Source organism: Ammospiza nelsoni, chromosome 2 (genome assembly GCF_027579445.1).
Source record: "Ammospiza nelsoni isolate bAmmNel1 chromosome 2, bAmmNel1.pri, whole genome shotgun sequence".
In the NCBI taxonomy this organism is placed as follows: Eukaryota; Metazoa; Chordata; class Aves; order Passeriformes; family Passerellidae; genus Ammospiza; species Ammospiza nelsoni.
The window spans coordinates 29,993,757-30,049,849 of NC_080634.1; the positions used below are offsets into that span (position 1 = coordinate 29,993,757).

The window sequence follows — 56,093 nt, forward strand, 5'->3', positions numbered from 1 at the left end:
AGAGTCCAAAAGGATCTATTTAACTCTGTTCTGGCTCTGACCTTAGCACAATTTTCTAAAGAAGCAATTTTGTAAACTTTACAGAAAGTTCTCTGATTCTCAACCCAACATTTCTTTGATTCAGGACTACATCTCCTCTTCTACACCTTTTTTAAAGCAATTCTAGACTTGATGCTGAACTGAAAATCCTGGAGCTGCCTGTTAAACAGAACAGCAGGTGAAACAGGAGCAGCTGAAGCACGTCATTTTTCACTGAAGCACCTTAGACCTGACCAGCAGGATGGCACAAATGGCAGAAGTGAAATTCACTTCATACCAACTACATAGATACAAAAAAATAATTCACACTGAATTTGAAGAAACTATAAGAAGTAAGTTCTCTCTTCATCATCCTGAGCATTTATTTTTAGGTCTCTGCTTTTATTGTGGTTATCCAAGAACATGTTCAATCACTATATCAAAGCTGAATAACCCCCAGTAGGATAAATTGTCCCTCTGTAACAACAGCACATACACAGCTAAGCATGTTCTTGAGGGGATTACAAATCCTTCTGCTAGATTCTGATCACCTTACCTACACTTCAGCTTCTTGCAGTGGTCAGTGGAAAAATCCAAAAACCCACACAGGCAACCTTATAATCTGCTTTTGCACAATTTCTTTGTGAATTGTGATTGCTTCTGTCCTCCCTCTTTGCCTAGCCAGACAAGCTTAATGCTGGTCCCACAGGAAATACCTGGCTTCATGCACATTTTTTAATGCAATCACCTTCAACATTCTCCTTGGGTCTTCCAGGAGAAAAAGTTTTTGTTTCAAACCAAAATGATTAATAATTAATAAATGATTTTGTTATAAATAACAAAATCTCTGTCCCATGATACAAAAGTCCTTGCAACTACAAGCTGCAAGTCCAGCAGCTTCTATTGAAATCCCACCAATCTCCTTATTTCTTGATAGACAGGAGCAGCCAGTTCTTTGGCTTTCTCTGCTCCATCCTCTAAAACCTTTATCAGATGAGACTTGTCTTCCTGGAGTTTCTTGATTTCACTCCTGATAGGTGCAAATTTTTGGATAACGGCCTCTGCCACCACCATTTTGTAGTGAGCAGTGTCGAGACCTGTGGCTTGGTGCAGCACGTCTTTGATGCTCAGCCCCGTCACCGCGGCGTGGATGGACACCAGGTTGGAGACACCGGGGCGGGCGGCGGGCTCGTAGGTCACCTCCGAGGTGAAGTCAGTCACAGCTTTGCGGAACTTCAGCACTATTTCATCTGGGCTGTCTGCTATGGTAATGGTGGCTAACTTCTGCGGGTCTGACTTGGACATCTTCGCCGACGGATCTCTGAGGGATTTTATTCTCTTTGTTGTACCTTTAAAAACAAAAAGTTATGAGCACAGACAATGGTTTCTTATGACAATTGCTAAGAACAGTGTGCAGCTATATGATGAAGCTGTTTATTCTTGCTCGAAAATGAACTGTGAGCACAATCATGTATGTTCTGTTTAGTCCTTGCATCCTTCCCGTCCTTCTAAGAAGCCACCTTTCTCCTCTCATAAGCTGAATGAAGCCCATTCCATTTCTTCCATCCTCAAGAAGCAGGAAATTCTGCTGGAGCTACTTCTAATATTTTATGTGGCTTACATGCTGATTTCCCCCCAAATTTTTCCCTCATCTATCACTGCACTTTACTGAATAGTTTTGAGCAGCAGAGAAACAGGTTAACTCCACTGGTAAAAAAAAAAAAAATAGAATCCCATAACAGTTAATCTCCTTATTTCAGGAAACTCTTCCACTCAAAATCTCTTGCAAATTCTCCTAAATCTCAGTAAAACAGTTATTAAAATTCTCTAACTCAACACTGACCAGCTCTGTTAGATGTAAAGCACTGTTTAGATAAGAAGGGTGTGGGTGTTGTACAAACTGCTAAGATACATGCATGTACATGAAACAGGTAAGTAGCATTAGGAGAATATTGCAAAGTACTTTAACAGCATCAATCCACACTGCTTCAGTTTTTCACCAAGAAATATAATTCATGGAGTACCTAAAGTATCACTTATCTACAGAGTACTAATACCAGTTGTTTTTACACACCTAATACAGCCAACAAAATTACCTGCATACTGGTCATAGATGGCCTATGTACTCAGTGAAAGGATAAGGGTTCTTCCAGCATACAATTCAGACTGCCCCAGAAAGTGCTTTGTTCTGAAATCACTTTTTGGAAGAGTCTCTTCTGCAAATTTGAAAGAGTCCAGGTAATTCAATTGTCTACAGCTAGTGAGTTTGAATAGGTCCCCTACCTTCTCCATCCATCTAGGATGTTTTGTTGGTTTGCATATACTTATGAAGTAGTACTTCAGAAGTACTACTTAAGAAGGAATACCTTTTGGGAGCAAAATTAAATGTTTTTTTCCTTTTTTTTTTCCAAATTGAGCTTTTTATTTAATGGTAAACAGTCTCACCTGCATCAGAGGCTACACTCAGCTCCTCTCTATAGTGTTTAGTACTCCATTAGAAACTGTAGCATTTGCAATCCCTGATATTCTCAAAACACCACTCCAGGTCTAACATAATTTTTGTCACTGAGGCTTGAAAACTGAGAAAGCTTTATTACTGCCTGTCTTTTCTAAGGTGAGAGCTCCTTGCCCTTTTGGGGGCGAAGGTCTCTGCTGTGCATTCCTCTACATTACTTACAACAAAGATGCAGCGCTTCATCCTTGCCCAGTTCTTCACGTTTCTTAGCAAACATGCCATTTGCGCCATCTGACTCCTCCTCACCCCCTGGCCTATGACCTTACAGCTCAAAAATGGCTGAGAAGATTTTCCTTGTAAGTCTTCCTGAGACTAAGATCAAAACCGTAAAGTCTTAAGCTCTGTGACAGACACATATTGAAATACTCAAGCATATATTAAACACCCTTAAAAAAAATTGGAGCACTGTACATATAACCCAACAGGCTGTTCAGCAACCTTAAAGTAAACATCTCTGACTTGGACACTGAAGAATTCTGCTTGCTAGAGGTCTGTTGCCTTGTTGCTTACATGTCTCCTGAATGAGCAACATGGAATAGAGACCCTACTCTTTTTAAAAAGTCCAGTGCGTGAAGAGCAAGGCTGACTGGCAGCAGAGTGCATCTGGCCCACTGGACTAGAATACCAGACGTCACGTACATTCCTCAACCATGGATTTCTAAAGCCTTATATCTATCTTGGGAGTTCATTTTCACAGCCTCTAGGCTCTTTTTGCCAGGTTTTAATTTTCCACTCCCTTAATATCAGTTTGCCCCTTTTTCTTGGTCCCTGAAACTACTTCCACAATGTTTAAATCCATCTTCAACTTCGAAGTGCAGTTAAGGGGAAAAAATAACCAACTCACTTAAAATGGCTTTGGGCACAGGAAAGAATTCTCCATATTTCTTGTTGAAATGTTGTGCTATATCTTGGGCTAGTTCCAGGTGCAGGACTTGATCTTCTCCAACAGGAACACGTGTTGACCTTTTAATAAAAGACAGATACAGGAAACTCAGCAAAGCTTTCTGGTTCTGCTGAAATGTTACTCAAGACTGTAACAGCTTCTGCCATGACTGAGGGCCAGACTGAGCCAAACACTCAGTCCCAGCTAGATAAAGGTGCTGTGGGAGCAAGATCCCAAACTGAACATATTCAAGGATGACTCTGCTTTTTGTGCTGAACTGAAGCACATAACCAAGGGCAAAAATAGCCGTTTGTGAAGACATATATGGCAAAGATACCTGTAAGAGCAACTCATTAAACTCAGCTCAAAGAAAGGTTTCTTTAGTATCTCCTGTTGCCTCTTTAGAGATCAAAGAGCACATGCTATAGTGTAAAAAAAAAGTAAGAAAGATCTGCAAGGCATAAAGTGCAGGCAGCTTGTCATGTCAAGTCTCAGGAAAACATAACTGCTGTTGAGGAGTTAGTACTGAGAATGTATCAAGGGAAGGAAAGAAGAGAGTGTTTCTTCTTCATCACAATTGTATAAATCATGTGGTCCAGCGCCTCTATTGTCACAAGAGTTATTAGAGGATTCAAAGGATAATTTGATCTTCTGTATTGAACTCAATGGCTTGAATACACTTCTGGAGGGAAACACAATCTGCATCAGAGGACATGAGGAGGTGAAGAGTCCATTACTTCCCCTGGTGATTCTTTCCCACAGTTAATCATACTTGCTAAAAATGTATGATTCTTTTAGATGAGGCAGACTTGAAATCTTGCCAGCTTTTGATTACTTTCCCATCCCCCAGCAGATTTTTTTTCCTAAGGCTTACGGGGTATTCAGCTATGAATACTGGACATGTTCCAAAATAAGGAAGTTCACCATGCATCTTTTAAGTTCCCAGAAAATTTCAGATCAACATGGTACGCTTTCCTTCCGATTCTGAATTACTGGGCTGACATCCAGGAATCAATTTGTCCACCTTTATTCTCAACCAGCCAGCAAGGCAACCTAAAAACAGTTACAGTAGGAATCAATAGGACAGCACAGTGCCCTATAACTGAGAGAAAATCAGTTACCATAATCAATATACTTTAAGCAGGTCAAAAGAAATGTTTCCATATGCCAAAATGGTTCCATATTCACAAAGTTTGCCACTAAACAGAAAACATATTATCTCCATAAAAGTCTCTGCACGATACCTTGCCTTTTTCCTTGCTGGCTTTTAAAACAACTTTTTCTATTCTGGTGCTATTTTTACTTCTTTCTGTCGTGCATTTACCTTCTGTCCATTTTCCTGTCTCTTTGATCCTTGGTTCATCTGAGCTAGTACTGTTTCTCCCCCTCCTCCAGCTCTAAATTCTACTTCATGACTGCTGTTCCCTTCCTGTGTTTCCATTTCTCACCAATTCTTGTTCCTCATATTATTTTGTTTACATTAAAACATTTCTTATTAAAGACATTAAGTCAAGTTTCTTCAAAGAGATACTGTTTCTCTTTCAATTCCTTGTTTTGTGCTCTGGGTGGACAGCCTGCTGTTAATACAGATAGTAGCCAACAAACCACTGGCTTTGCTAAGGAAAGATGAAACACCTGATCTTATTAGAGATGGAAGAGACAGACATGGTTGAGCTCAATCAAAACAACGTGATTTCTGATAAAGTTGTCTAAATTTCACCCTTAAATACTTGATGCTCAAATCACTCAAATATTTGACAATCAAATGGGACTCACTTCAAATAAAATCATTACGATATTCAAAATAATTCTGCCTTTTGCTTGCTTCCTGTTATTTTTAGTTAAAATTTAGGTAAATTAGAAATACCATCTCTTGGTCTTTTAACAGTCCCGTTTTCCCTACTATGATCAATTAACATGAAATTTCTCTAGATACATTTTTCTGAATTCACAGCTGGTTAATCTTGGTTAGTCTGACCTGACATCCTTGTCCTCAGTTCTGTGTTAATTCTCCGTCCCAATCAATACTCACAAGTTCCTTCAGAACAATGCTACAAAGTACATATGCTCTGAACATAAAAAAAAAAAATCATATAGGGTGCACTGTCTTCAACATTTACTTACTGAGACAGTTTAAATCATATTATGAAATACAACTAGTGATTACAATGCACTACAAGTTCTATTAGCCAGGCTACAGGCTTAGGCATGGTGAGTCCCCAGTCCCTCACTAGGGGCTGTTTCCACTGCAGCACTAGCCAGGTACTACAAGCTGCAGTCAGTAAGTTTCACTTTTTCACCAGTATGAACTGGCCTACACAGAATCCCCCACTAATATTGGTATGCTACATACAGACAGTTTAAGTACAGTACACTGCATAAAATAAAGCATAAGTACTTTAAAAAAAAAGTGTATCAGCGTGAATGTGCAATATGTATAATTAAAAATCAGTCTGTTACAATTGCCTAATAATTATTCTCACATGACCAGATTTTGCTCTTTACAGCCCTGTCAGTAGCTTTTTAACCAGGCTAGATTTCAACCAGCCACTCAAGAGTCTGTCTGTCATCCATTTCCAATCTTCTGATCTAATCACACCCAGCTCCCCTGCTCAATAAGTTAGCGTGTTGACCTGACAGGCATTCATTCCAATGTAGCTGAACAGACATTGCCCATGGGCTCACATGCTGCCTCTTACTTGTACAGTAAAATATCTGCTGCTTGAAGCACAGGGTAAGTCAACAAACCAACAGTTCCTTCGCTATTCTGGCTGGCACGCTTCATCTGTTTGGAAAAGAAAAAGAGAAGAATCACACTTTTGACTAATGGTATCAAGGTCTGTGATTTTAATTAATTAGAATTCTGAGTAATTGAGAAATTTATTATGTAGCTCTACAGAAGACAGTGTCAAGTAAAATCCACTACTTATGAATATATTCTGGTTGATGTCTTACATTTATGAATTTCTCTACACTGTTCTGATATTCTAGTGAGAAGGGAACATAGGGTTTCTTTTGTTTTCTGTTTGTAACCATATTAATGGAAATGATTTCAAATGCAAAACCATAAGGCTAAGTTATTAAACTTGGATATTACACATAAATCCTACTTTTTAAATAGTGTCTTCAGCAATAAAATTTTGAAACACTTCATATTGGAGATACAAAAAGATATTAAAAGGTATTAACCTGTGTTAGAGATCAAGACACAGTGATCACACACAGTCACCAGGACAGCCAGTGACAGCTGGGAGAAGCCAGACCTACAGAGGCAGAGTCCAGTGCTGTCTCCATCAGTTCTCACTGCTCCCCACAATCTACCTAATGCATTCAAGTCCTCTACTGCTCCCTGATATGGATCACCTAGATCAAGACAGGGTGCAAACACTAACACTGTTCTAGCAATGACATATCTGTGTTTTACTTTTAGGAATATTTAAATATACTAACCCCCTTGAAATCTGAATTATTTCATTAGGACTGATCAAATATATTTCAACTTGTCTCACACTCTCCAACAGATCCTGAATTCTGTCTCCATCTTAAGTGCCTAGGGTTCAGGGAACCTAATTTGCAAAGCCTAGCACCTGTAACACCTATCTGTAGGTCTGGAAAGTCAATCCAGTCAAAGTAGGATTTAGGAGCTTAACTTTAGAACCTCAGGTTTGAAAAGGTTTGCTTTAATCTATGCCATGCATTAACACTGGTTGCTGTATTTAAGTTTTACTGGTTTTATTTAATTAAGAAGGAAAGCAGGAAAAAAGAAAACATCTGGAGGTATTTAAGGCTGCTCTGAACTCTGCAAGCCCAAACTGCTCTTAAGCTGTTGGGTTTTTTTTTTTCCCTTTTTCAGATACTTCTCTCTCCTGTCTTTTTCTGCTTACTAAATGTCAAAATAAAATACAAGGAAATTAAATGTAAGAACTCTATTGATGCAGTCAGGCTAATGCAACACCAAGATTAAGAAGATGAATATTTGACACTCATAGAGGCAAACATTTAAGATAAAATATCACTCAGCACATTTTTAATATTTATAATTTCTATACTCCTCTTCAAACATATGCCTCTTTTGAACACTCTTCCATAAAATCTACAGAGCAGCCACTCTTTATAGTGGAAAATAAAAAGCTGTTTATGGAACTCCTTAATCGGCAAGGCCCAAGGTTTCCACTGCAATATCTTCCATTACTCCTGCATTATTAAACAAGCACTGAAATAACACTGAATGTTCTAGCAGTTTAATAACAGCAAACAAACCTCCTTTTTAGCACAGTTTTTCTGCAAATCTCTGCCAAAACCACAATTCTGTAGCTTCCAGCAGAAAAATGTTCACTAAGAAGAACAGAACTGGAGAGGTATGTTTTACCCCTTCCACCACAAGACTACAGAATTACTTAAAGCAAGAACAACCAAGGTAAAGTTGGTACTTCATACATGACAAGTATTTCCAGGATAACATTTCTACTCAATTCCCATAAATTTCTTTTAAATTTACCAAACTGTCCATACCTTCCACTGGGGCAAACGTAGCAGACGTGGCACATTAGTTAAGCACCCAAGAATCCAGGCAAGTTCTGCATGCTCAGGAACCTGAAAGTAAGAAGTTAGAATCTATTTAAATCTTCCTCCTTTATATGCATATTTTCTCAAAGTCAGTAAGAATAAATTACATCAAAGATGAGAAAACCATTTATTTCTGTATATTACTTTTTCAGTAAGGTCAAGCGACAAGCTAATGGAAAGTTTTGGACACTGCCAGGATTGAATACCCTATATCAAAATAGTATAGCAAGGTTCTTGATCCTATCCACCCATATTCTAAACAAGGAAGAAAATGCTTTAGCAATAGCAGAGTTGAGCAGACATGTAAACTCCTTTGCTTGAGTACTTGATTCACTCTTTGCAATATTGGCAGGTTTGAATCTTTAAGAGGATGCTAACTGTCTCAAAGATGTTCAAAGCTGCATGTTTGCAATATAATATAACATAACAACTCATACAGAAGGCAGTAAAAAGTGTTTCTTGATAAGTAAGAACTAGGATTATTAATTGCAATTCTTTTGTTGTCACATTTTAAATACAGTAATTTCCTAGCTAGTAGTCATTGGACTACTTTGTTGACCAATGTGCAAAAGTATCCAACCTCCAGACTACAGCTCAGTGGTTAGAAATATTTCAGGTTGATTCTTTCCCTTCTTTCTGCCTTTCCCACTGATTCAGGGTTTTTATTAATTCCCTCATGCTTATTTGACCTATAATCTTCTGTGCACAAGACAAAGTGCAACAAAATACTGGAGTAAAATGAACTTCATGGAAAATACTGAGCACAAGACTCCTACTTCATCTAGAAGGAATCACCATCTGGTTGAAAGTGGTTTCTCATTTCTTTCTTCTAGTCACGGACAGAGAGAGATGGTGCTCTGTTGCACTTGTGTTGACAAGAACCCTCTTTAAAAGCTATGCAGTCATTGATTCAGCCCTGTCAGATGTTGCTTTCGCAGCCAAGACTGCACGTGCGTTTCACTGGATCAGTGGATTTGACATTACATCAGTTACCAAAACACCAAGTGATCTAAACAGTATTTGTTGGGTTGAATACACGGTTCTTGGTCCTACCAAGTCATACTCACTTCCCACCTTGAAGCACACAGTCCTCTCCTAAATATTACTAAAGTGCTGAATATGCTGAAGAAAAAGCCTGATAAAATGGGGACAAAATATGTAGAAGTATACCAAAGGGTAGAGATTTCAGCTGGAATAAAATTCAGTACTGGAGGCTAATGAGTCAGCATTCATCATCCAAATTGAAGTAACTGACTGTGTATTGGTGTGTGAATCAGGAGGTTCTAGGCTTAAACCACAAATCATTTGTCAGACTAAATCACAGTTTAAGCTACTGTGTTTTACTTGGCAAGAGGGGCAGGTAATTGCTGCCTTTGGTTGGTCATGGGGCATCTGCTCAAATATTACTCATTTAGCTATTTTAGTATTTCATCACACTGATTGCACAAATCTGATACAATGAAACTGGAAGACGTATATGATGATGCATATGACACCAGAAGAATAATGGCTCAGTCTGTTCTTCCTTTCACTGAGTAATATCCATGGATCACAATCAGGAGAAGCCATTCTCCCAGACAAACTCCATCCACTTCTTGCTGCAGGTCCATTTAAAACTGCAGGCAAATGTCTTCATTAAACAACCAAAACACAAGAATGTGAGAAATAACACTGTACTGGATCACAACAAAGGCAATGCAGCCTTGTGCCCTATTTCCAGGAGTAGTATTTGGGGCAAACACAGGAGGCTACTGCTTCCTACAGTATCTTCCCCTCATACTTCTCCAGCATCCATAATTGTTGCATTAGGGAATATCAGAAGGAATATTAGAATTATCCCTGGCTCAGTCCTGGTAATGTACCCAGATTCCCCAGGAAACTTCTCCATCATCCATAATTGTTGCACTAGGGAATATCAGAAGGAATATTAGAATTATCCCTGGCCCAGTCCTGGTAATGTGCCCAGATTCCCCAGGAATATGTCTAATTGTTTTCTGAACCAGCTGATAGTGCCCACTTCATAACCCCATGGAGCAGCAAGCTCCAGAGGCTTAAACCTGATGTGTAAAGAAATAATTTAGCCACTAATGTATCTATGTTTATTTACTGGTTTTGAATACCACCTGTTTCTTATATTGCACAATTTGGTGAACAATTCCACATCCACCTTATTCAGTGTATTTCTGATTTTGAAAACTGTGATTGCATATACGCCTCAGCCTTCTCCTCTTCAAACTGAAGCAACCCTGACTTCTGATTTTTTCCTTCTTAAGGCAGCTACTCTATCCCCTGCGGCATGAATTCCTCTCCTTTGTATCATATCTAAATCATTAGTTCATTATGGAGACTCTAAGCCTTCACCCAGTATTCAAAAAATGGGCATATTAAGGTTTGCATGGTGACAAAACATCATCTCTGTCTTACTCACAACACCCTTTCTGGTGATGTGGTGATGATGACTTATCATTGGCTCTTTTGAAAATTCCTTGAGCTGAGCCAATGATTTCAGAGAACTGCCAATGATGACTCCAGGACCTTCTTTCCTGGATTTTGTGAAGAAGGTTTAGAATACTTTTACCCAGATGTTTTAAAGTATTTAAAGATCTTCTACCCCTTATTTGCCTGTCCACTCTGTTTTATGAGTTCTTTTGGAACTCCTTTCCTTGGCATAGCATTTGGCTACACATAAGGACTTAATACTGTCAGTGAACTTCTGTTCACTACTTTCTTCAGGTCATGAAGGAAAATGTTGACTAGAACTGCTTCCAGCAAGAATTCCTGAGCAACATGACTGCTGACTGTGCCATTCAAAAAAATGAGTGAGCATTACAGCCTATGTGGCTTGCAATAGCGATATGATTTGTCTTTCAACAGAGAAGAGAGATCTCATATTTGCATAAATCTACAAAATGCTTTTCAGTTGATTCCTATTGTGTTAGGTAGTGTTTATTGTGCCATCACAAGGAAAACCTTTGTCAGAGAAACATCACTTTTCACACAATTTTCATTAAAAAGAGTATGACTGTTAGAGAGGCATTCTGCTTGCTTTTTAAATTTATTTTTTAAAGGAGGTTACCCAATAATCCAACAAGGATTTCAAGAAATAAAAGTATAAAGAGCTCCAATTAATTCAGGTTATTCTGTTTACTTTTTAACCAATGAAGAACTCAATTTCATTTGTATTTTAAAATCTGACAACAAACCACTGTCTAGAGCTACAACGTACTTCAGGATCACCCAGTTTTTCAAAAGACAACAGATAATAATAAACTTAACTCTTTTCCAAAGAACACATAATTTTCTCAGCGTGCACTCTCCTCCCACTACATCAGTATAAAAGTAATACAAATGGTAGAAAACCAGAATTACATCTCCAATTAACAAAACTCACAACCAGTGACAGTTGCTGAACTGTATGTCAAACCAAACTCCAAGAATGTCACAATCACTGGTAATTCTGAAAATCAGCTATCAATTAAATCCTTCAGGTCAACTTCAGCTACTTTTATGTCCTGAAAAAAATATAATAGTCTGTTTTCAGTATAAACATTATTTTCTTGGGAAAAATTTCTTGCAGCCTTGCTGAAAATATTTCCAGGAATAACAGTTTTTAAGTGCTCTATTTATTGTTTCCCTTTATAAATTCAACTATTTCCCATTTAAAATTTTCCAAAACTTCTTACCCATATCCCTATAGCAATCTCCCCTTCTCAGGCAGCCCAAATCCTACCCTTTGCTCTTCTCAGTAAATATAGCAAGTTTCTCTCTCTTTTCCTACTCTGTGCTCTTGCTTATTTTAACAATTTTTGTTTTCAAATCTCACACAAGTCTGTAAAAACTATCAACATTTCTCAAAGGGTTGAGATGGCCACCTCTATGCTATTACCAGGGACACATTTCCTCCTTCAATCTCCATTAGATTAAGCATCCCCCACAACCTGGCTTACTAATCAGTAATCAAAGAGTTATTTCCAGAGCAAACTACATACATTCCTTCCCTGTGGCCTGACAAGGCTAAAGCTGCCTACACAGATTCCTTTAATTTTTTTAAAGCACACATATTCAACAGAGGTGACCATTTCCAAATGATAATGAGCAGTTATCTAAAAGGCACAAACACTTCTGTTTCTTCACCTGAGCACCCTGCTCCTCCCTTTTTAAAGACAAATAGCTTCTTCATTATTTACTTGTGCAGCCATTTGAAGTTATTAACCTCAGGTCACATTTCATACTTGGATCTCTGGAGCTTTATATGCTGGAGTACAATCTCAGGGCTTCTTCCTGTAAATCTATTTTTTTGTCCTTGATCCTAGCTATTCCTTACCAAATTCTTGTTGATATTCCCTTGCCACAGCCAATTATATATATATATGGAAAAGCAGTAGCTACTTTTAGTCCAAATAATTCTACATGACTTTTTATCATTAAACTTAGAGCTGAGGAAGATAGCAAGCTGTGAGATTCAAGAACAGTGGGAGAGGCATGAATAGTGGAAGCAGATTTGAAAGCAGGCAAATCAGCAACACTGGGCCTCAGCTTTCTGAGGTTATAATACAAAGTTGTGTGTTGGCAGCTGAAGTGGCTTTCTGCAAAAAGAGATGCAGAGTTTTATTTGCAAGATGGACTTCCTCAAGTTGCAACCTATAGCCCTTCTCTGTAAGGCACTGCCAATTTGCTGCACAACTATCATGAGGAAACAGCTTTCCTCAGCAGAGTAACCTCATTAAGGGCTACATTTTAAAGGGGCAGTAAATTTTAAATATTTAATTTTGATAGAACAGAGTACAAACAAAGTCTCAGGAGGTAATTTGGATAGCTGTGTCCTAAAAGAAATTGAAACAGAGAAGGGAAAAAGTCCTACATTTAAAAAGAAATTAAACCAATTTTTAGGACTTTTGTGTCTTCTAGAAGTACCAGTAAGAGCTTCTGCAAAGTTCAAGAGGCCCTTTTCAAAAGCAAATGATGCTCACATTTTTCTTGAATAAGAGGTAAGGTTTTATTAATGTGTAAGGTTGAAGGCAATATGTTCAAGATACTTAGCAATGTGTCTCTATATTACACAGCTAAAGAAAAAAAAAAAGACCATAACAAGACAAAAAAATAGACTACCCTTGAATAAAATGCACACAGTGCAGGTACTCTTATGACAAAAAATTTGCCAGAGTATCCCAAATTTGTGTTCAAAGAAATAATTGATTGGGTAGAATAAGTTTATGGTTACAAAGGCAATATGGGATTTAAAGAACATGTTAAGCAACATATTGAATTGGGAGGTGGTTATCTAGTTATTGTCAGTAAATGTGTTAGTATCTATCCCTCTCACCTTTACCTTGGAACAATTTAGTCACATATCCTTATTTATATTTGGTTAAAACATACAGAAATAAGATCTGCCTCTCCTTTTTGAAGAACCTGACCAAGAATATTCCTAGTGGAATTAAGCTTTACTGGTTATAAACCCCGACAGACCACAGCAATTTGGCCAAAGCACCCTCTCCTCTCCTTTATTTATTATGAAATTAACTTATTTTCAGAAACATTCTCCTAGTATAACTCACAATACTGTTTGAAAAATTAGTCTGGTGTGTCCAGAAGACTGGTGAAGAGAGGAAAATATAACAGCTACATAATAGTATGAGATGAAGAAGGTAAATTAAGGCAGAAAAGAAAAAAAAAAAAAAAAAGAGAAATCCCAGTGAACCATGACTTTCCTTCCCACTGAGCTCTAGTTATGTCTAGTCCAGTCCATGAGAGAGAAAACAGAGGAATGAAAGAAGCAGAATAATTTTCTAAATTAAACAGTCACATACTTCCTCTTATGACAGGAAGTTTCAATGGACCGTGCTAAATTAATGTACTTTAATGAATTTATAAGCTATGATGCAATAGAAGCTTTTCAGCCCTTCTGAAAATTGGACAAGGGGTAGTGTGAATCCATTCAAACTCTGCCCACAAAACAAAGCAGATGGATACTTCTGGAAAATAACAGCAGTGAAACAGTGCACACATTTATATTGTTGTATTTTGGCTTTTGGAGTCAAGGCTAAGACAAATTTGCAAATTCCCACCTCCCAGAGTTACTGCCTCAATTTGCTTGCACACTGCAAGAATACTGCAGCTGATTATACTCAGAAAATAAATCAGCCTATCCAGAAGGATGAAAACTGCAATTTTCCACCCAGAAACAGAACATTATGTTGTCCAGAAACTCACAGGACTCCTCAGAGAAGTGCTCATGCAGCGTATCAAGCACTGCCTTCTGAATCAACTCTGATGGAATTTTAGTTTCCCTTGGGACATTTAGCATGTGTCTGCTACAACAGATAGGTGGACAGGAAGAACAGCCTGAGACCACATAAAAGCAAAATAAGTTTCCAATATTGTTTTGACTGTGAAGCAGATGAGATACAAAATGGTTATGGGTAAGAACTGAAATGTGTAGTGTACCCACCACGAATCAGAGAAAATGGGTTATATCATGTAAGTTTACCACGTGTGCAGATTGCATACTGTCTTCCTTATTTACCCCCCCATAGTCCTTTTTGGTTTTATTAAAAGATCTAAGTTTTATGAAAGATGACTCTTACAGCTTTTATCAGTTATGGTACAATTTAAGGAATATATTTTCTGTTTCTTCGAATACTGTCACGATATGTTGTATAAGTCATTATTCCATAACTTCTTTTTTATGCCCCCTAGGCAAAGGCAGCCACTTAAAGCATATCTTGACATTATTTTCTCTAAGAGGGTTTCATACATCTTGCAGCTGTACTCCAAACAAAAATGCACTATTTTTAAATATGCATTTATTTTTATTTTTCATTCTTACTAAAATTGTCACTTTTCTATAACTTCCTACTTGAGAAAATATAATTAAACAAGCTGTAATGAAAGAGCTTCTCTCACTGGGAGGCCATTTTACTGTCCAACATACACCACAATTGTTTTTCTAGATATTCTAATTAAATGTGCTTGTTTATAACCCTTCACAGACAATGTGGTTCCAAACACTACCCTAATTATTCATCACCATCCTTCTTGCTTCTAAATATTTTCAAGTTATCATCGCTCGTTCTTTGTAGCCACTACTTCCCTAGGCTGGAATTCAAGTTTTTATATGGTAATGGAAGTGTGGGAGATATTTGTTGAACTGCAATGTATTAAGACCAAACATACAGCCAGCCATTAACTTACTCTTTGTACATGCTTTTAAACAATATAATCTATAAATGGTAAATTCTGAAGCATACAAAACTAATTTTCATCCAATTACTAGCACTTTCCATTTATAGGTAATTTAGCTGTAAATCCAATACAAAAGAACATAAACCATATGCTCTCTAAACAATACAATAAAAAACTTGCCTATGCAAAATTTGTCACTTTTATATAATTCTAATTGAAAGGCAAGGACATCACTGAAATCTGTTCTGGGATTCCAAGTGAACTTCACCTGTATCCTTATCATAACAGCACCTTTTGGACCTAGTATAGGCATGAGAGGTATCTGTTCTCACCACACTTTCTCCCAGCAGTCAGTCTGTGATTCCTATTGTTCAGCTTTTTGCCCCTTGCTTGTATTGAAAAGGATGATAAAGTGTGTGAAAACTTTGGAGGCAGGTATTTCAGATATCACTGGATTAGAGATTTGAAAGAAAAGCCTAAGTAAGTAAAATAAATGAAACCCTTACCAAAAGGCACAGGCCTTTTGAGAAACCAAGTAGCATTATATTTTTTCACATATGGCCAACATATTCCAGAGAAGCAACACAAACAGCAAAATACAGACAGAGAAAGCCAAACAAACAAGCAAAGAACAATAAAACCCAAGCCTTTTTCAACAATTCTAGACTACTCATACCCACTGTAATCTAGAGAAAGTGAGAGGACACAACAGCATTTACATGAATGAATGCATGAGCAATTCCCTTAGTGGGGCTTACCACTACTAGCATACTTCTGTAGTGCAAGAATTTCATTCTGCTTTAATGCTACAGAATCAGGGTACAGAAAAAGTCATTAGTTGTGGTGGGTTTTGGTGATTAAAACTAGAAGTTCCTAAATAATACGTTTTTTTTGCATGAAGTTTGTTTAAAAAAAAGAACAGAAATGTCATTCAGGAGTAATTAAAGAAGTATTTCTGTGATCTACAAATTAGGTAATTTTCTAGATAGAACTCAAAATACAATAAAAATTACAGCATGCTAAGCTACTGAGAATTCTCATTCAGCAGTTTGATCTGCTATTGAAAAAAACTGCTCTGTCCATAATTAAATACCTAATCCAGTTTTCTATTTGTGGCTGGATTTTCACTGCTTTCCTGCTATCTCTGGAAGTACACACACCCTATTTCAGTATACAATCAGTTTTGGTCACTTTGCTTTACACCTCAGCCAAATGTTTGTAAACAAAAGTGGGACTCTTTTAGACCACCCCTGGAGACTGCTACAGTGGCTGAAAAGGAGGTCAGCTCCTTTTTTTTTTTTTGGAAATCTGAGAAATTTCCAATCAAAATCCAGCAATAAACTTTCTTGATTAGCAATAGCTGTAATCCATCTTACACCTTCATTTTTAGGAACAATCATCTCGATATTATGACATTCCGTAACGTACTATTTCATTATCATGCTAAAACAATAATCACATTAGCAAGGTTCCTGTCTCCTTTCCTCACATCAAGAGCTGCATGCAGATACTCCTTTTAATTGCTTCCAGAGAAACATCTGGTGCTGCCTATGTAAATGTAACAGATCACAGTGCATCTCTGGGTATACCTGACCACTTCATACAGCTTGCACAGACTTGGTTTGGGGAAGCAGACTTCAGCCTGAACCAGTCCTGAAACAGTCTATATTCACAAACAACTGAACAGTTCTTCTGATTGCAGTATGACAATGAGCTTTCAAAAATATGCTAGAATCAGTCATTTCTGAAAGTTGTATGGATACTTGTATGGTAAGTATTGGTAATAATATTCAAGACATCAGACATGGCTCAAATGTTTAATCTAATGGTTTAGATTTAGTAAGAACAATGTCCATTAGATCTGGACAGATAAGGACACAGAAAAATTAAGGTAAAAAGGCAAATTAAAGTCTATTTAACTGAGGCCAGCCTAACCACCATAAGGAAAATCTGAATCATATTTGGTGGAAACTTTTGTTTGATAAAGCAGAACATGTTTAAGTTTAGCTATTTTAGGTTTTCACTGTTTTTTGACTGTATTGGTACTGTAGAAGCACTGCACAAAGATCCATCATTTCCTGAGTCTGACACTTTCTCTTTGGGCGTTCAAAGATTCAATCTCTGCATTATTATATTTTGAAAGATAAAACATACTTTCTGTGGCTGAGTGCAATGTAAGATCCTCACAGATAATCTGCTGGCTTCAAGGGAAGCCTGAGTGTTGCTTTTAGCAAGACCTTGAACAGCACAAGTTTAGCTTTTAGACCAGTAGGAATATAAGAAAAGCAACACTGGACCAGATCAAATATCCACCTCTGACAGAAATCAACAAAAAAAAAAAAGAATGTAAGTACAGAAAAGCATGGACACTCTCCCATCTGTGGTTTCACCACTTCCTGTAGAGGTGACTGCTCAGATATGCAACAGTCCCAAAGCAATTTTTCAGATTAATTTGTCGAGTCCCTTTCTGAATTCATATAAATTTCAGCATGCATTGTATCCTGTGTCATGGGGTTTTGTAACCCAGTTGTGGATTTTGTGAGATGCATTGCTATGCTTGTGTTGAATCTTCCACGTTTTAACTTTTTTCGATATTTGTCAGTTCACATCCTTCAGTGGACAAAACAATTTCTACATATCACTTGCAGTTTCATAAACCTTCACTTTATTCCTCTCTAACCATAACCTGCAAAGCATTTCTCCTTCATGCTGAAGAGTCTTCTCTGTGTATCTAGTCACTGATCCTGTGTTGTAACTAATTGAATTGTTCACTTGCTTGAAAACAAGAAAAAAACCTCTCTAGACTGGTTTTTACTGCATCATTGGCTTGGAACTCACCTTGCGATTATTCCAGCTAATGACTTCATCATTTTGAGCTGACAAGTTAGAGTACAGGAAAATTAAAACCCAAGCTGGTAACATATTTAAAATTATAAACAAATTTGAAAAAATGGGGTGAATTTATTTAAACATATTTTCACTAGAATTCTGAGCTCATCTATTTAGACTGTTTTTTTAATACAGAGGAAAAGTGAAGCAGGAAGTGTATCTGTCTTCATCAATTCATGATTCACCAGGGATATAGAGCTATGATTGCCATTTACAGTTTAACAACCCCAGGAAACTCTGCCTGTAAAGAATCATGTTGAAAGGGAGAATACAATACCATTTCAGCTTGCACTGATAAAATTCAGATCCTGTGTGCACATCATCTTTGCAGTTCTGTTGCAAAGATACTTGTGGGTGTCCTCACAAGAGCAGAAGCTATGACACATCTGTGTCTGTGGAAATTACAGAACATTGCCAGTTTAGAGTCAGTAACAGAAAGTTCATTAAGCAAGAAACTAAGTTGAGTTCCAGGAAAATGTAACATGTGATAGCTATATGCCAAGCGGGAAGGTAAGCCCAGTCCCCCTTGGGGTAGTCCAGAGAAGCACATGGTTTACATACATGAATTACCAGATCAGATAGAAAAGCATCCGCATGAAAAGGAGGTTATAGCAAAGAAGGGAAAGTAAGCCCCAGAGAAGATGTAACCTCCTGATGATCATGGTGGAACTGATACAAAACATACCATGTTAATCACCTGTTACTTTGTGATTACTGTGCAGCTGGCAGAATAAGTGGCAATAGCTGATACAAAAGCATAGAAACATGTTTTCCTTACCTTTATGGTTCCACATAAACACAGGCCGTGTTTATGCATTTATGAGTTAACCTTTTGTGATTAAAGTGATGCAGAGACAAATTAGTGGTCTTCTAAGAGGTCTTTGAAGTATATTACTCATAATCTGTACAAACTCCTAGATCTGCTTCAGAAATTTAGTGTACTTATCCCTAAATGGGCTTCTCAGTCATGGTTGCAGCATTCACAATTTCAAAACTGCAGCAAGGGATAAGTTTAAAATCCAACACTGCTAACATTTTCTAGGTCCACCAACACAAACACGATTAAGGAGTTCAGTAATCCTGCACTCATTCATTAAGACCTGTGGAAAGCCACTTAATCAGAAACAAATCCAACACAACAGGAGCACTCACCAGTGACTGCCGGAAGAGGAGACACTTGTTGGGGTCAATCCCGCAGGCAAGGATGGCAGCAGTGGTGTCCAGGATGTTCTGGCGCAGGACAGCTGGCTCCTTGGGCATGGTGAAAGAGTGCATGTCCATAATGCTATAGAGCACTGAGCTGCACTCTTCCTGCAGATTCACCCAGTTCTGAATGGCTCCAAGGTAGTTACCCAGATGAGGGGTCCCAGTCGGCTGGATACCAGAGAAAATCCGATCCATGACCATGTTCTGTGACAAAGCATTGGCAAGATTAACACACACATTTTTTTGACAGATTCTTTTATATTTTAAAGTAATTTTAAAAGCCTCATTTATGCGTGTCTCTTCTCCCCACCTCTCAGTGTATTAATGTATAAATGACCTCAGGATCAATAATTGCAGTAAGTCAGTTAAATGCTCTATCTTACAGCAAAGAGATTAACAACTACCACAATTTTAATCTGTCAGATTGCATATGCAAAAAAAAAATACAGCTGTAAACAAGATTAGTGAAAAGCTGGTCTCAGAAAGCAAGAGGTAGATTCTTCCATTTCTTTTGCACCAAAGCTGTATGTTTCTCTTTAGTTTCTATATCCACACTTCAGTTTCTATATCCACTCTGATACAGAAACTTAGGGTCACAGAGTAGAGAAAGTCAAATACTTGTGTTGTAAACTCATGCAATGTCCCAGTAGATTGCCATCTTAACTCCCATGAATATTGAAGTCTTATTTTTCTAGCTGCAAAGAACATTTTGAGCAGCTCCTGAAAGAAACCTACTTCTTGACCCAAAGGTCAAAGAATAATGAAAGAGATCATCAAAGTTCTGAAACTCCCCATTTTGGTAGCAATAGAATTTCTAAAAGATCTCTACAAAGAAACACGGCTACAGCTCAAGATTGCACTTGGAATACTGTTCATGCATCAGGACCAACACTGGAAAAGAGTTCACAGAGAAACAGCAAAAACAAAAAAAGACTAAGAAGTTGAGGTTGTGAGCAAAGATTAAAAGGCTTGAAACATGTATAGCTTGGCTAAGTGACAGTTACCATCTTAGAAAATTTGTTTTCCTGCATCCCAGCCCTCCATCTGACCATTTTCTCAGAGCCCTGAGCTGTCAGCATATGATCAATTACCTCCCTGACCTTCCCAAAGAATTCCACCATATTCAGAAGTAGCTCAGCAATGTTTTATGTGAAAATGTTTGCAACATGCCAAGTTGCAAGAGCGTGCAAGACCGCTCAATTTATAAATGCGGGTCCCTCCCCATCACAGCAAATACAATACAAATCCTCAGACTCAGTTGTGTGGCAGGATCATCAACTTCATTGTGCCTGTGGCTGCACAGTTTTTTTTCCTGCTAAGTTTTATGAGCAACATCTATCACTTAGCAGGAAGCATTTATTTACTGATGTAGTCTGTTTTCTTTTCTGTGAATCTCTTACAAATGTGTGGGACAAAAAAAAGTCACACAACTATTAAACCACACAAAATGGCAGTAAAAGTCAAGGCCAAGTACCATTACTTTTAACTATTAAAAAAAGGACTTTGAATTGACTTAATTCATTTTGACTCAGACTTGAGAAATATTAATGAGAAAGTATTTCCAAGTGGAATAGGACTTTTTCAATTTTAAGCATGATGTATAGCTCAGAAAAGCCTAGACTATTTCTTTCTAAATTTGCTGGAAAATTCTCTTTTCTTCTAAAGTAAGCTTGTTTTTCAGATCAAAACAATTTTCTTACCCAATGTTTAAGTGTTTGAGCTGACATACCAAGAGCAGCTTTGGGCTAGCTGTCATGCTAATTTCTCCTGCTCACATAAATGCCTACACATTTAAGTCTTGATAGCAACCCTTCACCCAATCCCAAATATCTTCTTGACTTCCAGTATATTCTTGACTCAGTTTTTAAGTATTTTGAAGCTCCAGCACAGGAGCTTCAAGGTAGTCACTTGAAGCAACGAAAAGCACACCACTTCTTCCAACAGCAATTCCAGCTTCCAGTCCTTGTGTTTCAGTCCTTGACCACCCACCCATGTGTCTCTTTTCTTCATTACACAAAAATGGAGTTATGATACTCAATCTCTCACTTGGCATTTGATTCCTTGTTTTCCTAGGAACCTATATCAGAGAACTTCTCACCCCTCACAGAATCCACTCACCTCCCACTAAGCCACTACCTGGCCCAGGACTGCAGCCAGCTTCCTGTTAACACTGAGAAGGGCCAGGTGCTCTCTTGCAGAAGGAGGCATTCAACATTCCAATGTGTATAAATGAGATGAAGTCTTATAGAAACTTGGGATTCACTAGACTTCAGAGCTGTACTTCTATTACTACAGGCCTAGAGCAGCTGCTAGGAAACGCAATGGGTACTTCACAGGCATAACATTTGTTTTTTGCTTCCTATGTTTCTTAACTAAGATAATAAGAAGTCAGGGAGGAAATAGTTGACCAGCAACATGGTGTTCTACCCCTGCTGGGGTCCCAGAACAGTTGGTTGTTTGTCAGAGCACATAACCTTCCTTCACGTCTGTATCTCCGCTCACTAAGTTCAAATCCTGATGCTCCTTCCCACAATTACTTCTCCCCACAGAACTGGTTGTTTTCTGGTGCCCATTTATATGCTTGTTTAACAACACTCTTCTTCACAGACCATAATTCTTAGAGCCCTTCTCTCCATTTTCTTATTTCATCCCTCCTGCATTCATTTCTTCCTCCACTTGTGCTTTACACCCCTTGCTTCCCCAAAGAGCTCTTATATACAGCTCTTGATATACAGCTCTTACTGTAAGAAGGCACAGAGAATGCCATGTTAAGATGATTACTATTATTACTAATTAAGCTATTACTGCCTTGACTCCAGTCACTTCATACAAAATATGTTTTCTACCTGCACGGTTATAAAAGCTAAGAAATGTCATCGTGCCAGAAATCCACTACGGACCCACATCAATTACAGTATCTTCGGATGATAAATTAAAACATAGTACAGAAACTTGCACATCTTCCAACTTCAGTCTAGTAAAAGACAGCATCACCTGACATGTCATGTCTCCTGATGGTACTGCTTCTTTTCCCTGGGACTTGAAGCTGGTGCTACTTCAGTGCAGGAGCAGCTCTACCCCCTGGGGTAACTGTGTGTCATACCAGGGCACAGGAATTTCTGTGCACTCAGCACAGATCAGCTCATATGCCGGTACCTTGACCCAAGAAGTGCCAACACCCTGAGCCCTTGGAGAACAGTTCTGTCTAGAAATTTTATTGGTCCCCAAGTCAGGCAGACTCAGTTCCCTTGCAGCTGCAGTCCTTGCTTTGGATGTGTCCCATAACAGGTTCATTATCTGCCTTTTCAACTTCTCAGATCACTGTCCAGTCTGTAGATAATGTTATTATGAGCATATTGGATGTATTGGCAAAATTGTGTCCCTTAATGTGAGTATAATACACTCAATACATAAAAATGCAATAGTGACATTTAAACAGGCAGTCTGAGAATGTCTTTCACCAAGAAAATATAAGACATCAGTGTCTCAGCATAAACTGTATGTTCAAATACTGTACTTACTCCAAAAATTCAAAGGCTAACAATGAGCTAATGAAAGGTAGGTTTGTTACAGTACTACATAAGTTAGCATCTGGTGACACACTACGTGTTGAAAAGAAAATACACAATGTACAATGTCAAATGGACACAGTTTCATATAAAGAAAGAATCAAGTTCTCTATCCATTAAAGAGAATACCTGTGAAGGCAAGCATGATATCTTTAATGGTGCTTTGTATGTTCAAATGGTAAACAAATACAAAAGGTTTGTTCAGTATAAGGTCAATAAATAGCAAGTGAAACATTAGAAGCAAACAGTAGCAGTATTATATTCAGTTTAAGCACAGCAATTACTTAACCTGAAGTAGAGAATTCACAGAAATAAGTAACTCCAATAATGAAAACTGAGCTAGGCTGAACCTGAGTAAAGCATTAGCAAATCCATTACAAAGAACAAACCCATTCTGGCTCCCAGCTGAGGGACCAGTTGACTAGGAGTCTTTCATCTTTAACTCCTTTGATTCCATTTAACAACATAAAGCACGAGAAGTTACAGCAAACAGGGTGGCATGAAATATTCCATTGTGTTAGCAAAAGTCTATATTAAAAAAAGCCCACACAAAACACCCTCAAATGAATCTTGGATTTCTTGCACTAAAAATATACAAAGAACATTGCTCCTTTGGAGAGAGTTTATGTTCCCTGTTTGTTCACTCCGTGAGAAGCAGCGGGCAGCATAGCAGCGTGGCAGGGGACTTCTGCCTGGTACCATGAAATCATGGGGCTGGAATGCACTTCAATGGAGCTCTTAGGTCAGGGGATGGGAGCTGTGTGCTCCAAAGTACTGGAGCTGGAAAAGGATAAAAACAAAAGGAGTGAAGACTTCCCAACGGAGCAGAGTGAAAGCCACAAGACATGCAGCTCCAGCCCACAGGCACTCACTCATTCAGACATCTGTAGTAAGCACAGTGTGAGCCTGCTGTTCGTATGTTTAACTCTGTGTGGTGTGTGCACCTACACCAGCAGTGCTGCACGTTAATTCTCATGCCTGCTACGAGTGCTGCATCTGACAGGTGACTTAGCACCTACTACTTTTGTTTTCTCTCTAAAAGACCTCTGCAGGGCAGTTCTAAACACCACAGTGCATTTCTCAGCTGCATTACCGAATGAAGCTTGGTCCCAAACCTGTTAAGATTCAGGTGTTCTCTCACTTAACCTTCCTTTTGTCATGAGATCAACAACTGCCATTCCTTATACTGAAAAGATATCAACATCCAAATGCTCACAAATAATCAGGAATAAGCATTTCATCCTTATCCCAGAGTAGGATGGCTAAAGTCTCATCCTGCCCTCCTGTAGCATGGCCATAGCCATTTTCAATGCAAAACAAGAAAGATGACAGCTTCCAAAAGTCCAATTCTGCTCTCTTGGACCAAAGCAGAGTTTTTCTCTGTAGGGAAGGTGAGCTACAACTGTCAAGGACTCAATTCAGCAGTCAAAACCACAATAATTCCCTCTCATGAGACAGATGTGCCAGAACTGGAAGATACACCAAAGCTGATTAAGGAAAACATCCATGCAGATCCAAGCATCCCATGTTACAGACAATTCTTGGTATCCTGGCTATATATTTCATGTTTAGCTTTATGAATTCTGACACTGCTGAACACAAGAATTTATTTACCTGTTGGATACACATACTTGCCTGGTACAGTCAAGAAAAAACTGCATCTCAAATATGTAGTAAAATGAGTTGTAAAATAGTTTCCCCTTCACAAAGAGTTACAGAAATAAAATCAAGTGAAAGCATTCACAAAACTTAGGTTTTCAGAATCTCTCTTCTTTACAACTCCACATAAATATTGCCATCACACACTTGAAATGACAGCAGACAAGCTACAATTATAGGGTAACCTTATGCCTATGCTTTAGTCTCTTTTGGGTTTTAAAACCAGAGAAATGTAGCCATTCAAGGAAGTACGAGAAAGCTGCCAGTAAACAAACAATTCTCAGGATTGTTTTCTCTTTTTATTTTGGCACGGGCATGTTATAAAATTACATAAAAGCATACATAAAAATGTGGCTGGTTGGAGTCTAGTTAAGACCTATTGTTTAACACAACAAACCATTAAATGATCACATTAATCCTGCCCTAGAAATACAGAGGCGGTGCCTGTCAGCTTCTCCATCTACCCAGTCATAGGGAGACAGACAAAATCAAATTCAAAGGAGGCTTTTGCCAATTATATCCTTGGAGTGACTGAAGGTAAGGACAAAGCTTTGGACTAACTAGTTTCTTTGGACTTTGTTAATGACTTTATATCAGCAGCCTAACAGATGAGAGATAGGCTTATGCCTCCATCTATAATATAACTAATAAATATTTTAATTTCTATATAATACTGACTCACAAACTCACCCTGGGCTGAAACAAAAGCAGGAGATTTTAGACCCAAACCTCACAATGTTACAGAAAATTATGACAGTACTACAAGAGCAGCTGCAACAGAAATCACCTCCCAAGCCACAGCAATGGTTACATTCACATGCCACAGCATTTAGCTGCTCTGCTTTATTTGAACAGCCATTTACTCGGGGCAGAACAGGTGAAGAGCCAAGTAAGATCCACAGCATCAGAGCTAATTCTAAACACAGGTGGTGGGCACGACAGAGAGAGCAGGAAGTCGACAGGAGAATCACTGCTGACATGTAGGACAGGGAAGATTGATGGCTTCCCTCTCTAGTTTTCCCCACTGTGTAGGCACGCAGGGGGTGGGGGAAAGGGACGGAGAAGCTGCTGTGCTGGCGACATAACACACCACAAGGCTCCACAGCACCAGCGCTGATTAATGATGCTGGAACGGCTCAGGAAACAGCAAAGGATCATTCACAGACTTTGCTCTTCTTGTTATAATTTTATTCGTGGGGATTCATTTTGCCCCAGCTGCCCCAAGCTGAAGTGAGTTCAAATTTGCCAGATGAAAAGAAAATGTAGAAGTCAAAGGGAAGAAAGAGCAGCATAAGCAAACACAGACATGCATAGAACACAAAAACTGGAAAATTTGAAAATTCTAACATGAAGATCCTCTCAACAGGGATCAAAAAGGGAAGAAAAATAAAACGAAAACAACACAACCAAAACCTTGCTCCAGCCTCAGAGACAAAAGAAATTCTTTGGCTGACAAAAGTCACCAACTACTGCATCTTTTGCATCTGTCTACAATTTTTTTATTTCCCTTATTAATACTTTGCAACTTCAAAGCTCTGGTTGCTAAAATAATATGCTCATCTGTTAACACTGGCTTAGCAAAACATGTCTTGAGACAGTTATTAAGCAGCAAAATGAAGGGAAGCCAGACGAGTCACATTTTACAAGCTAAAGCATAAATTTTAAAGCCTAATTGGGACAATTTAAGTATTAATGTTGTTACAGAAAGAAAAAAAATGAAGGAAAAGGGAAACTTGGGAGCAGCATATGTATTACATACTTTGTTTCCTTTATTGTTTTTAATGCAATTACTTCTCTGCAAACTTGCTGTAGAAACTTTTAAACATGCTTATTTTGATCTGATAATTTAATATGCCAAATTCATCTGGTGCAAATGCTATTTCAACACGCTTAATTCTTAAAATGAGAGACTAAAGATCTAACATTAAATTAGAAAGAAACATATTTATACCAGAGCAAGTTTTCAGATAAATAGCTTCTGAGTAAAGATTAACCCATTGCCCAGAAACTGAACTAAATAAAGATTTAAACAGAATTGCCTAGTATCCCTTTCTTGAATGTCAAATGCACTCAAACTTCAGTAGGACTTTAATATTTATATTTCAAATGAAAAACACATTGGAAGGAGGAACATTTACAGCACATACTAGCCCCACCCTATAAATTTAACTCTGCCCTCTAGGGCTAGCAAAAGAACTCAACGAAGCTGCGGCTGGGTTAGGCTGCCCTCTCACGCTGCCTTGGTACAGATGACTCAGCAAATGGCTCCTTTCATGTGGCTCGCTGCATCCCGCAAGTGGATTCTCTCATTTGCTTTATGAGCCCCACGCGCCACTCGGGGTGCTAATGACAGCTGCACTGACAGACCCCAGCATTATCTACAGCCAGGCTGCCACGGCTCTGCCGCCACACACCACAGGGCTCCTCCAGACCTGAGGCAGCCACGCACCCTCCCCACCGTGGGGAGTGGAACAGGGAATAACCTCTGGTGAGGGGCCTGGAGACAGCCAGCAGCCTCCTGGCTCAGAAGAGCTGGCTCCAGTGCTCTGCAGGGGCTGGGACAAGAACCTGTGCTAACATTTGTGCAGAGCTGGTGGAGGAACCAAGCACTGGGTCTGCATGCAGCCAACAGTGGCCACCAACTTTACCCTAAACCACAATGCCTTCCTGAGCAAGGACACAGCCTGGTGGTTTTCATTTTTCCTGCTGCGCTCCTTACAGTTCTCCACATCAACTTGAAGGACAGCATGTTAGAGCTCCTGTTCAGAGCTGAGCCATAACCCAGCTACAGAGCAGGTCCAACACACACTGAAACATGCACTACTTCTGCACCTCCTGGGTTTCAAGGGTGTGCACAGAACTGCAATTAATGGCCTCAGATGGTGCCTGATGCAACCTTAACCCTGATTGATGATTCTCAAACCATTTACTTGCCTTTTTAAAGCTGAAGCAATGAAGTTTCTTCAATCAAACTATCTAAACATAGACATTAACTGCAGATCTTATGAGTTAATTTCACCTAGGGTAGGTGAAAGGCTAAAAGAATTTATAATAATATTTATTAACAATTATGACATAAGGAAGGTAATTAGTGCCTCACTGACAGAAAGCTGCAGCAGGAGCTTAGCCTGAACCATCAGCAGGAACATTCTGGCCAGACAGGCAAGGCGGGAAAGTAAGGTCAGATTGATACATGCTGCTTCCAAAACCATCAGATGATACACTCAATGCTCAAAAGCTGAAAATTTGACAGTTCCAGTACTGCAGGCATTGCTTGGAAGAGATGGTGCCAGGGAAAAGGAAAGGGATAAGCAGGACTACCTTTGCTACACTGTGAAGAACACCCCTAAGATACAAATCCATATAAAAAGTTCGTTGAACAATGTGGTTGAACCAGCAACAACTAAAGTTTTCAGGCACAGGTGCTTCCTGGAAACAGCTGCTCAAAGCACCCATCAGGTCTGGTATTTTTCTGATCCATATACAGCCCCACAAAGCACACTGGCATGGAAGCACCAGGCCTGGGAGCTCACAGAGAACCTCGTTTTCCACTCTGCAACCTCATGGAGTTACTCTGTATCAGTCAGCTCAACTTCAGTTCCTGAAAAGATACAGGAACAAATAATGAACTGCGAAGAAATTACAGAAATAACAGAAGACAGTGGTATTTCTCAAGAACTGGTGCCTCTCAAAAACACTGATAGCCTGCAACAGCACAAGAGATGCTAGAATGGAAATGAAATACTAAAGGTTACATCCTACTTTTCATTCAATTCCAATACTATCTCAGTTTCCAACAAGATAGAGAAATAGCACCTCGAATACAATATTATGTGCTGGGGGTGAAACTGGAGAGAAAAAAATATCCTGAAAACAGCACCTATTGATGGCTTACAGTGGTTGGGGAAAGATATATCAAATACAGTTTTTCAGGGTTTTGTGCTGGTAAGTTTGATATCTTTGTATCTCAAAATACAAAATCTAGATGATGAAATGGAGCATTCATTAAATTTGCAGACAAAACAAAATTAGAAGGATGATAAGGGCTCAAAATAATCTTTACAAAGCAAAGAAATGGTCTGAAAAAACAGTATGCTATTTACCAGGCAAAAGTACACAGATTTATACAGAAAAGTCTACTCAACCACATAAACAGAGGAAGGAGAACAGCTGTCAAGGCAACAACTACAGAACAGGGTCTGAGGTTTGTAATATTTTAAAAGGTGAGCATGAATCAATATCATGCAGCTGCAAAACCACCACATTTATAAACTACACCAAAAATTGCACAGGAATATATGAATAGGATGAAAATCCAGAAAACAATTTGCTCATTTTACTCAGGATGAGGATGGCCTCAAGATGCAAAAGTTGGATAGTTTTAGGTCCTGTCTTCAAAAGAGTGGTAAAAAGAGGCCATAGAAGTTCAATCAAGTCCAGTGAATGACCTGAATAAAAAAGACTACAGAGGAAAGTCCAAAGTGTTTTTATTCTAGTGGAAGGAAGACTGTGAAAGTAAAAGGTATTAAACAATGAGCTTAAGATGAAGTAAGAAAGATTCAGACCAAATGTAAAAAAAGTTTCCAAGAGTAAGAAAAAACAAAGCATTTCAGATGAATGCTTAGAGAGGTTTTTTGTTATAAATAAATAAATAAATAAATAAATAAATATGTTGTATGTTGATAAAAATGTATGGGCACTTAATTTTTACTTTGGGCCAGGGGAAACACCAGATCACCCCAAACAGGGTCTGTTCTAGCCCTCTGAGCCCATAATGTTACATAGGCGTGATTAAAGTCAAAGTGAGATGATCAAAAAGGATGGAAAAGGAATTGGAATTTTATTTAGATAGATTGGATCTCATGGCATTTCAAGTCCTTCTAACTGCATTCAACAAAAATGCAAGAATTGAGGCCTTTTCACCGATAGCAGCTGAACACTGACGGCTGCTGAACACTGACAAGCTTTGAAAAACCATTCCATGTTGTTGAAAGATGGGAAATACAAGTTAACATTTAACACAAGTAAACTGGTACATGCCCACAATTAGAAGTATACATTGCTCAACAGAATAAATGTAATAGCAACAAGTGAACAATTAGCATTTATTTTGCTACAAAATACATGTGGAACTATCAAAATGCAGTGAAAAGTGTAATATATTTATAAATTATAGACTATTTGATATATGAAAGGTTGCTGTGATTTTAATATATTACACTCTTCTAAGTACCAAAACGTTAACAATCTTGAAGCAAAACAAAGGCTAAAGAATGCCCCCCCAACTAAATACTTCCCTCACAGAGAAATTAGAGAAGTTTTATGTTTTTGATCACAGTAGTATCCAAATCTCTTAAAACCATCTGATTGCTCTTGCTCTTTCTCTGACCTCTAGCTGAAAGAGATTTTATTGCATTTTTTTATATATTTTCTTTAAGTGAGGAGTCAGCTTGCTACTAAGATTGCCCTGTGGGATATAAACAAAGAATATCAACTTACATCTAGAAGGATATTTTTTTAAAAATACTTTTTGTTTGGAATTACTACGTTTCTTCAGAATATTGTCCTAGAAACTCAAAGAGTAGTTCATTTCCTCTCCATTATTTTATTTGGCAATTTCCTGTAGCATGGAAAAGTTGGCTTTGTTTCACATGGGGCCAAAATTAACACAGCTGTTCAAAAACTTTCACCTTGTGGTCACAGCATGAAATTCATCTCAGGTGAATAGAAAAGTTTTAAAACCACCTGATGGATGTTGAGAGGCCTTAGAATGTAGAAATCCCAGTAAATTCCCAAATGATGCACACATGCACAAAGAAAATGCTACAGCTGATCCTCCTTGTCTATGCTGGAGAGAATTCCATGAATTTAAGTTTTTTAGACAATAATCACACTTGCATAAGGGACTTCTAGAGAATTTAAAAAACGTTTTCTGGAGCTAGACAATACTCACAGACTACATTTAAACTGTTGTTAACAGCACAGGTTGGTCCTGAAATCATCAGGCTGGGCTGTTTCCACAGAAAGGACAAAGAACAGATGAGCAATGGATGAGGGGTACAATGGACACACAAGTGTTCATCTGTGCTCAGGTCAAGAGAATGTAGCCAAGTGACATGAGAATGGTGAAATCAAGCTGTGACTCGCTGATTAGACAGCTTGAGGCTAGAAACATCAAATGAAAAGTTCCCTAGTTAGTGTGTGACACTCACTGTTTTGCTGGTCCTAAAGAGGAGATGAGATGAGATGAGATGAGATGAGATGAGATGAGATGAGATGAGATGAGATGAGACGAGATGTTCCTTGCTAACTTACATGTATTATTCAAACTGGCCCACAGAAAGCCAGGAAAATCACCAACTCCCAGTTTGGATGCATCCCATGGAGTAAATCAGTGTCAAAAAAACCACTTGCTTTTACTGTTAGTATCCCAGAGATGTACAATACTTCATTTTCTTTGGGTACTGGCAAGTATTCTGAATACTGGAGACTTACAATGTTTCATGGTCAACTGTGAAAACATCCCTCTGGAAGGAGTGACAGCACCTCTGGCTGTTGTGACCTGGCTTAATGCTTGATGAACAAGAGTCAGAGTGCTGACATTGCTTTAACTCTGCAAAGACCTAAAATGTAGATATCGTAAAAAAAGTACCCAACAAAACACTCCAGTGGAAGTGCATGAAGAGCAGAATGTGAACTTGACTGCAGAAATTACATGGGCTAATTTGTTGCCAGCAGAGATGCAAAATGAGATTCAGTCAGGAATTCAGAGGGCTGGACCTCTCATTCCCTTTACATAAGCAACAAAGAGGCTTTGAAATGTTTGAAACTGTTTTGTTCTTCCATGCAAACGGAAAGCACCCTATGGATGCCTATTAAGTAAAGTCTTTCCACATCTTGGCAAGTATGTGATTTCAAGAAAAATATTTGCAAATGGATAACCCAATTCAAGGACAAGTCAAAGACCACCTTTGAAAGTAACTTTGATGTGGCTATAAAAAGATTATATTTAGGAAGGATAGCATAACGTGGTTCTGTTGTTACAAGTTTGTACCTCCCTGTATTCCTTTGCTGTTTTTCATGTAAAAAGCAATGCTGGTAAGCAGAGAAGTGAATGTCCATGAGACATAGGATTAAGGCAGAATCTCTGAAAAGAACTGCTCCCAACTAATGTATAAAGACAAAACAAGCCATTTAGCAATCTCACTGCCAAAGGACAGGGATATTGGAGCATCCACAAGTGTGAAAGCAAATGACAGCAACAGTTGCTATGTGAATCTTAGGTGAGATCATCAGGAAGCCTGGAATCTTTTATTAACATGGAAACACTACTATATCTTCCCCAAGGTACAGCTATCACACACAGATTTCAAAGTCAGAACTATGCACCTGGCAAAAGGAAAAGATGATGGTGAGACTAGGAAGTTGTGAAGACTTTTGCAGTTTACTTTCTTTTTTAATGCTCTCCAACAACCTTCAAATGAGATTAACAGGTCAGCCAGACTGAGGACAACACTATGCAGACCAATATACAATAATTAATTGTCACAGAGTGTATGCAATCAGAAACAACAATGATGGGATTCAGAACAATGCATGTTCCATCTGTCAGAATGGAGAATGCATGCAATTTCATCTCCTTTCAGCTTCCTTCTGGGAATTGGAAGAATCTTACAGAAAATCTGCACTTCAAAAATGGAAATATAGCCCTATCCAACCCTAGGGTCTTTCTGCAGAGAAATGTAAATATTGACACCCACCTACGTAAGTGAATGAGATGGGTTTACCACACTTTGTAATATCAATAAGAAACATTTAATTCACCCTCTAATCTGTACTGTAAAGCTCCAAACCACTTATCCATAAACAATACAGGTAGTCTAAACAAAAATAAATTCCTAGTCTGAAGAGTTATGAAAGTGTAATCCAAATACAAATGAAGCATAGAAGGGCTTATAACATGAACTACGTGCAACACCATGAAAACTGAGGAAACCCTTATTTTAAACTTCACACAACACTTATTCTTCATTCAGTTATTGTGCAGACATCACTGAAGCAATTGGGTAAACTTCACCACTCTATTGCTTCAGCCAGCTCCAAGAAGCAGATGCATGCCCTAGCATAATTCAAAGAACTTGAAGCTAAAAGTAAAAGCAGATATTTCATTTCTGGTAGCAATCATCACATTTCAGCACAAGAATGAGGGAAATGAAAAAGTAAGTATATATATTTTATCATCTAATTTTGCATGTATACATATGTATATGTATATATACATATATACAAATATGTATCTATTTCCTCTCCCATGCAGCAAGAATTTCAGTGCACTCTCAAGGTGGGTATCTATCTCAGGGGCAAAAATATATTTAATCCAATCCAGTAGATATATAGATTTGCCTGATACAGCAGAAAATTATAAAATCTGCTATGTGATTTGTCTGAGTTGGGGCTTCCAAGAATGATACTGCTAGTCAAGGGCTCAAATAATCAAATGGAAAACAATTTCAATTAACTGATTACAAACACAGCAAAACTAAAAAAAATTATGATCTAAGGTGACTTAACTGACTTGGGGTTTTTCTTCACTTCAGCTTCTGATCCTGCTGCAATTTGAGTCAACTCCACAAAATGTTTGTTCATCTAACCCTAGAGTCACAGTATAAACCACAACTTGTGTCATGGAAAAAGTAATTGTTAAGTGTCTAGAATAGCACTTGCTGTACTAGCAAATGGAAATTCTATCTGCCAATGAGCCAGCATTAAAATGGGACCCCAGTCTGCTGTCTAGAGACAGAGGTGATCTGCTGCAGACTGATTCACAACGCTTGTTCAGCATATGCACTGGAGAAATTCACACCAAACTTCAACATCCACGATGGCCAGAGTAGCATCTTTCATTAAACTCCCTGTACAAAAACATGTTAATAAACTCAGAAGTTCCTCAAGAGAAAAAACAGGCTTAGTCAAGACACTAAAAGCAAGGGCCAGAGGGGGAAAGAATGGAGGGACTCTACCCAAGCCCTGACAAGATGCCAGAACAAAGGGCTGTTTCCTGCTAAAACAATCTATATTTGCCAGACTTTATTGTTAGAACTCCATTCTGAAATGAATAGGACCCGTTCATGCCTCAAAGATCCTTCATGTCTGTTTACAGTGGGGCTCTCTCTGTGCAGCTACAACAGTGGTCAAAATCCAGTATGGACAAGGCACTAAGCAAGGCAGATCACAAGAAGTCTCTCTACAGCTGCAAGTCTAATAAATCTGTGTGGAAACCTGAGATATCTCAAATTCAGTGAAAATACAAGAAACGTATATTGCCACTGTATACTAACTTGCCTTCCATTCTGAAAATTATACAAAAGCTAATGATTTCATTCTTGCATAAAGAACTATTCCACTGCTTTATCTGAAAGTTAAGCCAGTCTCCCCAGAGGATTAAATATATTTATATTATTTAGCTATTGTTTACCTATTTATTTATTTAGCTAGTTAGTGATTAGAATAAAAACAAATGACTGATTAGGGAAAACTTCCACTCCAACCCGAATAGAAGACACCAGAGTTTTAATGCAAAGGCTGGAATATGTTGCTAAATCTAGTTGATTTCATAAGGATCTGAGTAACTAAATAACTTTTAGTATCTGTGCCCAATAACAATAGTAAAAACTGTTAAAATTCAGGAAAATAGGAAATAAAAAATAAAAGGCACCAATTTCTACAAATGAATCCACATAGAGGCTACTTTACTTGGAAAGAATTTCTCAAATCACTTAGATCTTTCCTAAAGCTCCTGTATATTACAATATATTTAACTAGTCCATACTGGACACCAGGAGACATTGAGGTATTTCCATTTCCAGCTTTTTTCCCCTCAGTCAAAAGCATTTTGCTACTTCCAACCTTAATGCTCTCTAGAAGAAAGAGATGCAACACAGGGGATTGTCACAATCATAAATCCAGAGCAAGCACTTAAAAATCTGCCTGTTCATCCATCAATTTCAGCCTACAAGTGTCTGGACAGGCATTCTGAAGTTGACCTGCTGCAGTAACCTGTGTATGTGTGCAGCTTGTTACATGCACCTGGGGACCCATTTCATTAATGGTTAACAAAGTGACCCCTATGTGACAGCAACAAATTCAATATGGGAACAGGGATGCATTTAAATTGTTTGCATTTCATTCATAACACATCTGAACGATTCTGAAAACTGAGCTCTCTCTCCCACTGTAGTTTTAACTACAATCTTTGAAATCCTTAAGGATTAGGGTATGGTAATTTCAGTTACTTCCTTTCTCTGGAGCCCCATATGGTAACCATAGCTAAAAATTTTGAAGATTTTATTTGCAATCTGGGAAAAAAGCATTTTAATGGTCTTCTCCAAAACAACCCTTCAAGTTTTACCTAACTGCCTTTTTCACAGCCATCTTTGTTAAAAAATATGAAACATGACCAGTCATTAACATGACTAGCACAGTAACAGTGATCAGGTGACCTGAATACAGAAGGAACAACACTTCCTCAAAAAAAGTAAATCAAATTTCACCAGACCCAAACAATCTGAAGATCTCCTCTTAAACTACTGACAGTACTGGCCAGAATCACTGAGGTTCACAGAAGCCCAGCAAAGTATCAGAAAACCAAAAAAGGAAAAATGGCATTCCCATCCTCAAAAACACAGGAAAAGAGGAGCAGTCCGTGAAGTAGTCTGCTTAGCATTAATACTCAGTGAACACAATCCATCTTTTGCAATTTCCTAGAAGATAACTAGAGAAAAAGAACAACAAATGTGGATTTGTTAGGAGCAAGGCATGCCAGATTAGTCTAACTGGCCTTGAGACTCATTAGGCTGCCACAGCAGGGGAAAACGCAGTAAAGGCCTCTTGATTTTAGCACTACCTTTGGTCATGAACGGTAAGGCAAACCAGAGAAACTACATTCAGGGATCTATACTGTGGTATTTTTTAATAGATATTGACTCAGGTAAAGAAGCAGATACATTCCTAAATGAGCTGCTAAGACTACCACTATATTGGCTTTCTTGGATTTGAAGATCCTGCACTTGTAGCGGTCCTGACTAAACATTCACCAGAGATATTTTCTGTGCAACACTCACCAAAAGGTAGAAACAACATCCTTGGAAGAGTGGGACTCAAACCAATTTTCTCTTTATACGACCTGCATGCACTAGAGTCAGTGTCCTGAGTTTCATTACAGCAAATCCAACTTGGACTGCCAGAAAAAAAAAAAAAAAAGACTAAATTCTAGCACCAAAGAGGAAAGGATTTTGATGTTAAAAAACATCAACCCTTATGGATGGAAGATGCAGTTCTGTACCACATAATGCTAACAGAGAATCCACTTTCTGATGCATCACTCTTGTGGAAGTTGACAGAGATGAAGGTTGTAGGACATCAAAATATACAGCTTAGCAACAATAATACAGCCGCTGTAACAGATCATGTGTGGAGGCAAGGCAAGGTCTCTCCTACCAAAGAGGAAGATTAGGATAGGAGAAAAGGCAGCAAAATGTCAAGTTATTTAAAAGATATTGTCAGGAAGAAAAGCAATACAGGTATTAGAGTATTCTTACAGTAATTGTAGTAGTGATAGCTACTTTGATACTAGAAAAGAAAAATTAAGCCAAAGACTCCTGATTTCTTGAAGGCAAATAACATCTAAATGTGTCTTTCCAGCTGAGTGTCTTGAAAGCCATCTAGTGATGCATGAGACCATCAAAAGCAAGACCTTGCCATTCTTCTACCTCCCCTTTGCAGCCAGGACTAAACCCAATCCATGTTTCATCAGGACATACACCAATTGACTGACTCACCTTAGATTACATTTTCCTACTGACAGGTTATGCCATAGTTGGATTTTTCATGATTTTATCAGTAATTCCCTGGAGTTCCTGCAGTGGCCATTTTTAAGAGTGTCTCATCAAAGAAACAGACTTGATGAAATGACTTTCTATAATCCTGGCTTAGAGAGCACTGAAGAACAGTAAATCAGGGAATTTGAAAATAAGCTCTTAAAAGTTAAGATACCCCAAATGTAATTAATCTCCCCAGGAAAACATTACTTTCTTCTTAGCCACATTTATTATGCATACATATTTGTGTGCTAGAGATATGTAACACAAAATGTACAGAGCAACTTTTCCACAGCATGGTAAATCCAGCACAGGGATGAACTGTGCACTACAGTGAAACAAAGCTGAAGCCACATAAATTATGTCTTCTGGTGACTATGACTGCATTATTGAACACTTAAACATCAAAACTATAAGGGTGACAGTAGACACACTGCTCAAGCTTGAAGGCAAACACTTTTCCAGCTTGAAATTTGAATATTCCTCATCAGCAGGCAGCAAATACATGATCTGTTCCAAAGTGTCTACCGTAGTAGCTGAACCACTCCTGAGTCCAGTCTGGCAACAGGAACAGCACACATAAGGAAGCCATTTTTCCTCCTCAATTCTTTAGAAGATGCAGTGTAAGTACCAGTTCAAGTCCAGTACAATTCTTTCCAGATAGACATAAGAGGGCACTTCAAGTGAGAGAGAAAAGGGACAAAATCCCACGGCACACTGGACTTGCAAATTTAGCACCAGAGGAACAACTTAAATTACTGCTGTTACTTGAGTGTGGGTGACCTGAGCCACAAAAAATTGGTCAGAACACTGTGCAAATAACACCAGGGTTGTAGCCTCAATCCCCATATGGGGTTTTACCTAAGAGCTGAACTGGATGATCCATGTGGGTCCCTTCCAACCCAGAATATTCCGTGACTTCTGTGAGCCAACACTAACTTTGTGGTTCTTTTTTTTTTTTTTTTAAATTTTACATTTAAACATTTAAAGAATAACAGGAAGGAGTTACATTCTCAGACCCATCACACCTTTAAGACATCATGGCAACAGCAACCAGGCCATAAAGCACCTCGTAAGTAATCTAGACCTTATAGGTGACTCAGAGGTGGCAAAGAAATGCACATCAGAGTAAATATTAAAATACAACATGAGCTGTATTCACTCAGAGCAGATTTCTTTATTATGCAAGAAAATTGAGATTTCTTTGCTGGAGGAATGAAAGCAGGGGAGGGCATCTGTTGTGATACTGAACAGAGCCAAAAGAGTCACCATTTGCATCAGGAAAGATAAGTATATTCAAATCCCTTCAATATTTTTCAAGGAACTTTTGAGTTCTAAAAATAATGAGTGGTTTGAGGTATCTTTGGCAGACCTGCTTTGCTGCATATTACAGGGGCAGGGTAACTACTCAAATTTTAAGTGTGAGAAACCGAAGAAGATTTAGGCACATGTAAATGAAATTAAATCAAAGCACCTCAAGACATGCAAACACCCAACAAGCTTATTGAGGATGCCACACTGAGATTCTTTAGCTCTTCTATATTGCTACAATTCAACACAGTCTTAAACATATATTTTTTGGTTCAGAATTCATTTAAGCAGAAACCTTACTTCTGCCTCACACTAACAACTAATAGGAAGAACACAGCTGTTAAGTGAAATATCAGTTATCAGAGCTTCATATGGCATAACAGGTTCTTCCTCTTTTGCTTTCACTCTACCTCCTCAATAGAAAGGGCAGAATCAAGGTCATCACCTGTTCTAGAACATAATGAAATATGCCTTGACTTTTTAATGTTAAGAATCCTAGTTCTGAAATAGTCCTGCAAATGTGTAGTTTACCCCGTTCACTACCATATACACCAACTTTTTGTGCATTAGTGTGTGTTACAGCTTGATGTGCTCAAAATATCAACTCCATGGCTGAGAGTCACAGAACCCACTTGCTGCAAAATCACAGACAGTACAGATTACACCATGAAACGGAAAGGAAACTTTGATCTTCTGCTGACCCTATTTCTTCTCACAAGTAACATGAGACATATCTACCCTGACAACCATTCTGAATAATGTGTTCCATTATTGAAACATACCATACCATTCAGGATTTGGATGACGTGCCAAAAGCAAGATTTTCATGAAAAAGCCAGTTGTCCAACTAGGGGAAACATTCTCTAAAATTATGCAATGTTACTATTACTGTCATCGCATTCTTCCGCTTATTTTAAAAACAAGGCTACAAGCTACAGAAAAATTTAGATTTCTAAGGCAAGCCATTCATAGATCTAAAACTATGAAGGAGGCTGCCTACAAAGATGACACTGAATATATACTTACCTGACCTGGCTGATTGCTTGGAGTTATCTTACAAAACACAATCAAAGCAATCAGCTGCCCATTTATTTAAATTTTCTAATAGAATGTGGGGAAATGAGAAGAGGGGAGGCTCCTTATGGGTTAAAATGAAAATCCCAAATGTATTAAAGAAATTCAAACACTACACCCTACTGAGGTCGTGTAAGTACCAAGGGGAGGGGCTGACATACATCCATTCAAAAACTTATGAAGTTTGTTTTTTTCCTTCCTGCTGCAGAAGACAGGAGTTTGTAGCCAGTAGGTGCATTTAAAACCGAAAGGCAAGAAGCAAGGACCAAGGCTGAAACTGCGCACAACCCCAGCGGCACCTCAGCGCTTGAGCGACCCCCACAACGCCGGCTCTTGCCGGCTCAGGCCTCCCTCTCTCCCGCTTCCTGAGCGCCCCGCGGAGTCAAAGGCCCTGCGGCTGAGCGGAGCCAGCGAGAACCAGCTGGGAAGCGGGAGGGACGAGCCGAGAAGCGGGAGGGACAGACAGACAACCGGGAATGCCGGCGGGGACCGCGGCACCCTGAGGGGCGGCAGAGCCGGCCCGGCCCCGCCCCGCGCCCCCCGCTCTGCGCATGCGCGGGGCCGGCCCGCGGCACGGGGCGGGATGGCGGCCGCGGCCGGAGCGCGGGGCTCGTCCCAGGCCGGGCACACCGGGAGGCGGTGGGGGAGATGCCCCAGGCCGGTTACCTGGCCGAGGGTCCCGCGGTGTAGGGCCCGGATCAGGCCACTCGGTGTCGCCATGGCAAAGGCGGGAAGGAAGAGGCGGGGGGGAGGGACACGGGGCAGGAGCCGGGCAGGTTCCGCGCATGTCCCGCAGGCGCGGTGCGGGAGCGGCCGCTGGCGGGGCGCGGTTACCGGGAAGGGGCGGCGCTGGCAGCGACGTGGGCACGGGCCCGTGTGGGAGTGAAGGTCATCGCTTTCCGGTTTCCATGGCTCCTGCCTCACCTGCGGGGTGCCCTTGGAACGGCTCCTCTCAACAGCGCGTCCGGTCCGAGGCCTCCTCCATCCCTGCATCCTTCCGGCTGCCTGGCCTTGCCCACGGCCGCTGTTCCACGGAGAGATTCGCAGCCAGGCCGCTGCTGGAAAGTGCGCGGCAGTGCCTGTCCTGTCAAACTAACTAAAGTCAGCCCCCGCAGAAACCCCCGGAAAGCTGCTTTCTGCCCTCAGTCTGCTCTGCTCTGCTCTGCCCGAAAGCCGAGGCAGAAGCAGCTCTCGTTGTCCAGCACCTCAGACACAGCGTGTCCCCAAATCCAGTCTTTGTGCCGCGTCTCCTCCCTTGTGCCCGGTAACCAAAGCAAGAAGCACCGAAATTACTAATGAGGTTTCAAAAGCTCCCGAAGAAGTCGTGCATCAGCCCCTCCTGTCAGGTCCTGTGCAAAAGGTGCCTGGTTTCTCCCCAGTGCATTTCTCCCCAGTTCAGTGCCCAGGCTGGGGAGCCACAAAAGGCTTGTTGCCAGTGTCCGGGTGATGTGAACCCATGCTCTTATGAAGTCTGCAAGGGAATCTATTGCAGACTCTGGGAAAGCAAACCAGCCATCAGGAAAGTGCACTTGTAGGTCTGTTACCAGGCACCGTGCGTTGGACTGGTGATTATTTCCAGTAGCCCACTCCAACCCTGTCACTGGGGATATTATTATGGAAAGTTCCCAACTCTAAATCTGGGTTTAGTAGTTAAACCTCTGTAAATTTACATAACTGTTTATTTATTTTCACTTTGATGCACTGGTTAGTGACAATTTTTATATTTTAAAACCCTATGTGAAGAGTGCTTAGTACATAAGAGCATAATCTTCATGTACTTTCCCAGGCACTGCTCTGATACAAATTGTAAAAAATTGACTTTGGTTTTTACAAACTTTTATTTGAATGCAGAAATTGTATAAATAATTTTTTTAAAATAATTTGCATCATCACTAAATATTTTGCATAATTCGAGCTGAAAGCTTCTGTGTGTGATGTTCATCTTTGAAGTTTTTATTCAGTGTTTCAGCAAAAATGTGTCAGCCTTTTTTGAGAACATAACTAGACAAAAATGATGTGAAACTCAGTGAAGTTATTAGGGAAGAAGCTGAAAAATCAAATGTTTTGAAATTTTCTAGTTCTAAGACCAAGAAATGATGGGACAAAAGCCCATTGCTGCTCCACTAATGTGAGACTGAAGATATGATCTGAGTGGAGCATTAGGCAGTATCCCTCATAGTGGGAGGGATGGGCAGCTGCCCTACCCCGTCTCCCAAGTAGAACTATTCCCTTTTGGAGACTAAATGGAGCAGGTAGAGCTGTCTTAAACTGATGCCATGAAGAGCACGATGAGACAAATGGAATATAAACTTACCTTCAAAAAGTTGTGAAGAAAATTGATGTAATGTGATAAGAAAACATTAAGACAAATTTTCAGTTGCAGATAATTCAAACCACAAATCTTTTCCAGTATGTTTACCAGGGAGAAAGCTTTCAGCATCTAATGAATATCAATATTATGATGTGGTTATAAAACCGTAAGTTAAGCATTGGTTTGAGTCAAAATGATGAAGAAAAAAGCTATGTAGAATTCAGCAATAAAAACCTAAAGAATGAAGATGAAGTTAATACTTCAAAAAAAGCATTAGTGCTGATTTTCAAGGTTATTGGAATTTGAGTTAATAAATGGAACAATAAAAGGTGAAATTTTTGAGACTTTTGTAATGCCTTTGACTTAGTATCGCAGAGAATTCTGATAAACATACATGAAGTGGCTAAGGGCTGATTAGATGACAAGTCTTTGAAAGTACCTGTTATAGTAGAGTTGTATGGTGAGCTGTGCTTTTCCTGCTCAGTACTGCTGCTGGGAATCTGGAAATAGATTCTGAATAATTTATGTTGAAATGTGCCGTTGGCACAAATATTGACAAACTTGTAAATAACACTAAAAACACCATGATCAAACAGATAATAAAAATCTATTAAAGCAAAGCGTGTTCTGAAATCAAATTGAAACTGAAGTAATAGGTTGAATTAAAGTTGGATTTTTTTCTTTAACAAGAACTGAGCCTGTGTTATTACTTTTAGTTCTTTATTTAACCCAAACACACAAAAAAAATCAATACAATATTTACAACAGCTCTTTAACACAAGAAGAGCCCACTGCTATGGCAGAAATCTAGGCAGGGGTAGAAGAATAAGCATGGGATGTTCTTGGTGCAGGCAGAGAGGGAGAGTGGTGTGAACGTGTAAGGCAGGTGAGATGAGGACGAGGTTGGCTTGAGAATCACAGAGGAGATGACAGCTTGCATCCTGAGAGATAGTCAGGTTAGGAGAGAAGGATTCCCTGCTAGTGTTTATTGTCCTCTGAAATCTCCCACTGCTGCTAAAACACCTCTGGCCTCTCTCATGTATTGTTCCTAAACACTTTCCCCCTACCCTTATTACCCCAATGCACGTTATGAAGACATTCATGACTGTTGAGATGTGAGGAATTTGCTACAGAGCTCAAATTAGGAAAATTGGTAGACCAGAACTCAGTCAAAATATCACCAGTGCATTTTGCTGGTTTTAATACTACCGGACTGACAGTGGGCTTAAAAACAAGAGTTTTATACAAAGTCTTTCAGATCAATATGTGTACTATGGGACATGGTGATTTTGCAAGAGACCTAGAGATTGTGTTGGACAAGTAAATCTATTTCTAATGCTGCCCTGTAACTCATATAGTCCAGTTTTTAGTACTGGGGTACCAGTTAGAAATTGCTAAGTCCACTTTGGATTTCCATGCCTAAAAAAAGATATTTGCAAAATCAGGGAAATAACTACACATGATAGCTGTAAAATTATTTAAGAAAACACTAAGTACATACACAGTTGAATAATTAGTGAAGATACAGGAAGTCCTAGAAGCAGAACAGAAAGACTGATTCCTTTTTTCCAGGTAGGAAGACCTCTGTGGCTGGACTACAGCCCACAAAACTTTTATTTTCATGAAGCCTTCAAGAGACAGTGCTTTACATAGGAGCGTGTAACATTTTGTGATGTGAACAGGCTTCTGGGGATCAGCTAGGGATGTGTAGAGAGATTTTATGCACAGCCTTCTTGTCTTACCTAACATAGAAGTTTGAGTTTTAACAGCAGAGTGTAAAATGGAAGAATTGTTCAAGAAGCTGAATAAATTTTGAAAAATTTGCTTTGTTTCTTTCCGCTGTGAAAAATCATGTGTGCTAAAGTATTTTTTGTTCCTCACCTGAAAAAATATCAGAAATTCTATGCACTCCAAGCTAAAAGCTTTTTTTTTTGGTCACTGTGCTTCCAATGTATCATATGCTAGAAACATGAAACAATATAAAATATTGGAAGATATCTTGTTAATTTAACATGTAAGAGTTATGTTTTATGCTTACTCTATCTGCTTACTTTATCTCCCATCTTTAAGATAGAGTGACAGGTCTTCAAGTCAGCATTGCCAAAATAATTTCACTAATACTCTTGAATCATTCACATCCTCTGATAAAAATAACAAAAAAAATATAGAAGAAAATTAGTAACTTTCTACTCAATGAAGAGATTATGACAGGAAATCCTATGGTAAGAAAGATTTGGGCACCATTTTGGATAAAAAAATTCTTTTAAAAAATTAACAAACTCAATGAAGCAAGACATTTGCAGAAAAAGTAGTATACTATGATATTGCTAGACACAGTATCATCATACACAAAAGAAGAGAGGGAAATTAATTAAATTACATCACAGGATTGTTGCTGTCATTTCTCAATATCTGAGTGATCATGTATTTTAATGTAGCTTGTGGGAGGGGTAATTATAATTGTTTTTATTGTGTGCTACAACATTTCTCAAATACTGTCTAAAATAGGATGCCTTTGTGCTGTGCATTACTCAAGCACACACCAGATAACAGCCCCTGCCCCAAATATCTCTCAGTTAAAAAAAAGTGAACACAGATCAAAGAGTGCATGACACACAGAGTGGTAAATGAATTTGCAGAAATCAATATACAAATATTGTTGTTTTTCAAGTGAAGGTTGTCATTAGCAAGGTAATACCTGAATGAAAGAGCAAGGAAAGGAGATTTAGGCAAGCCGAAGAAGGGAGACCAGGGAGGCTGTGATGTGAAGAAAAGTGAGAGGAGAAGTTTGAACAGGCAGCCAAACAGCATGGGAAAGAGCCCAGTCAAACCCTTCACACTGTCATACATAAAGAACTTCACTTGAGATGTGTAGTTTGGAGTAGTTTAAAAAGCACATCTTCAAATGCTTGAGAGCCTAGGGGTTAGCAGCAAGACTGGCTGAAGAGGGTGAATCAATTACTCTTACCTGCTTCATTTTTATTTTACACACGCTATGGAAGAATCTTTTTTCCATTTTTATACATCTGTCTGTTCAGTGAAGCTTTAGGAGGGCAGTCACTTGGAAGTGCTGAAGATGTGGCAGAGAGTAGGAAGAGGACTTGTACTGTCTCTTGTATGCTGAAACTGTTGGTAGTATCAAAGCATGGCTGAGAGCTGTATCCTCTGAAGTTAATGGAAAAACAGTGTTGGTAGCCACTGAGAAATAAAAATACGTAAATTTCTCTGAAATCTGTAAACCTTTTCTTCCTATAATATGCTGGGAAAAAGAAATCTTTCCTACGTGTTCTTTTGTATTATCATCAGTTATGGTGACTGTGTTCTTTTACATTCATTTTGAATCTGTGTTTCCTGTCATGAGCAGATTAAAAACAGAAGAGAGTGGAGTGAAAGTTTTCTATTGCAAACATCTGTTTCTGAAAAAGGATTGTATTTCCATGTCCTGGAACATCAAGGGGAAAACCTTGCCCTCCCCAGACACACACCTTTGGTTTGCAGCAATAAGGAGTTTATAGACAAGGTTGCTTTACTACAGTAAATAGAAAACCCATTTCTGTATTTCCGGTGAGTAATACAGCCTGGATGTCTGAAGAGATCTTCAATTGTTCCCAGCAGAGAGCTATCTTATTGTATGTCTTTAAAATGGTTGACAATTTTTTGGGTGTGACATGAGCAATGCTTTTAATAACTCCTGTCTTTTGTATCTGAAACTACATTTTATATGCAAATGTGGTTGTCCAGATAAGTGTTAGGGAGTGTCATTAGAAATGGTGAATGGACATACTCCATGGAAGTCAATGAAATCTAAAAAAAAGCCCAAAACTACAGTGTCAACAGACTTCAAAAAGAAAAAAAAAATGATGCTGTTGTATCGTCCATATCTGTCTCCTTTTAAATAACACAAGGCTGGAAAATGAGAGAAAAGATGTAAGAAACACTTGGGACCAGATATATAGTACTTTCTCATACTTTTTGGTATTCTTACAGGAATTTAGCCCTGGAAAGGAGGAAATTTATTTGTTTAGAAGCGACCCTGAGACCTTCCTATCCCCTACATAAATGCCCTCCTTTTAAAACTTCAATATACGAATATCCATCAGTACAAATATCACCCAAAATATATTGCACTAGATTAATGTACTCCCTCACCCCTTTGAACCCAGAGATCTGTTGTTTGCAAAACTGGAACAAATTTGGGACACAATTTAATAGAATCATCATCTGGGTTGGTTCTTAATTTGTAATTGTCTCGGGCAGTGAGGAGTCTTGTGCTGGTATGCAGCTGTGATTTTTTTTCCTTTCCAAAGTGGAAGCATGTCTTCAAGTAACAGTTTCACTTTGGGCAACATTACTAGTGAGGATGGTCTTCTGTCTCCTAATTATTTCCCTCATCTGCCAAATCTCCTTCATGTATACACAACTGATGGTGATATTTCCATATCTGTGAACATAATCAAAACTCAAGACTTCAAATATCAATATTAGAATTAATTGAAAAAAACAAAGAAAATGTAAAGCTTTAAAGTTTCAAAACCAGGTCGGCAAAGTTAAGAACTTGTTAGAAAATTCTTGTAAGCCAACAGATTTAGAAAATTCGGGAATGGATAGGAATTCACAGTCTGAATCTGTGCTTTGTAACTCTGGTTGTTTAGTTTAGTAAGAGAACTGGCAGTTGGCTGTTTACAGTGGTAATTAATATGACATCTCTCTCACCTTCTCTAGAGGATATATTACAGTGTGAACATCTGCCCGTGACTTACATGGTTATCCAAGATACTCAGAAGACAATCTAGAAAAAATATGGAAGTGAATCCTTCATCCTGCTTGTTGGAATGAGGATCCTTAAGATGTGAGAGGAGGGTACAGGGAGATCTGCTTGTCTAATATGCATTTAAATTGGGGGTCATTAGGCACCAGACACTTATGTAAAGACATTGATGTAAACCCTATTACTTATTTTTATAAATAGTTCCAGTTTCTGTTAAATATACCCTATTTCCAATATAAATTAGTCTGCTTTCCAATTTTAGATTGTGTAACCTTATTGCCTTTTCAGCTAAAACACTTTTTAGTTTAAGAAATCTTCTCCCTTTATAATCAAAGAATGTTTTTATTTTTGTTTCTTAAAGAAACAGCACAGACTTCTTTTCCCCCTCCCACAACTGTTGAAAAATAGGTTTTACATATTTTAAATTGCAATTGTGACTCCTTCATCTTTTCAGCTTTTTAAGCTCTTCTGTTCATGGTTAGCACCAAAATGTGCTGCAATACTATTGCTATTCTCATTATCATTCATCTGCTTCTTCTCAACAATATGCTAAGAAAAAAATAAAAATAGAAGCTTTACTGAGAAAGTTTGCAGATGATGCACAGATTGATAGAACTATAAATAGCATTTATGTGTTTGAGAATAAGGTTAGCTGCTGCACCGAACTGAGCTCAATTTTTTAAATCTGATATCTGTCAATTTCAGTGTCATTGTTTTCCACAGTCCCTCAATTTGTGAGGGTGACAGGTATTTTAATTTCCAGGTGTGTGACCTTCCCCATTTATGTGTCTTCAGACTCATTGCTTTAATGAGTTCCTCTTCCTACCAAATAATCCAGCTGTGTATAACTAGCACAATGCAGTTTATCATTCCACTAAGCTGTGTATCATCTGCAAACTTTATTAGCAGCACTTTCCTGTTTTCTTCCTTGTGGTTAATAAAAATGCAGATTGCTAAAATGAGATCAGAAGCTTAACACCTGTAGACCTGGTAAAGATTTAACATCCAGCTAATGTATAGTTCCATATACACTTTATTGATTATTTCATATTAATCTAAAAAATAAGGCTATAATGAAGTACCAAAATAAACTCTTTTCAAAAAATGTAGCTATGGCACAGCCAAGTGTATTTCTAGAAAGAATGAAGTACGTAAAATGCAGAGTTGTTATAATTATCTCTAAAAAGATCACTGTCATGTGAATATTTAATAGCATTCCTAGACAAAGTTTTTCAAACTTGTTCTGGTTCTTATTTTACCTTTTATATGCACTTTTGTGGCTATGCTCTGACTATTGTGTTCCCTTCTGGGGAACACAAACCACCTATGGTTTATGGGACACTTTGACTGGGTATGCAGCTGCTTTGTTTCATCAGAGCAATGAAAGGCTGCTGAAAGAGATTCTAGCACCCTTTCCTTTCTGAACTCCAAATCCTTCCTGATTTGTCACCCCTCATCATCAATTATTCTTCTTACCTCCTTGTTTGCATTCCCTTATCTTGGCTTTATCTGCAAATATTAGGAATTCCCCTGGCTCACATGATTCTTCTCCCCTTGTATGCCAAACTGGTACTTAATTCTGGTGGAGTGACCAGCTGCTGAGGGCACTAGATTTGTTAGGGGTGATAGCAAAACCTCCCTGCTCTGCCACCTTCTTATCTTGTGCAGAGAATGCACATGTCCACTTTCCTCTTCATCACTCCTCCGGGGAGAGGGCTCCTGGTTTCCCCTTTGGTGCAGAAGACAAGCATGGTGCCTCCCACCTTCCTCTCAGCCTGCCTGAAAAGAGGGCCTGGCACAATAGGTGCTTTCCTTCCAGAGGCTTCATATGAATGGCCATACTTGCTGTTGGTTTTTGTTACTAAAAGTTGTTTGGTTGTTGTTGTTGTTTTTCCCCCCATGCAGAGTTGTTCCCTTTTGTACTGGCCACCATCATCCATTGTTCTCCATGAAACAGAAACTGCCTTTGCCCTTGGGGGAGATGGTGGCTGCCTATACTGTGAGGCATCATAAAACACAGACCCCGTTGGGAACAATGGGGAAAAGCCTTCCCAACGTGGCCACCAGCTGAGGCCCATGCTGGGCCCTGGGGAGCAGCAGCCACGCTGAGGGGAGGCAGCTGTCCACCACGGAGCCTCCTCTTGGCCCTGCCTGAGGGAAAATGAGATTACATGCAACAGGAAAAACATCCAAACCAAACCAGCTTAATTACAAGAAGCAAGTGAAATAAAGTCCTTGTGCAAGGTTACAAAGAGTTCTACTTCTGTGTGAGCTAGCAGAGCTCTTCGCCAGTTTTGTAGGGGAGGTTGAAAATCTTTTTGCCGCTTTCTCTTTTTGGTTGCCTTAACTCTCTCTTAAAAACTAAGTGAACAAAATTCTCATTTGACAGTTTTAATAGGCAACAATTTTTGTCACAGAATAAGCATTTTGTCTATGAAAATATTATATTTTTCCACCCTTACTCCCTTTTTACTGGACAGCCTTCTTCCTCATAAACTCTTGGCTCTATGGACTATGTATTATTTTTTAAACAAGATTGGAGATAAAGAAAGGTAAAATAATGGGTGGTTCATTTTCAATCTCTAAGTAAATCAATATATTCAAATATGTCTTTCAAGTCACTGTAAAATATGTAACCAAACTGTATGTATTGTGCTGCTAAGGAGAGTACATTGCATCTTTTTAACGGAGAGTAAGGAATCCAGAAAGCATGCCTGAGTCTGAAAATTCTATCTAACTCTAGAATATTTTGTTGCCTCTGACACATTAATTTAGTGAGAGAAAATATTTCAAAATATGAAAAATTTGAGAGCAAACATCATCAACAATTTTGCACAAACCATACTGTAGGAATGTTGTGATTATTTTTGAAAATAAGTATTGTGAGTGACGGAAAGAAATTGGAAGACCTCTCTTAACAGGAATTCAAACTGTTCAGGTAATTAAAATCACAATTAGCATACTCAACCAAGTCAAACTATAATCTGTTAAAATGCCTTGTACATAAGCCTCCAGATCTCCATTCTTGTACATTTACAGTTCTGTAGGATGAACAGTCACTTGCTGCCATTATTCTTTGTAGCTTAAAATTTCTTCTTGAGCAGAAGGCTTAACCCTGCCACAGAGTGATGCTTTATGATTATCGCCCATGGCCACCTGAGTGTCCTTGTAATTCAGTTGATAAAGTTGATCTGTAAAGGTTTAGCATATGCTCTCTGCTCTGCAAAATAGGGACAGTAATTTTATTTTGAAAGTAGCAATTGTTCTAGAATTGTGAAGAAGCCACATTCTCAACAGAGACAGTAAGTATTTACTGGTACTGTACAATTATTAATGTGACTTTGGGAGCTGAAAGGCAGAGTTTTGGTTTTGAATCACCATAAATCCCACTCAGGGTGCTAGGTGTGCTGCTCGCCTTCCACACTGACTAAGAGAGTGTTTAGCAAAAGCTTAAAAAATTGAATCTGTTACCCCAACATAAGCATTGAATGCAGGGTCGGAGGATCAATGAGAGTGATTGAAACAATGGAAAGCTGGAGGAAGCAGTAAGGGAGCAAACCCAAAAATCGTGGTACAAGAAATGAAGTGAATACACAATGGCCTTGAAAGAAAGCCAAGGAAAGGAGTTTTTTGAGCAGAGCCCTGACGGCAAGCAGATCTGGGATCATGAGCAAAGCAACACATTCTTGTTCAATCTTATAGTTATTTCAAGAAGTGGGACTTTTTTTGTAGCAAAACAAGATTACTTCAAAGAAATACCTGGCTCTTGTAACCAATTTCTCATTCTAATGGAAACAGCCTGCTATATTGTGCATGCAGGCGAACTGCTCAGGCCATGATGGAGTTAGACACTAAAATCAGAGAGGGCAAACAATGAAGAAAAACAGGGAAAGAGACAGAGGGAGATTTTAGAAAAAGGCATGGCAAAATGGGAGAAATGAAAACTTACAGGAAATTAACCAAGGGCACAGAGATATGAAAGAATGAAGTTAGGATGTAATCTCCAGCATGATAGTCAGTCAACCAAGAGATGCTAATGTCTGGGGGAAAGAGTAAACCCTAAAGTGCACCCATGTTCAAATTTATGATAAAAAAGAGCCTGTGCCTCCCACCCCTTTGCTATTTCAGAAAAGCAGCCTTCTCTGCCTGACAGGCAGCCAGGCATCATGATGGAGGGCTAAAACACATGAAGCTGCTGCCCATTTGGAACACACTCTGTCTCCTTTCACATCTGCAGAGCATTTAGCTGCTTGCATCTGGTTGTGTTTGCGCAAATATAATTCCATATTCACTAATAATTCCCGAGGCTAAAGGCCCCTCTCCTGTAACCTTGTTAATATTCTCACAAGGCCTGGTGTGAACGCCTCACAGCATTTGGATTAGAATTCAGTCTGGTGGGTTTCCCCCCCGCCCCCGTCTCTTACTCCTTCTCTCACTCGTACTTTTCTGGCCTCCAGTTTCCTGGCCACCCACATGACGAGACACTCTCCCTCCCGCTCTCTCCCCATTCTCAGTTTCAAGGAATTTCCTTTTGTCAAAGGCGAAGTGTGATTGACATATTTTCCCCCTCTTAAGTGCAGTCTTCTTAATACTTGATTTAACTATGTCCTTATGGGGCTCGTATAATCATTACCTAGGTGAGAAAGAGACCCCCTGCTCCCTCACTAGCATCCAATCTTGGCCTTCAAGCGCCAGACAACTGGCTACTTAGCGCTTTTTACATGGTTTTTATTCACTTTTTAAAGACATTTTTATTAATTTGGTGATGATGAGGTGTTCCAGATTGACAGCATTGGAAACTGAAGTAATTTGTTTGTCCACAAAACGGGTACCACTGAAGCAGCAGACCTGCTGGCTCCCCTACTAGTGTTCATGGGGATCCCCTTTCAGAAAAATTGCCTTCTCCTCTGGCCTTTGTGGAAAGAAGGCAATTCAATTTTCTAATCAGTACTCAACCCTGATGCTAAGAGTGATAAAAAACTGAGCTGGAGCTCACTCTGACCACAGTGTCACAGGAATGAGGGGCACAAGCATTTTGCTGGCCTGCTTCTGATTTCTGCACTCTTTAGCACAAGAAATGGTTTCCTTTTGTTCTCCAGACTATTTTCCATGTGACCTGCATAGCATGGGCTGTGAACAAATGTCCACCCAGGTAGAGTCAAGGTGTGTTAGTGGGGGGACAAAGAGTTAAAGGAAAATGGCTGTGGGATTTGGGAAGGCAGGTGGACTACTGGCAGAAAAAGAGGAAGGTGAGTCCCCAGGCTGGTAGTTTGGAGTCCTTAATGATCTCTGTTGGACACCCTGCTGCAATGCTCTGTTTTCATCCATGGCTTGTGTACAGGAAAGTAAAATTCTGGATTATGATGTCTGTGGGTTGGCTGTGGGAATGGGGTTGAAGAGATTGCTCAGACTGAACCAAAAATTTTCAATACAATGTAGGAAGGGCTACTAATGAGTTTTTGAATTGAGATTTGCAAGATCTTAGGACACCTTTTTATCCATATGAGACATGTTTTAATCCAACCAGATTTTTGTATTGAATTTAACAGTAATAGTCCTGAAAACTGATTGGTATAACCAACATATAAAGAAATGTTTCTAATAATGCATGTGGAAAATTTATGCCACATCACTGTAACACCTTGTTTTCTGTTTTGTATCATCTTTGCTGCATTTGAAATAACTAGAGTGAAATTTCCCATATCAGGGATTAATCTCTGTATCTTGCATCCTTCTTTTCCCCCTTCTGTGAAAAATGGGGGAAAAATAAATAACTGAGTTTTCAGAAAATATTTTAGGAGACTATTCTCACATATGCTGCAAAAACATGAAAGGGATGCCGGTAACAATTAATAATCCCTACCTAATTTGGATGAAAGAGTTGTCTTTTGATCAGTAGATGGTGTGGAAGGTCCTTCTGATGTCAGGAATGTATTCTTGCCCATTTCCACAAAAAAATTCCCACATTTAGTCAAGTTGTGAGCCTCAGGAAGTCCCACTTCACACAAAGACATTAGAAATGCAAGGAAGGAAGGATTGGAAGGATTTTGTCCTGTTCTCAGCCCCAGAGGTGGATGGAAATCTTCTCTCCCAGCAGAGCAGCGGGGTACATGCTGTGCCCATGCTGTGTCAGGTCAGGGGAGATGAACAGTGCTGCTCCCTCCACTGTGCTTTCAATGTTTGTCTGACAGACCCTGGAAGAAGAGAAGCAACCTTCCTGACAAGACTGCAAAAGGTAGGGACCTGGGACTGAAGCACTGTGAATGAAGGCATTGGGACAAAACGCTGCTGAGCTCAATGTCTTGATGTTCTGAGAAAGGGGTGGGAGGCTTACAGTGTGATGAGGGAGAGGCATGGACCTCAGATACTTGGCTCCAGAAACAGAACAGAAATTTCCTCACATTGGAATTTCATCAATATAAGAGGGGAAAACCCACCCAGAACTAGAACTAGAAAATTAATGGTTCAGGCTTCAGAGCAGTTTTTGGATAATATGCAGAGTAAGACATGAGGCACATATTGAACAATGAGTATAAAAGAAGACTTTGAATACCCAGAATCTTCAGCTGTGGTCCAATGGAAAATTGTGTGGTTATGGAATCGAACATGGTAAGGTAGCTCACAGATAGAGCTGACATAAGGTCAGGCTTGATCCTTGACATCTGAGTGTTTGACTTTGCAACATTAATAGTTTATCAGCACATTATTGTTCATAAAGTACATTGACCTGGTATAGCCTGTAGGCTAGGAACTCACTGCTGCAAAGTGAGTTAGGTTCTTTATCTCATTAACAGCTTAAATTAAATTAATTAACTACCTTAGCTCTGGTTTCAAGCCATAAGGATTCAAAAGAACACATCCTTTGCACAGCCAGATTCTGTGTTTTCTGCAATGAGATCGGACCAAATGGTAATGATATAAAAAAATCCTTTCATTCTTGTCTTCCTTTCTTCACACAAACATGTGCAGCTGTGGCCCATATCTGCTGAAAATAGTCATCACCACAATATGGCAATGAATATTTTCAACCATTCTTTTAAGAAAGCTTTTATCTTTTCTTGGCCTCACAATGTCTCCAGGCAATCTATCTCCATTGTCAGGGCCTTGTTTTGTGAACTATTGTTTCAAGAAGCATAGCCCAGGACTTTTTTTTCCCTGGTATGTGCCTGGGAAGGAGTTAATTTGTAGATGGCTTAAGCAGTGTATCAGATCACAGTCCTCAGCCTTGCTGCTGCCATGTGCCAACTGCTTCCCTTGCCACAAACACCCATGACCTGTTTTGCCCTGGCTTTGCATGCATTTGGTTTGCAAACTGGCCAGAAACTCATGTTGGGTACCTGACTACAGATATTGGTAAAATTCTGTGTTTATGAGTTAGAGGAATGTGCCAGATTCCATTGCTGTGGAGTAAACATGGCAATGCTTCCAGAAGGTGAGGAGAGAACTGTTGTTTCCAGCTCCAAGGCAGCTCTGTGCTGCTGCAGTGGTTTGCCCCTGGTTCAGGTTCTCACACTTATTTCTGTAACTGCAATAGTCAGAAGTTTTTTCTTAAAATCAAAGCTATAATTTCTAGAGCATGGTTTATGGTAGGTGGGTTGTCCATGGCTGCAGAGCTTGGGAAGCAGAGTCTCTGAGTGTGCAGCAGAGCAGTCTGTGCCCCCAGAGCAGCTCACACCACACAGGATTATTGCTGTTCTGCCTTTTCCTCTGGGACATTTCTGTTGAACGCCTTATGCCACACATGGTTGTGCATGCCCCCTGTGAGATGAATTCTCCACCCTTGTGTCCTGTTGGGCCAGTCTTTTGTCTAATGTTAGGTGAAGCATGGCTCACTTTCCTGCCTGCTCAGGGCTGTGGTGTGGTGTTTGGAGGGGTTCTCAGGCTTATAGGACTGCATTGTTAACCACCGTACTCAAGGTGAAAAACCAGAAAGCAGCTTCTGCACACTGTCAACCAGCCTTGGCTTTCAGAATGACCCATTAGCTCAGGAGATAAGTGACCTGAAACATGTTAGAATGTTTATACAGTCTGGTTTTGCTGAAGAATATCCCCTCTTTTCTCTGTAGTCAAAAATTGAGTAATATGATCTCTTCTTTTTATTTCAAAGCAACAAATAAGCCCACACCTTCCTTGACAGATTTAAATATCTTTAAATCTTTTTCTTTTCCAAGTGTTTGAATTGCTGATGGAGTGTCTTGATGTGTCAGATGTTTTCCAGGTATATGTACAATACTAAATGTTGCAGCTGTATGTAAAATAGTAATTTCCTTAGTGTTCTTACAGTGTCAAACAAAGGGTACAGAAATTCTGGAATTGGAAATTGGGAGTAGGATGAAGCTAGTAGCAAGTAGCATCATGGTCCTGGAGAATAGGTCTGGAGGGACCTATAAGCACCAGGGTTCAGTTTGGAGTATGGGGAACATAATGCAGAGAGCACTTGAATCACTCAGTTGTCATCAGGTGTGATGTCCTGTCATCAGGACACAGTCATCAGGACTGTGAAGTCCACAGGTGAAGTACACCTCACTTCCTTTAATGGCCAGGCCAGATATGAAATGGCAAGCTGCTGCTTCTGCTTGCAATCTGAGAAGCAAAGACATTTCTGTCCCATCCTTCATCCTCAAAAGAAAAGCAAACATGAGGGATGCTGGGCCTTCTGTTTTAGAATCAGTAGTTTGACAACTACACTGTGAACATTGACTAATAGCAAGGAAAATGAAGATGTGGAATAAGAGAATAAGAGAATCCCAAACCCAGGATATCCCCTAGGAAGAGGAAAAACTGAGATATGGCAACTGGTGTTTCTGTTGAGACGTGAGTGATCAGGAGCTCCCTTCTGCATCTGATTTTGAGCTGCCTGCAGACATGTAAGGTGCTGCTGCGGGCTGAGGTGTGAGACAGGGTGCCTCCTTTAGGCTTTCCAGAAGCAGCTCCTGTTCCTGTGGATGTTTTGGACAGTGAATGGCATTGTTCTGGGGGCTGCAGCTTGCACCGAGAGGATTTATACACCATGTCAAATCCCTCCTGTCTTGACCCCTCCTGACTCCTAGACATCTGTAAGGGAACACCCCTGAGAGGGTATCTTTAAGGAACTGTTTGTTTTGCAGTGAAGGGTAATCTCATAATAACCAGGGAGTTCCTCCAAGTTCCTGGGAGTACCGAGTGAACCTTGCCCAGCGCTGCTGGCTGAAACGTTGCAAACACAAGTACAATGGAGGCTCTGAAGAAAACAGAGGAGCTCAGCACCCAGACCCCGTGTTTATTTTCTCCAGAGATGAAGGGAGGACTGCAGGTCAGCCAGAATTGTGCATTTTGACTGGTATTTATTGACTCAGAAATCCTTGCTGACAGACAGACAGACAGTCAGTCAGGGAAGGGTTCCATTACAGTGACGTCGTTTCTTTCCCTCTTCTCCCCCGAGACTCCCACTGCTGGCACTCTTTGCACATTGCTGTGGCTTCTCCAGCTGGTGCTGGGACGAATGGCAGCTGCCTTTCACCTCACTGGTGCTGGAAGCCTGGCTGCCCCCAGGGAACACGACTGCTGGGCTCTCAATACACCCAGCAGCACATCTGTCAGAGATGGGGCAACAGCACAGAGATTGGTGTCCAGCCTTCCCTCTGAGACCTGGGCAAAGGCTGGAGGTCTGGGTCAGATGCTGAAGGTGATCCCTGAGTCAGGGATCGCACAGGGGGTCAGTGTACAGGGCGTGTCTGAAAGGGAAATATATCCCCGATCTCTGTTCAGCCCTATTGCCTCCTTCCATTCCCTAATGCCACCACTGCTAATTAGGCCTCTGATTGCCCATGTCTAATATTGTGCTTTAGGAGAGATTTGAGTCCTTTCTGTAAATGCCAGTAAGGCACATCTAGTGGCAGATCTAGTGACAGCTACATGCAGGGATGCTGCAACACTGAGCAGCCTCTGTTCAGGCCAAGGGTCATGGCTTTCATACTTTTGATTCCTAGTATGGATCCTCTAGCATGTCCCTTTGGATTAAAGACCATGCTGGAGACTTGTATCTATTGCAAGCAGGACAGTTTCCTATGCTTTTAGCCATCAAGAGCAACTTTTTTTGGTGAGTCCTCACTGGAAGTGTAAAATACTGTATTCTTCATCCTTTGTCAGAATTGAGAGGCAAAATGTGCATGTTTAAATAGCATGAATTGTTTCTTTTTCCCCCACACTCTCCATGGTTTTTTTTAGGATGAGTTATCTCATTTTGAGTCCATTAAACCAAAGGGTGCAGCAGAGTTTGGCTTG

General features: G+C 39.4%; 1 protein-coding gene across 1 annotated transcript; it reads right to left on the reverse strand.

The window, feature by feature from the left end:
• Window positions 1–231: 231 nt before the first annotated feature.
• On the reverse strand, window positions 232–39,495 carry WARS2 (tryptophanyl tRNA synthetase 2, mitochondrial). Its single transcript, XM_059466294.1, has 6 exons — window positions 39,418–39,495; window positions 19,209–19,466; window positions 7,929–8,009; window positions 6,116–6,201; window positions 3,378–3,496; window positions 232–1,367 (listed from the first exon to the last, which is right to left on the reverse strand). Exons 1-6 carry the CDS (start codon window positions 39,469–39,471, stop codon window positions 919–921), a joined length of 1,047 nt encoding a protein of 348 aa, XP_059322277.1. The 5' UTR covers window positions 39,472–39,495; the 3' UTR covers window positions 232–918.
• Window positions 39,496–56,093: the final 16,598 nt, after the last annotated feature.

Bases quoted from the DNA above. Each gene is read 5' to 3' on its own strand.
- WARS2 (XM_059466294.1), bottom strand. From the start codon at position 39,471: ATGGCGACACCGAGTGGCCTGATCCGGGCCCTACACCGCGGGACCCTC. The intron at 19,467-39,417 runs GTAACCGGCCTG...GCTTTGTCACAG, and splicing joins ACCGCGGGACCCTCGGCCAG to AACATGGTCATGGATCGGAT. The intron at 8,010-19,208 runs GTGAGTGCTCCT...TCTTACTTTCAG, and splicing joins TCCTCTTCCGGCAGTCACTG to GTTCCTGAGCATGCAGAACT.